Source organism: Hippichthys cyanospilos, chromosome 14 (assembly GCF_059441005.1).
Source record: "Hippichthys cyanospilos isolate Australia breed blue-spotted pipefish chromosome 14, RoL_Hcya_1.0, whole genome shotgun sequence".
Classification (NCBI taxonomy): Eukaryota; Metazoa; Chordata; class Actinopteri; order Syngnathiformes; family Syngnathidae; genus Hippichthys; species Hippichthys cyanospilos.
The window spans coordinates 9,821,625-9,892,189 of NC_142382.1; the positions used below are offsets into that span (position 1 = coordinate 9,821,625).

At 39.4% G+C, this 70,565-nt stretch overlaps 6 protein-coding genes across 8 annotated transcripts; 5 read left to right on the forward strand and 1 right to left on the reverse strand.

Moving 5' to 3' along the window:
- Positions 1–508: 508 nt before the first annotated feature.
- LOC148412885 (actin, alpha cardiac muscle) lies at positions 509–5,761 on the forward strand. Its single transcript, XM_088432954.1, has 9 exons — positions 509–620; positions 2,145–2,295; positions 2,390–2,518; positions 2,694–2,804; positions 4,399–4,483; positions 4,749–4,910; positions 4,990–5,181; positions 5,264–5,445; positions 5,527–5,761. Exons 2-9 carry the CDS (start codon positions 2,167–2,169, stop codon positions 5,668–5,670), a joined length of 1,134 nt encoding a protein of 377 aa, XP_088289080.1. The 5' UTR covers positions 509–620; positions 2,145–2,166; the 3' UTR covers positions 5,671–5,761.
- A 1,128-nt stretch (positions 5,762–6,889) lies between these two features.
- Positions 6,890–9,754, forward strand: LOC148412886 (inactive Rho GTPase-activating protein 11B-like). The gene is made up of 7 exons (XM_088433783.1): positions 6,890–7,291; positions 7,763–7,830; positions 7,907–8,003; positions 8,092–8,352; positions 8,430–8,593; positions 8,681–8,797; positions 9,509–9,754. Exons 1-4 carry the CDS (start codon positions 7,169–7,171, stop codon positions 8,251–8,253), a joined length of 450 nt encoding a protein of 149 aa, XP_088289909.1. The 5' UTR covers positions 6,890–7,168; the 3' UTR covers positions 8,254–8,352; positions 8,430–8,593; positions 8,681–8,797; positions 9,509–9,754.
- Positions 9,755–11,193: 1,439 nt separating this feature from the next.
- Positions 11,194–14,176, forward strand: olfm4.2 (olfactomedin 4, tandem duplicate 2). Its single transcript, XM_088433944.1, has 5 exons — positions 11,194–11,250; positions 11,333–11,500; positions 11,736–11,948; positions 13,176–13,317; positions 13,383–14,176. The coding sequence occupies exons 1-5, from the start codon at positions 11,194–11,196 to the stop codon at positions 14,174–14,176; spliced, it is 1,374 nt and encodes a 457-aa protein (XP_088290070.1).
- A 2,430-nt stretch (positions 14,177–16,606) lies between these two features.
- rps6kl1 (ribosomal protein S6 kinase-like 1) lies at positions 16,607–24,008 on the forward strand. Of its 3 annotated transcripts, none has more exons than XM_088433189.1 (12): positions 16,607–16,693; positions 17,139–17,251; positions 17,770–17,934; positions 18,392–18,516; positions 18,696–18,788; positions 18,900–18,947; positions 19,902–20,034; positions 20,140–21,450; positions 21,524–21,613; positions 22,253–22,335; positions 22,576–22,671; positions 23,584–24,008. In XM_088433189.1, exons 3-12 carry the CDS (start codon positions 17,799–17,801, stop codon positions 23,692–23,694), a joined length of 2,226 nt encoding a protein of 741 aa, XP_088289315.1. In that variant the 5' UTR covers positions 16,607–16,693; positions 17,139–17,251; positions 17,770–17,798; the 3' UTR covers positions 23,695–24,008. The 3 variants fall into 3 exon arrangements, with proteins under 3 accessions (XP_088289315.1, XP_088289317.1, XP_088289316.1); XM_088433191.1 differs by having other exon boundaries at positions 17,781–17,934; XM_088433190.1 differs by having other exon boundaries at positions 16,641–16,693; positions 17,160–17,251.
- Positions 24,009–24,124: 116 nt separating this feature from the next.
- On the reverse strand, positions 24,125–33,932 carry dlst (dihydrolipoamide S-succinyltransferase). The gene is made up of 15 exons (XM_088433845.1): positions 33,644–33,932; positions 32,728–32,761; positions 32,614–32,653; positions 32,364–32,425; positions 31,040–31,114; positions 30,890–30,945; positions 30,580–30,688; positions 29,800–29,982; positions 29,578–29,651; positions 29,392–29,489; positions 26,919–27,049; positions 26,519–26,592; positions 26,343–26,426; positions 25,554–25,721; positions 24,125–24,721 (listed from the first exon to the last, which is right to left on the reverse strand). Exons 1-15 carry the CDS (start codon positions 33,704–33,706, stop codon positions 24,587–24,589), a joined length of 1,386 nt encoding a protein of 461 aa, XP_088289971.1. The 5' UTR covers positions 33,707–33,932; the 3' UTR covers positions 24,125–24,586.
- Positions 33,933–35,033: 1,101 nt separating this feature from the next.
- prox2 (prospero homeobox 2) lies at positions 35,034–48,854 on the forward strand. The gene is made up of 5 exons (XM_088432390.1): positions 35,034–35,149; positions 36,309–37,855; positions 40,765–40,875; positions 44,792–44,986; positions 47,666–48,854. Exons 1-5 carry the CDS (start codon positions 35,089–35,091, stop codon positions 47,831–47,833), a joined length of 2,082 nt encoding a protein of 693 aa, XP_088288516.1. The 5' UTR covers positions 35,034–35,088; the 3' UTR covers positions 47,834–48,854.
- Positions 48,855–70,565: the final 21,711 nt, after the last annotated feature.

Sequence of the window (70,565 nt, forward strand, 5' to 3'; positions counted from 1 at the left end):
CTGAGCACACTCGGGCTTTACCATCAGCTGTTGCACACTTGGCTGAGGCTCAGCGCACATACCAGCCGCATGGTTCGCACACATATGCAATGTTTTCTTTTCCTTAACAAGACACCAGTGGCGCTACCTTGACTGGGTCATCAGTAAAATGCAACTGTAAAGTTACACAGTGGGGATCAAAATATCATGTGCGGTGTTCTGTTTTTTTTTTTTTTTTTTTTAATACCAGATATGGTAAAAACTGACTCTATTGTAGTTGAAATCCTGACAGTGGAGTCAGATGATACAATGAGCCTATATGTATATTGTATGTATGCATACGTTGTGATCAATCAATACAATCCCAGTCCTATCAAATTTCTCTTACTTCAGTGTTTTGGAGCGTATGCAGGGTCTATCAGTCATAACTGAACATAATTTTGCTTTGAAGCAGACATATCCCTATTTGCTAATCTCTTTAGTCTGGCTTGTCGATTTCTTTTCTAGCGGCACTTATTAGGACTTGTGTGAACTTTCGGACACGCCCCCTGGCCCCAGGCTGGGCCGGGGTCTTATTTAAGTGGCTCATCTCAGCCTCAGTCCTTGTCCCAGTGGAAGCATCCATCTACAAGTGCGCTTTGGTGAGTATGCCTCATGGACTTTTACAATAAGTCTTCTGTCTTTTGTGTTCACTCGTTGAACATTGCATGGCGGGGATTTGATTTGTTAAACATTTTATCGCTAAATTTATTGTGATGATCAAATTAAGTCTGTGGAAATTTCCTACAGATCCTCTGCAAACTGTATAGATAATACCGCATAATATCTTCATTACAAGGTGCCTAATTTCATAGCACGCTGTTAAAGAGTGCCCCCGTAAACGGGGTTAATGGGCAGCTGGGAAATGCAGTGATGTGGTAAAACAAAAGTGTCAGAGTGTGGCAACAGCTGGATGCCGGCAGACCTGAAAGAGCAGGACAGGATCCAAGTTTCACTTGTGTTACCCTGTTAACAACTATGAGGGGGCGGGCCTAAAATAGACCGCGGGACTCTCTCTCTCTCTCTGTTATGACCCTTTTTGGTGCTACCTCAGCAGCTTCTAGGAACAATCATGATGATATGGTATCAATCATTCTACAATAGAGATGGGTGAAGGTGTGGGCTCAAGGACTTGTCAAAACTCACAGATGGCTGAGGCCATAAGGCTCAATGTACATACAATAAGTCAACATCTTACCGATGACGTTTTACTGTTATTATAATTGTATTCATATTTGAGTTATGTGTCTGCTTGAAATGTTTCTCTGAATAGCATAAAAAACTAAACTTTGTGGAGAATCAGCAGCAGAAACAGACAGAGATTGGCAGTTAAATCAGTTTTACTTAAAAAGTAGCTCATTGGAAAAAAAAAATACACTTTGCAAATCAAATTCCAATCGCTGTAATAGTTGCACATCTTTTTACATTTAAATACATTATATTTATAATATTTCACCCACACCATAAAAGAAGAGTTCATAAGTCAGGAAAAAAACAACTAAGTGAATGTATCAAATTTAAATTACATACATTGCCCGGTTCAATTAAATCATTGCTTCTTAATTATATTTTGCAAAGGCCCCCTAGGAAAGAGAAAATGTTCCGTGCCCACCCATTTGCCATGCTGATCATAAATAAGAGTACTGTATTACCAATGAAAATTGTATAAGTTTACCTAAAACTGATTCCTTTTTAACACTGACACAATGAAAAAGCAATATAAAAAAAAGTTCAACAACTGTTAACTACTTTTTTTACAGCGTTTATACAGGTTACATGTTAGTCTATAATGAGAAAAAAAAACAGGCGCATCAAAGTGCCTCTTTTATTGCCGATATACTTAACATAGCAAAAACAAATCCTTTTCCCTGGGGTCCCTGAGATACACTGGATTAAATCGAGAAAACCATACTATCTTCACACCTGCTGTACATCAGGTCCAGATAAAACAATACCGGAATGTTCAAGAGCATGTTTAATTAGCACCCTAAATATAAACACCAATGTCAGCTCTTTTAAATCTCAGTCTTAAGTTCATAAAAGTCTTTGATATGCGAGCTATTATAATGTCACTTGATGCCATAAATCCAATGAGTGTCCATGTGTTTCTTCTCTAAACATCTCAGACCAGTCCAGTGAAGCCTAATCATGTGCGACGACGATGAGACTACCGCCCTTGTGTGTGACAACGGCTCGGGCTTGGTCAAGGCCGGATTTGCTGGAGATGATGCTCCCCGTGCTGTCTTCCCTTCCATTGTTGGAAGGCCCCGCCACCAGGTTTGCTTGACTTTACCTCTTTGTGTGTGTGTGTGTGTGTGTGTGTGTGTGTTAAAAGGATGTAAAACTGAACCAGAATTGATTCCTTCTACAGGGTGTGATGGTGGGTATGGGTCAGAAGGACAGCTATGTGGGTGATGAGGCCCAGAGCAAGAGAGGTATCTTAACCCTCAAGTACCCCATCGAGCACGGCATCATCACCAACTGGGATGATATGGAGAAGGTGTGTGTTGACATTGATGTTCATTAACGGCATTCGTGGCAGCTGACCTTCCAGATCGTGGGCCACTCACAGCTGACCACAATTGGCAAAGCTATTTTTAACACAAGCGCCTTCGAGGGCCAGCTTGCTGTTTTTGTTTCAGTCCTGAGAGCAGTTGTTGTCATTTGTCAATCAGATCTGGCACCACACCTTCTACAATGAGCTGCGTGTGGCCCCTGAGGAGCACCCCACCCTGCTCACCGAGGCCCCTCTGAACCCCAAGGCCAACAGGGAGAAGATGACACAGGTGAGAATGAAGACTTTGCCACTGGGTTTTCCAGGAATGCGCATGTGTGACTGCATAGGCGCAAATGGGAAAATGATTGACAGACTATGCTGTCACACCATCTGTTTATAGTTTGTGATTGGCTGGTTTGGTCACGCTGTGACAAATATAGAAATAATGATTAAAGAATAAACCAAAGGCATGAGAAGAGGCCTGAAAATGAGTTTTTCCCCCAAACGCACTTTTAACTCTTTCAGTGCCATGGACGAGAATTGTCATCTTTTAAAATCGTAATAACAATGATAAACAATAACATTCTCGTCAACTACGTTTTTTACGGAGGGTAGCTGGCACCCTTGACTTTTGCTTACCTAATATAAGCCAATTGAGTACTGTAGTGACAACTGTGACCATTGGATAGCTGTGTTTCCACACGTACAGCATAGCTATTACCTACATGCAATTCAAAGTAAGGAATGGAAGTCAATCTTTCATATGATAGCACCCATATTTACATGGACATAGCACACGACATTCTGTAAGCCTTGAAAGATGAATAAAAATAAATATATATACCTGTATATATGAATATACTGACCCTCTTGAGGGTTCCTTTTCCGATAATGTCAGGTAATATAGGTAATACAATTTTAATAATTGACAGTGTTTTGTTATTAGAGTTACAATGATTAATCAACACCTAATCGATTACCAAATAAATCGATAAATCTTCTCGATAGTGCAGTCTAAATAAAAACTAACTATTAGCGTCTGTAATTAACTGATCTAATTTTTTTACCTACATGTGTGTTATTGTGGCTGATCAAAAGATTAATATACTATGACAAGAAAAGTAGCTGCACTCAGTATTTTTTTTTTTTGACGGATGCAGCTGCAAACATATACTTTCTGCTGTATTTGAGAATTGTCCCAAGTGCTGGATGCAAACTTTATTTTTGACCATATGGAGCTGGACTGGTGCAAAGAATGCATATCACTCTACTTTGCCATTAGGGCATTTTTTTTCAAGTTAAATTTACGATTCATCAGATGGCCAGCCCACAACAGGAGCCTATCAGGTTATGCCAAATACAATTACAGCCAATCGGTGTCCACATCAGGGTGTGCTTGCTTTCCAATCCCCAACAACTCAAGCACAAGAACCCTGATGCATGAAATCAAATCTTATCAGCATATAGAATGCATAACAAAAAATAATGCTTTAACCATCACCGTCATTATTTGATCACAGCTAGCCTGTTAAAGTGACACCCCTAATTTTTGATAATTGATTAATGACTTAGAGGCCTAAAATTGTCCAAAATGTTCAGAGTTTCAGCTTCTTGATTGAAGTCTCAGATTCCTTTAGTTCTCTATGAAAGAAAACATTGTCATTGTGTGGAATTGGGGAAAAAAAAAAATCCACAACATCTGCTTTTACTTCAGAAAACAATGCTTCACATTTTTGCCGATTTTCTGTTATTCTAGACCAAACCAGCAACTAAGAACGATTCTCTTTTCTTATGGCATTGCGCTTAGGTCACACAGGTCTCTAGTACACTGTAAAGATCAAATGTGGCTAATGTCGACAACATTCTGCTGGCCTTGTTTGCAGATCATGTTTGAGACCTTCAACGTCCCTGCCATGTACGTGGCCATCCAGGCTGTTCTGTCCCTGTATGCCTCCGGCCGTACCACCGGTTAGTACAAGGCAATATTTCTCGTGCACTATTTAAGGCTTTTATTAGGCACAGTTAAACGATACGGCTCCGCTACTTAAAACGGTGCCACAAGCGAGAAATGTTCACACTTAGGGTGTCAAATGTGTAGATACTTCCATGACTATAAACAAGAGGTGTTAGTCCATTTGTGTGTGTCTTGTTATCAGGGGTATTAAATCATTTTAAGTGAGAAGACCATTACTTGGCACTCAGTAAAATTGTGTATCTTTTCTGCTTATCAAAGGTATCGTGCTGGACTCTGGAGATGGTGTGACCCACAATGTCCCCATCTACGAGGGTTATGCTCTGCCACACGCTATCATGCGTTTGGATCTGGCTGGTCGTGACCTGACAGACTACCTGATGAAGATCCTGACTGAGCGTGGCTACTCTTTTGTTACAACTGGTAAGCCCGCTTATCACAGTTAACGTTTTGAACCAGGCAACGGGCGCCGTTCCCTAACTTGAACCTCGGTGCGACTTAGCCGAGCGTGAGATCGTGCGTGACATCAAGGAGAAGTTGTGCTACGTGGCTCTTGACTTTGAGAATGAGATGGCCACCGCTGCCTCCTCCTCTTCCTTGGAAAAGAGCTACGAGCTGCCCGACGGACAAGTCATCACCATCGGTAACGAGCGCTTCCGTTGCCCCGAGACCCTGTTCCAGCCTTCTTTCATTGGTGAGCTCCATTTTGTTTGTATTTTATTGTTCGTGCTTAATTAATAACCAGTAACTAATATGTTGTGCTTGTTATCTGTCAGGTATGGAGTCCGCTGGTATCCATGAGACCGCCTACAACAGCATCATGAAATGTGACATTGACATCCGTAAGGACCTTTATGCCAACAATGTGCTGTCTGGTGGTACCACCATGTACCCTGGTATTGCTGACCGTATGCAAAAGGAGATTACGGCTCTGGCCCCAAGCACCATGAAGATTAAGGTAAAAAAAAAATGCAACTGTTTCTCATTTGTCTCGTAAATCTGCAATGTCACTAAATGTTATATTTGTCCATGACCATAGATCATCGCCCCACCAGAGAGGAAATATTCCGTCTGGATCGGTGGCTCCATCCTGGCTTCACTGTCCACCTTCCAGCAGATGTGGATCAGCAAGCAGGAATATGATGAGGCAGGCCCCTCCATTGTCCACAGGAAATGTTTCTAAATACACAACCAACCTCATTCTTCTTGGATTTGTCCGTTCTTGTCTCCTGTATATATGTGTTCTGTTGTAATAAAAGTAAGCCCTGGTGAGAGTAGACTCCCTATTTGTTGTCTTGCTTTCACTATTTTTGCAACATGAGCAGTGAGGATGTTTGCACTGCTCTGTCAAGTGAAGAAATGGTAAGTAGTGCACTTATATAGCTTTTATCCAACAGTAAAACAGCCAAGTTGATCAGTGAAACGAAGGTATTAACAATGATTTTCCTTTAAGGCACAGATGTAAATCTGTCATCATATTATAATGGTTCGCCATTGACACCAAGCATCACCTGTCAGTCACTGAAAATATTTGTTTCATCAATTCTTGATAGAGCAGTTTGTTTTTTTACTCCACAGCAGAACACTTTAGACTAATATATTTCATGTGCACAAATATTTATTTACAATTGAGCGAATTATTTCTTTGTTGTCTTTTGCCAAAATAGTTTAAGTAAGATTAGTTTTCAAATGGAGAGCCAAAGACAATGCTCTGTTTTAAGTAATGTAATCCAAAATGCTTTGCATCGATTAAGGACTATTTGGCTGGAGATAAAAATAAATAAATAAAATGAAATAAAAAACAGAGGATACATCACTGAAAAAGGTTGCGAACCACCGGCAGAAAAGCCAAAATAACGCACTACAGAATTTCGAACTCTTTGGTCAAGGAGTTGTATTGCTTTCTAGTGGTATTTTATGTTAAATGCATCCAGAAGAGCGCAAAAACTACTCCATAAAATACGGTGCTTCTTCATTAATTTTTTGCAAAAGACCAATTTGGAAAGACTCCCAACCCCCCCCCCCCCCCCCCCCCCCCCCCTTCACACACACACACACACACACACACACACACACACACACACACACACACACACATGCCGCGGTGAATGTGAATAAGAGCGAATGTACAGTTAAAACCCAAATCGTATCCTTTTTAACATTAACAAAAGAAACTTAACAAAAGAAACTTAGCAATACAGTATAAATGAACGTTCAACAAATGGTAACTTTTAAGCCGAAATATTAGTTATCCATCTCACCCCCCATTAACGGCCGTAACTTTGTCAACTGGCGAAAAAAAAAAGTGACGTCATCAATTTCCAACGCATTCGAGACCACTTCAAAGAGGTCAGCCAATCGCAAGCTCGCAACAGCGCGCTTGTCCAACCCCTTTCGTTGAGATGCGCATCAAAGAGCTCAGCTCACAAATCGGCCAAACCTCAACAAGTACGGACGCTTTTAGCAAGCAAGTTGATAAAAATCGACGTCTTTGTTGCCTTAAGTGCCTGAAGTGTGATTTTTTTTTGAGTGCGTGGCACTAAAAATATCTTTGTTGTTTTTCGTGCAAGTAGCTTTTTAGCTATCATTAGCTAACAGCAGCGTTGAACTAAGCTCATGGTTAATTGGATTTTTTTTTCTGAGCTTCTTTTTATTGTATAGTTTTTAAAGAAGAGGACAAAATGATAGTCCCAGAAAAAAACGAGAGTCGTCAGGTGGCTGTGCAGCATCTTCAATCTGTGTACGGCATTAAGATCAAGAACTGGAACATAAGGAATGGTTACAGAGCATTTGTAACGAATTCGGTAAGTTTGAATAAGCACACGCAAAATGTACCATTCTCATGGTTAAAACTTACTAATTCATAACTTATCCAATATTTTACTTCATTCGGAATCATGACCGCAACTTTCAACAACCGTTAACTGCCGGTACTTATTTACAGCGTTTTTTTTTTAAACAGAAAAACTAATAACGTAGTGCATCAAAGTGTCTGAAATAAAAAATAACGAAATGATGCCATTCCTAATTATATTACATATACAACTTGCTTGGAATCAATAAAGCCTTTTCCATTGGTCCACCCTACTATTTGATTAGGACTGGCTTAAACTAATGAAGGCACATATCGATATTATTGTAAAGTAAAGGTCTAGGCTCACATCCTCTTGAACATTTTTCATTTCTTTAATTGACCAAGTTTCTGAAATTAATATTATACAGATTCAATACTTTGATTTCTCATCTAGCTTTCTATTTGATGTTTTTGTTCTCAGACAAATGTGTTTGGAATGCCTTTGGAATGCTTACCATGTACCCAGGTGGAGTATTTGAGCGTCCCACGGTAAGAGAATGCGTTCGTCTGCAAGCGTCAAATTTTGGTCCAATTGCACGTCTTAAATCTATCCCATCTTTCCAAGCTTTCTGGTGGAAGCCTGTAAGAGTTTGCTGACGCATGTCGACATGGAGGGCCTGCTCCGAATTCCGGGCGATCATACTCATGTGAAAGAGCTACAGGTGAGTGACTGGTTGATTTTGCTCACACGAAGCAATTTTGACCCCTTCAACGGGCCTTCCGAAAATATTTTTGCTTGTATGTTTTCAGTCCAAAGTGGATTTAGGTGTGGCGTGTCTGTCTGGGGAACATCCCTGTGATGTGACCAGCCTGGTGAAGCAATTCTTCAGGATGCTGCCACAACCCGTGCTACCTCCTGAGCTTCAGAAAGCTTTGCTTGAGGCCCAGCAGCTTCCCACCCACCTACATTGAGCGCATCTCCGCCACCATGCTTCTGTCTTGCGTCCTGCCTGAGAGGAACCGCAGTGCCCTGCGTTATTTCTTTGATTTCCTCCTAAAAGTATCTCAAAGGTAGTAACATTTTTTTAATTGCCTGAAGTACATTATCTTTCAGTGCGCTAATCCTCGCCATTTGGATTTGATTTCAGGAGCCTACAGAATAGAATGAACAGCCATAACTTGGCAGTGGTCTTAGCTCCCACCCTCTTCCGGTATGAAGGCGGTACAGACAAGAGGGGCGACGATATAGTCAAACGCCTGCTGATGGAGAGGACCGCGATTCAGTGCTTCATTGAGAACGCCCCCAACTTTGGTAACACTTGCACATACCCCAAGCACTAGTCTTCTCAGGCCCAGTCCTGTTCAGCTCTAATTTCTTTGCTTTGTCTGCATGTCACAGGTCGCCTGCCGCTATTGCTAGTAGACAAGCTTTCCTCCATGAAGGATGTGGACAGTGAGCAAGCAGTGCCCAATAAGACTGAGAAATGTGACGCAATTGCCCAAAAAAGTTTTATAGGTAAGGGATTGATGTCTGAGATCATTAGTTTATCTTTGTGCCCTTATAAAAAACAAAACAAAAACAGAATTATTTCATTTTATAAATATGATATATACTGTATATAGGTATCAAGGGGTCTAAGAATACAGCATGCAAAAAAAGAGGTAGCCATACTAGCCACCCTTCTGGCTACCATATAGTAGGGCTACACAATTAATCGAATTTTAATCGCGATCACGATATTGGCTGCCACGATTATTTAAACTGATCCTCTGTGATAGTAACATTTAAAAAGCGAACACCAATTGTCAAATCAAGCACTTTGTCATCCTACCACTAGGGGGCAATGTTTCCCGCATATTTACTTAATTTACTTTAGTTTATTATTCATAAGTATCAAGCCTTGAAGCTTTGTTTATATACTGCTTGTTAAAAAAAAAGGGCAATAAATAGACGTTTGACCAAACATGATGAATTATCATGATTAATAATCGTGATTTCAATATCGACCAATATAATCGTGACCAATATAATCGTGATTATTGTTTTGGCCATAATCATGCAGCTCTAACATGTAGCGCCATCCCTGAACATAATGGCATCTTAATTGTCGAATATTTGCTTTAAGGTCAAACATAAACAAATGAGTTCACACATCATATGAATAACAAACAGATTTCATTCAATCTGGATTCTTGTTTACATTTTTGTTCTTTTACTTCTTTTCAGATAAGGTCAAAACTGCTGTGGCTTGGATGAAGGCTCAGCAGCGCCATTGCTACAAATACAGGCCAGAAATGCAGGCATGGATTGGTCTTCCAAAAGGACTTCCTCGGCTTCCGTTGCGCAATTCCCAGAAGTGCGCAACTCAACTGTCTAATTCACCGAAGGACAGTGGGATAATACTTTTGAAATATGTAACAAGTGATGAAACAAAAAGTTGATTCTTCTCCTTTCTGACATTGCGATGGACTTGCATTGATTTTTGTCCTTTATGTAATTAAAACAATTGTTGTACAGTTTATGTCATTAAATCAAATGTCTAATAAGCTATATGCAACATGCATCCATTTTTCTTTTCCTGTATCAGCGTGATTATGATTATGTGGGAAAAGTGTAAAAGTTTCATTAGCAACTTATTCTTGAATGATCAAATACAGCAGCTACAAACACTTACAGTATGACACATACAATTAGTCACACAAGTGTTTTATTGACAAAACTAAAGGTTGAAGAAGATTATTTGTGAGATGCCATTTCAGGGGGGCAGTACTTTAGTCAGCTCCATTGGGCTTTTGGGTTACAGGGAACCTCTAATCCCTCCATAATTAAGTTCCTTTCATATTAAATAAAACACCAGGAAAAGAAAGAAGATTACATTCTGTATTTATTTAGTATAGTATGATTTGAAAACAAATGTCACAACTTTTAAATGATCTAAAATGTATTACTACTTGAATTATCGTTTCGATTTCAAGCTACCACTGTATGCTGTGCCGGAGGACCAATTCAAATACTGCCGCTAGAGGGCAGAAGACTAATTTAGTAACCACTTCTCACAGATGGCGCTGTATAGTATACAGTGTATACACAATTATTTTAAATGCAAGTTGTAGTTTCTTGAAAGTGGGTGCTTCACGGCTTCTAGTTCCACACTCAGCAGTTAAATTTGGAATAGATTATTATTTGTTTCATCACTCCTGCTTTTTGTCATCCTTTTGGGTGTTTCGTGAGATTTTCAGAATGTAATATGTTTGGCTCAATAATGGTTGCGACTTGCGAGGCCCTGTTCTAAACTCAAATTAATAATCATTAACAGAAACAGTTAAGATTTATTTCAATTTTAATTTTATAAAAAGTATCCTCAATTTAAAGAAAATAAAACGCCAACATAGATTTAAGTAACATTTCACAAAACACTGGGTGAAATCGTTTTTAATTCAAAGGTTTTAAATAAGTGCTCCTAATGTTAAATTTGCTTACTATTTCATCTTAATTGAAATGACTTTAAATGACCCTATGTTAACATTAGCGACTATATTTGCATTTTCTATTCAAATGTCAGCATCCTTGGAAGAAAACACAAAGGAAGAGATTAATTATTAAACGTGTAAAGTGACTCCAATAAAAGTAACATTCCGGCTGTTAAGTATGCACTAAATTAAGCAAACAAACCTCAAACGTGCATGGAGATGTCATTCCCACAGGTGCCGATTTTCTCATCCGCCCTCTGCCAACATTCAAACTAACATGTCAAACTGTCCTCTATGAGAAATAACATCTGCGCTTATGTTTCTCAGAGCTCAATAAATTTGGGAATGCACAATATGCGTGTGATCAGAAGATAAGACCTCTTGTTAAAAGAGCTTTCAGCGAGCTTTCAATGAGACACCCCGGAGTTGAAGTGTGACAAGATGCTGTCCACTCTTTTCCTGCTACTTTCGGTCATCAGTCTAACTCTAGCCTGGATTGTAAGTGATGCCGACTAAAACTTTTAACTATTGTCATCGCTGTTTGTGAATACTGAAAAAAAAAAATTCCCCTATTTCTCAGCCAGTGGAGGACTGGGGGTCTGGTAATGTGACATCATCTGTGGGGAATTTGGGCGAGTGTGTTTGTCATGTGTACCTGCCTGACACATCCTTCCCTGCTGATCGGCTGCAGCACATGCAGGAAGTTAGCAAGGAGCTCATCCAGGAAGTGCAAATTCAAATGAACAAGGTATGATGAGTATCTGTTTTATTTATATATACATATAAATTTACACCACAATGTGCTTGTCTTTCTGAGACAAGTAACTCAAGGTAAACTTTGCTTGTAATTGCATCACCGTTTTACTGCTTTTAAGGTAATATTAGAAAAAAAAAAAGATTATAACTACTGGTATCACCACTGGCATTTTTAGCAGAGTTCATCTCATTGATGTGTGTACTTGCTTTCCTTCCTGATGGTGTAGATAACGACCTATGAGGAGAAGTTGGGGTCCTACTTGGAAGAACTGAAAGCACTGCTGGACAGAGTCGCCATCTTGGGCTCAAGTGCTGACGACTACATCAAACTAGACTTTGAGCTGCTCAGGATTGAGCTGAGGGAGTTTGAATCGTTGGTGTCTCAGCTCAAAGACGCCATCAATTCTTCATCACCCATGTTTGACTCTCTCTATACCGAGGTAATTTTTTTGTCAACTCTTTTTAAAGCCATTGATAATACTTCTTTTTGAAGAAATACAGTAAATAACAAATAAAATACAAATATGAGTCACATGAGTAACATTTTGGCACTTAAAAACGTCCACACAATGTGTGCACTGTAATGTTAAACTGCACAAGTGGACTTGACCAAAAACGGTAGAATTTATTTCGGATTCACTTACAGTTTATCACTAATTTTTGGCTGTTGTTCATTCATTGTAAAATAAAAAAGGTTTACAAGTACCATTTTTATTATATTTAGTTGGGTTGAAAATAACGGTCTAAATAAAGGTCTAAAAACATTTGTGTTTAAAATATAACTCAATCATGAGTCAAAAAAGGACTGACCCAATATTTGCGTCAATTCCACTTAAAACCTTTTGGGTTGTTTAATGTAAAACAACAACATTTTTGAGGTTCAGTTGTACATAATGACCCATTTTTGGGGTTGTTTTATGCAGACCAACTTACATTTTGTTTTTTTTTCCCCTTTTGTAACCATTACACTTTGAAAACAAAGGTTAATAATAACTTACAGATCAAAAAACCTAAAAAAACAAACAAAAAAACCCTCTAAATGTCTTGTCAAATGAACATGAATTATGGATTGTCCTTCTTTTTACTCATATACTGTACCCTGAAACAGGTGGGTTAAAAATAATATGTCCTAAAAAAGCACCGACCCAATATTTGGCATAAATTGATTCAACTTTCTGAGTTGTTTTACATTAAATACAATTCACACAATTTTTGAACTTAGTGTGTACAAGATGACCCATTTTGCTTTTTACAAAAGTATTAAACAAAAATTGGGTCAAAATAACTCTAATATTGGGCTGGTCCTTTTTAGCTTTTTTTCAAACAAACAGTTTCTACTGTGTAGCTACTAAAAATTGATTGATTTTGCCCTTAAGCCCTGTGTCAATATCTACCCAATTTGGACTATTGATCTTGATACATCAAAGAAAAACCATTAAAAGAAGGCTAAAAATTACCATAATGGTCAAAACAGGTAGAGGCACCATGCATTCATTTCTAAATGGCATTTCTAAAAGTCGGATTTTTTTTTAAAAATTGATTTTTTTTCATTGCAAATTCTATGCTAGGGACCTGTAAGACCATGGACATCCAGGGGTTTAACATGAAGTTACAATCTTTTCCTTTGGCTACTGCAATATTCCCGTTCACCAAATTTTTCATCACAGATCCACAACATGACTCTCATTGTGAACCAACTGGAGACGTACGACAAGAGCAACCTGGAAGTGATCCGCATCGAGTTTGCCAAACTGCAGAGCAAGTTGGAAGAGTGCCAGAGGGACCAAGAGTTCTCCAAGCCAGATATTGGTCAGTCGTGCATCAGAAGATTAAAAAAAAAAATCTGACCTGCTAACGACATTTTCTTTTTCCAGGCAACTGCAATCACACAGGAATCGTCAGACTCAGCAAACCCATCGTTGGCACACTGAACTCTCATTTGCAGACAGGTTATATTTACGGTGGCTGGGGGAAGGACTCCAACCCCATTAAAGGTTCTGAGTCCAAATACTTCTACAGTGGGTACAGCAGTACCGTGACAAGTCGATTCTATTTTTACCCAGACTATAAACACCTGCTTCTGATGTCAACATCTGGGTACATTGACTTTCCAACCGCTTACAGAGGCTACGGTAACAATTTTATAGTTCACGGTAATAGCATTTATTATCAGAGATATTCGCCTTTTGGCATGGGCAAGTACAATCTCACCAGCGGCGAGTATGATTCAAGAGTGATCCCAGGTGCCAGTAGCTCCTTCTCATACAGTTACCTGGATGGTCAGAACATGGACTTTGCAGCAGATGAAAAAGGATTGTGGGTAATGTATGCCTCTGAGGAGAGCAAAGGAAAAATAGTCATAGCCAAAGTCAACGAGAAAGGCTTCGGCATTGAGAAGGTGTTTAACACGGCCGCGTACAAAAAGATGACGGGCAACGCCTTCATGGCCTGCGGCGTCATGTACGCCACCAGGGCTGTGGACCTCAACACCGAGGAGATCTACTACGCCTTCGACACCAACAACGGCGAGGAGAAACACCTCAGCGTTCGCTTTCCCAAGTTCCAGGAGAAATACTCCAACTTGGACTACAACCCCACCGATCAGCTCCTCTACATGTACAACAATGGCTACTACGTGTCCTACTACGTCAAGTTTGACATGGCCTAACGTCCTTCTTTGGGATCGGCTGAAATAAGATACAGGCTGTTGATCTTCGTTTGCTTTTTGGCTCAATGCACTCTTTCACTTTTAATATCTTCTCCCAAATAAAAATCTATTTGAAGCATTCAAACAATGTGAGGCGATTTCATCCATTAGATTCTATGAATCATAAAATGGATGTCAAATCAACAAAATGTTCGATGCCGCCCCACTCACACACATATACTGAACATAACATTTTGATGAATATTGGATTTATGGATTATGAATTAAGTAGCAAAATACTATCTATCACTCTCTCTCTATGTCTATCTATCTATCTATCTATCTATCTATCTATCTATCTATCTATCTATCTATCTATCTATCTATCTATCTATCTATCTATCTATCTATCTATCTATCTATCTATCTATCTATCTATCTTTCTTGGGGGACAGCCATTTTAGCACTTGCTGAATGACATCAAAGTTGCTCAGTTCTAACCGCCAATCATAGCCAACCCGATTTCTGAATTTGGTGATGTGACTGTTGACAAGCTGAACCTTGGTTTTATTGTTACTCGCACCATGAGCAAATGTGATTTTCAGTGTCAGAGATGATTTTCAGAGTCATTTTCATTTGATGAGACTGATAAAAACAGGTAAATTTAGTTTCCGATGTTCCACAAATGCACATTAATGACAATACATTTTAGTCTAGTGGGGCTGGGTAGAACCTAAAGAAATATTTTGACTTGACTTTGACTTTATTGAACAAATGCCAAGACAATGTGGACGTACTGCCCTTGTCCATCTGTTTTGCACTCATTTTCAAAATGACCTAAAGATGTGGCATGTTTTGTTTTGTACAAAATAACTCCAAAACATGTTTATTGGTTTAACCACAAAGGTTGTGTGAAATGAATAACCCATAAAACAATCTATAAGGTCCAGTGGCTTAGTGGGTTATTACAGTAATTTCACCTAATTTTAAAGTTTATATAAAAAACCTTTGGCTTTATCATTTTACCCCAAAAGTTGTGTGGAATAGACAACTCTTCAAATAACCCATGTATTTGGATTGTTTTATTTTACACAACTCCATTTTTGTACTATTGGAAACAAAGTAACCAAAATAGTCTGAATGCTTTGTCCCAAATTATTTGTAGTTATTAGTTTAAGTCAAAAAGTCAGGTCCCACAAAACAACGCAATTTTGGTGGTTATTTGTTTCAAAACAAGCCAAACATTTAGGTTGTTTTCTCTCTAATAACCCATATAGTTTTGTTGTTTTATAGTTTTTTTTTTTCTTTTAAATTCATTTGACCTGATTTTTTCAATTTAAATGACCAACCCAAAAATAGTTCCCATCTTCGTTTGAGTCTTTCTTGGTTCATTGCTTCTTTTGTGCCTTTTGTCAGGTTCCGTTTGTGAGTTTCTTTCTGTTCTTGTCATTTCCACTGTTGGGACTCCAGTTACTTTATTATTTTTGCTTCAATCTGCCAGGGGTCACCATCGCGGTGCCCATGGGCACCAGGTCGGCTCCAAGAATCGCACGATGGCTACATCAGACAATTCTAAAAATAGCTTCCAAGTGATAAAACATTGTGATGTGATTTTATAGGAATTTTACAAACTAATATACACATATTACATTAACATTAAATATTACACTTTATTTACATATTTACTGCAGTTGTTTCCTAATTACTGTGAGAAATCATTAATATTATGGGTGACTTCACATAAAAGGATATAAGGTTAATTAACCTATAACAGCGTTATGAGAGCTACTTTAAGCTAATTTGTCATTTCAGAGGTGTTTATCAAACTGTTAACCTTTGATGTTCCTCACTACCAAAGACAAAGCTCTTAGTTTCAAAAAGGTTAGTGATCCCTGCCATATTTACCTTTTTTATTTCGCTTGAATTCTTGAAAAAAAATGAAGTCATCAAAATCGAATCAATACCGAGCATTTATATCCATGGAGTGGGCCCCTCCCTTTTTGCTTTTGGGAAAAGGCTGCTGCATCCTCCCAGTGATCCCTCCCACCTTCCATCTTGGCCTCTGTGAGTCATACAAGGTTACCACTGCCCCCTCTGTAATCCTGCTCTTCCCTGGGGGGTGAGAGAGTCCGGACGCAGCCTGGTTCCATCTGGTGCTAAGCACCCATCTCTATGGAACCTGAATATGAGCCTTCCGTTCATAATGGATGTCACATATTTGATGGAGTTATATTGCATTCGCACAATGGATTGCGCTGTTGTTGAATCTCCACAATTCAGGAAGTTATAGTCCAATAGGCCCTCACTCAACGCACGCAAGAAATAATAAACACTGTCGCTTTAAATCAGGCGGCATCTGGCATGATGAGAGTGGGGGGAGAGAGTGCTGCGTGCGAAATGGTACCCGAACGTGACATCACGCTCAGCCAATGGGAGGCCAGGCCCGTGCTTTCTCCTCCTCCGCTGCTCCTCAGAAGAGTGTTGTGAGCTGGCTGATGCTGATGCTGCTAAGGCACACGGTCGGCCTCGTCACCTAAGGTAGACTTTGTTTATCTGCATATTCTCATGGCTTTTAATGCAGTGTTTATTTTTACAAGGGACTGTTAAGATGCTGGCTTTGTTTCAGTACATGCTAAGTAGATGATGGGCGAACAATGATGATTCCTGATGTGAGGCTTGGCTGATTTAAAAGAAAAAGAATGCTATGCTACCACCATCATGACACTGATGACCAGTTTTGATCATCTTCTGCTTTTATTACAAGAAATATTTGATTTTCTCTGATTGAATCAGTATATTGTGAAATACAAAACAATAACCAAAATGGCAAGTTTAAGTCTTCATGATGCAGTGGGGATGAAAGATTTTTAATATATCCTCTCTTTGCATCTGTCCTTCTTTTAAAAATTGTGGGCCCGATTTTTTGGGGATTCACTTCCTGTTTGTACAGATGAGAATGAACTCTTTGCTTCCACTTTTCCAGCCCATTATGCTCTTGTCACAGAGGCCTCAAACTCGAGGTCACCGGGTGGAGAACCGAGCCCAGTGACACCTAGCAGAGATGTTTCCTCTTTTTCATGAGACCAGGAAGCAAAGGTGAGCCTCCACAAAAAACAATATAAATATAAACAGTTCAAAACTGACAGTTGCCCCTACTTTTAAATGACTCAATATTAACTTCCTTTTATAGTATTAACTCAAGCATTGTGTGAAAATCAAACCTCTCAAGGGCCAGTATATTTTGCATGTTCACTCACCTTCCAAGGCCAACAAAATATTGTGTGCTATGTCTATGTAAATATGGATGCTACGATTTGAAAGATTGACTTCCATTCTTCAGTTAGAATTGATTAAGGTAATAGCAATGTTCTAAGTGTGGAAATACTTCCATCCAATAGTCACAATAGTACTTCAGGGCTCAATTGGTTTATATTAGGTAAGCATTAGTCAAGAGTGTCAGCTCTTCCTCATAAAAAACAAAAAAACAAACAAAAAAACAGAATTGACCAGAATGTTATTATTTATTATTGTTATTGCTATTTTTAAAAGGCGAGACATTAACTGAATGAGTTAATGGAACAAAAAACATTAAAGAGCTATTAACCTGTGCTCAGGCCCTTGACAGGCCCAAAACAAGGCGAGGATGGCGAAGCGTGATTATTTGGTGGAGGCAGCTAAGCAGATTCGTATGGCTCTGGACAGCGAGGTCAATGAAGACTATGAGGCAGCCTTCAGCTACTACAAGAATGGGGTGGACTTACTGCTAAACGGGGTCCAGCGTAAGTTCATTGCTACCGCCTATTCTATGAAATTATTATTGCATTCACATATCTCATATTTTTAATAGCTAGTGTTAGTAAGTTAATAGCTAGCTATTGTTGGTAATAATATATATATATATATATATATATATATATATATATATATATATATATATATATATATATATATATATATATATATATATATATATATATATATATATATATATATATATATATATATATATATATATATATATATATATATATATATATATATATGAGTGTGTGCAATACAAGACATGTGACAGGAACAGAAGACCAGAATAAAAATAGGAAGAAGTCACAAATCAAAACTTCCACTTTGGGAATGAGCCACATGTTGATTTACGACCTTGGTGCATGCCTCTGTAACAGTCAAATACACTTGTCAATTATACCGTAGATTTAAGCGTGAGAAGGCGTTGTGTTTCAGTGGACCCAAACAAGGAGCGCCAGGAGGCTGTGAAGAGGAAGACAACCCAGTATTTGAAGAGAGCTGAGGAAATCTTCATAACGCACCTGCAGGACAATCTCGGGAAAGGAAACTCTCATTTAGGGGTATTGTCAAGTTGAGCTTTAGTTTTCTCCAGTGGCAGTGTCTTCTACACACCCAATGAATAATTTTATGGATGATAGTAGTTTCACATGGAGCTTTATTGACCTTAAAAGTGATGTAAAGATTGACACTACCTTTTGATTGTATACATACCAGCTGTTGTGTTTGTTCATGTCACAAGGGCTACAGCAGTCTGAGATTCCGTCCTGTAAGACACTTGAGTTCTCCTGTAGAAGATTTGGAGATGTGTAAGGTGGTGGGCGTCAGTGATAAGGTAAATGGATAATTGGAGTGCCTATTGATTGACAGCATGCTTAATTTTGAAATCACTGTATTATTGCAGACAAAGCTATTAATATATATATATTTTTGTTTCCTTGTAAAGGTCCTAGTAGTCCAAAGCATGGTTAATAAAGAGACGTTCGTTGTAAAGGTGGGTGTTAATTTTTTAGCTTGGCTAGCTTCTTCTTCTTCATTTTAAATTGTTAAAGAGATATTTAGTGTAAGTGCAGTCAAAGATAGTGGTCAACAAAGGACCAACCCAACACTTGGGTCAATTTGACCTAATCTTATGAGTTGTTAAGTACGAAACAACCCAATGGTTGAGGTTGTATAAAATGACCAATTCCTGGGTTGTTTTGTACAGTTGATCCAAAATTTGGGTCGGGACTTTTTTTCAATCCACAGTTGGTTTATTTTAAACCTTACTGTTTTTGGAGTGTAACAAATGAGTCTACCACTAGTGATTATATTAATAATCTGGTAGTGAATAGTCTACATGTCCTACATTTTTCACTTGCATACGTTGAAGACTAAAATGTATTACTTGTAGTAAATAAAAATATTGCCATGGGTTAAGCGGCCATCTCTCAGAACAATCAACTCATTCACTGAGACTGACATCTATAGACTTCGAAGATCAATTTTATTAGGCTGTCAGTGGATGAGTGAATTTTCTATAAATGACCTAAGAAACTAAAGGTCAATCGCTATTTTAGTTAACAAAAAAAAAAGAATAAAATGTTAATAATTTTTCCTCCAAAGAAATAGCAAATGTTTGCAAGTATATTTTGATTCAATATAAAATATTAAGTGTACTTACATGGAGGACTACAGAAATAGAAGAATATTTTTTGGTAACAGGCTGGAGTTTCATTGTTAAATTAAGTTTAAAATTAAACAATAATAATAGTTTTTGAATAATTTAATAATCGGTTATTTGTTGATTTAAGTCTTTCTGCTCTTGTAATAAGTAATTGAGCGTGAACTTGTGTGTGAGATGAAGAATGGGTAAATGGCGGCGTACTGTGACAACACACACAAAAAACACTGGCAGTATGTTGCTCCTTCCCTCTAAAGATGTCCATGTCTTGCATTTGCTTTGCAGAGTCTAATGAAGTCCAGCTGGGAAAGCAGGGAGCAGCCGACCATTATTCCTCAAGGAGTTCCGTACATGGTGAAGCTGTTGAGGTATTACGTCAGCGAGGACACAGTTTACCTCCATCTTGAACACGTCAAAGGTAAAGACAAAGAATCAAGCCTAAAGTTCCAAGGATTTTAGTATACAGTGTTTGGATTTAAAAAAAACAAACAAAACAAATCATGTCCTGTGTCATTTTTCCGAGGTGGGAGGCTCTTCTCCAAACTTCACAAGCTGAGGAAAGAGAGAGCCAAAGAACACCCAGAATGCATCACACCTGGCCAGCACAACATCAAGATGAAGAGCAGCTACACCTCCCCCGCAATCTGCACAGAAAGCCATCCTTGGAAGCTGAATGATGAGAGCCCAGACGGAGACGACCCAAGGTCTTGGGACGAGACCCGCCGTCGCCTGGACAGCTGCGGGACTCATTCTTACATCGAGGAGACGGGCTGCCTGCAGAACTCGCGCTCGGCCGCGTCCTTCTACAGCAAGCTGGACCGTGCCACTTTGCTTTCGGGTCCCGCCAAAACGCAGGTCAACGCTCGCATTCATCCACCAGCTCCGACTTTGTGTTTGCACTCGTCTCAAACTCAGGACAAGCCAGTTCTTCCTCTGTCTTGCGCTCGTGTCAGTCAAGCTCTGGACGCCATGTCGGAGTTCAATGACAGCAAAGCTGGGACCGGACTCATAGAGTGCAGCTCTGACTTTGAAGTAGCGTGGAAGGCCGCAGATCCAGCGCTGAAAGGTGACCAAATAAACCCCTATGCAGTCATCGACGCCGACTTGAATGCGGCCCCTCATTCAAAGCGAACCTCCTGTCTAAAAAACGATTCTCCAAACACTAAAAGTCAAACTTTAAGTTCCTCTCCGGCCATTTTACATCTTCCACTGCATTGCCAAACACAAATTCACGGAAGAGCATCCTGGGATGGCCCCGGTTTCTGCCAGGGATCCGTTTTAAGTGCGGCTGATGAGGTTACAAACTTGGATCTGAAGCAGGCCGGCATCAGTCCCAGCTCAGAAGAACGAAATGGAGTGGTGGTCCTTCGCAGCACGGACCGAGCCGTGTTCTCGGACCACAGGGAAGCGCGGACCACCCCGGGATGTTCCTGGCCTTTTTCTGCAAAGCAAGCAAGTCCGGTCCGCGTGAGAGATGGTGTGGAAGAAGCCTGTGAGCTGCTCAGTCCGGGAAATGTGGCTCCGTCCACAGAGGGATCCTTTTCGAGCTGGTACTCCCCTCGTCTGCTCGGAAACCAAAAGAAGACCGAGGGCTCACCGCTGCGGACAGAGGGGCAAGCAGATGAGCAGATCATAGAGGTGGATGGATGGTGCCACGTACCTCGTTTACCGCTCAAATCCTCAGAGAAGTCCAGGCGTCAGACCTGCTGGGGGCTCCCTGAATCCGAGGTGCGTATATGGGGGGCCCAGATCCTGCTGGCCCTGGAGAGCCTCCATCAGCAAGGCATTTTATGTCGAGATCTCAACCCCAGAAATCTTCTGCTGACCAGCAATGGTAGGCTTCGAGCAAGCGACTGCATGTTGAACGTTTGATTTTGGTGATATCGTGTGATTTTACCTTTGCACAGGAAAGGTGTGCTTGACGTTTTTTGGACAATGGAGTGAGGTCCAGTCCGAAATTAACTGCGATGCCATGGAACAGATGTACTGTGCGCCAGGTAGCTCTCAACATCTGGTAGCGTTATACCGTACCCAAGCAGTTTCTTGATGTTTGACTGGGCTCAATCTGGCCCGTCCGAGACTTGATTCAGTCCAGTCAAGTTGTTGAAAGCTTAGTTGTGTTATGGCTTGTCAAATATGATTCATACTTAGTCCAATAATAGTTGTAGATAATTGGGTTGTGTTCAGCCTATCCAATGGTGTCCAAATTTAGTCCTTAAATCCCATAATTGGATTATAATTAGCCCTTGCAATAAAGATCAAATTTAGTCCAAAATCAAAACTGAAAATTGGCTACTGTCATAGCCTATCCAATGTGGTTCAAGTGCATTTAAAAAAAAAGAAAAAGGTTTTAAAACTGGTTTGTATTTAGCCTATTGAATATCAAACGGATGCTCAAAAATCTTTTTTTTTGTGTGTTTGTTGTTTCGCCCGACCAATGCAGTTTAAAATTTGTTTAAAAATTGTTGATGATTAATAGCTTATCCATTGAAGTTCAAATTTACTTGAAAAAAGATTGATCTGATTTAGAGAGGAGAATTTTCTTTCTTTTCTTTCATTAACAGAGTGGTAGCAATTTTATACCTTGCATTTAGATGTATTCATTGCAAATAATGAATAGCTGCGTTTGTCACCAGAAATTGGCGGAGTGTCCCGAGTCACAGAAGCTTGTGACTGGTGGAGTCTGGGGGCCCTGCTCTTTGAACTTCTCACTGGAATGGTAAGTGATGAACAATTAACATACTCGCAGAAAGTTAGGCATAATCAGCTTTCGGGTAAAAATGCTGAATGAATCTAACGTGCACTATCACCTTTGTTTGACCCTTTCTAAACTTTGCAATGCACAAGACCAACCGTTGAATTTTTGATTGAGAGTTTGTGCTTTATATGTGACATCAACAGTAGTAGTAGGCAACTAGAATATTTTGTTGATGCTTCTTGTTGCTGACTGTGCCTTCAGCCACTATGGCAGCTCCACCCAACAGGAATAAATTCCCACACTCAGCTGCTCATCCCCGACCACCTGAGCACTGCAGCTGCATCCCTGCTCACTGAGGTGTGTGACGCTTTTATTTTACTCATTATATGTTTATGAAAACACAATAAATGGTATGTCCTAAGAAAACAGCAATATGTAACATATGTGTAGTAGTATAGTATAGTATAGTATAGTATAGTATAGTATAGTATAGTATAGTAAGGAAAGAAGATGTTTATGAGTTTTTTTTTTTTTTGGGGGGGGGGCAATATTATACATGTTACACCCCCCCCCCCCTCCAAAAAATAAATTAGTAAATAAATCACTGACCACGTATACTAAGGAGTTTTTCGAAGGGGGTGGGCATTCCGAAGAACAAGCATGTAGTTTTGTTTTTTTTTTTTAAAGTAGCAATGCGTAACGTTGCGTTTGAAAAAATATAAGAAAAATATCCATCTCGTAAGGTAATATTTTTATTTACTATTTATCAGTAATTGTTGATTTTTATGATTTTATTTTATTTTTTTATGTACTTTTACAAATTATCATGTTACAATGAGGCTTGCTTAAAAAACACAACACAAAAGAAAATCTATTAAAAAAAAATGTATAGGAAGATGTTTTTTGTAAGAAAAATAAAAGAAAATGTCCATGTATAGTGAGGTGATTTATTTCATGTTTTATTTGATGTTCATGTGACCGGGCAAAAAGAAAAAAAAAAACATGAATAATAATACGTTTATTTAAAGGAAAAATTTGACCTCAATAAAGTGTTTTTTATGTGCTTTTTTTTAAGATATTGAAAGGTTTAAAAAAAGCAACATAATGCAACAATGTTTTTCTTATTTTATTGCCATTGACTCCCCCAAACGATCACCCACACTAATGTGTATAGTGAATATAGTAAGGGGATTTATTACATTTATGTACTTTTTCAAATGACCAAGTATCACTGGATGACCTCACGGGCCTTCGCCTCTGCTTTCACAGTTACTTCAGTTCGATGCTGGCTATCGTCTGGGCTGTGGCGGCGGAGGTGTGAGCGACATCAAATGCCATCCCTTTTTCAGCAGTGTTTCCTGGAAGGCTCTGAGCTGCTAGCATGCGGGTAGACGTCTTTGCACAAGGGCCTCTGGGACGCGACGGACATGAAGAACACCCAAAACATGTTCAATTCTGGCATTCGCTTCCCACGGAAAGTTGGCAAGAAAAGTGTCAACCAGATGAAATTCCATCAAAAGTCTCATAAATTTCCTTCAGCATATACCACCAGAATTTTACCCTTTTTTTTTTTTTAATATCCATGCTCATCTACAATGATCACCATATGTATGAAATTTGTAATCTTCTTTTAGGCCACCTTTGATCATACTGTATGCTAGTGGAAAAATTAGAATACATTTGATACTCTAAAACAGTCTCTTCGTGTTTCTTAAGGTAAACAAGTTGTACTTAGAAACCTAAGCTCCCGCCCTCCCCCATAATTATTGGGCAAATAGACAGGTAAGAGACACAAACACATACCCACGCGGGCCAGTAATGTCGATTTTTATTAAAACATTTTTCCTTAAATATTCCAACAGAGCATAAAGAGAATGTTCCACATGAATATGAAAATGCATCCATTCTCCAATTAGAGTTCTTAACTTTGGACATGATGTTGTGTTCATTGGTCTGTATGCATCATTATTCTGTCACCAAGCACGTTGAACCTAGGTTCGCCATTCTATATTTTGAACATACTGTATGTATAAAAAAAAAAAAAAAAATTAAATAGGCCGAACATACAAGATTGAATATACTATTTGAGCTAATGACCAGACCTGCTATATCCTTAAATCATTGCCATCCTTCTATTGCACAGCACAACCCAACTGCCCCCCCTTCCAAAAAAAACAAAACAAAAAAACATTTTGAGTCATGTCCATAGAGTGGATAGGGCCACTGATCACGTGGGGCGGTTCAGTCGTCAGGCCTGGAGCTGACAGTCGGCTTACATGTCAAGGAGCAGCACCCTGGGGTCTTCCACCACAGACTTGATCTTACGCAGGAAAGTTACGGCCTCTCTTCCGTCCACGAGGCGATGATCATACGTCAGGGCCACGTACATCATGGGGCGGATCTCCACCTGCAGATACACAAGTTAGAATGACACAAGTTTAAAATAAATAAAATCTACACTGCACTTGCGTAAAATATACATTCATGGCATGTGTGTTAAATTGAGCAATTTAAAGATAATACAATCTTCTTGGTTCCATTTTGTTAACCCCTTTTATAAACGCAGACACAGAACAGCAAGGGGAAAAAACGCCATCCTGTGGTCATTTATGGCAGTGCAAAATTTGTATTGCAGCTTCCATTCCAGGGATTTTATATACCATGCTTTTTTTCTGTTTGTTGTACAAAAGGTGTACAAGAACAATGGACTGACAGATTTTGATGCTCCTTGGGAAAAAACAAAATAAAAAAACAATGCCGAATGGGAAATGGAAGTTTTCAGAAATTTATGGGCAAGTGGGTACCCGCCTCCTTGACGCCCTACAATAATATCTGCATGCTTTTATAACTACATTTAGCATAAAGCTACAAAAGATAACCCAATCAATATTACATTTGAAATTACAGGTGCATCCCAATCGATTTGAATAGTGATGAAAGTTTATTTTAGTCGTTCAATTGGGAGACTGAAATTCCTAATCACACATGCTCATAGAAGAAACAAAAGGCATATACCTACCAGACTTCTTTATAAAAAAAAATTGCTGTTTATGAATGCCTTCTATTGCTAACAGTAAAATGAAAAAAAAAAAAAAAAAACTTCAAAAACCTTTACAGTACACTTCACTTTTTGAACTCCTGAAACAAATGAAATTGTCAAATGGCGAATGTTCGTAACTGTCCAGCCAAATAGCTTTTTCAAACCAAGATGCTGAAGTTCCAACACGGCGAACACAAACCTTGCCGGCCACCGCCACGGGCCTGTCAAATATGCCATGCATGCCCAAGATAGCAGACTGGGGCGGGTTGATGATGGGTGTGCCGAACATGGAGCCGAACACGCCGCCGTTGCTGATGGTGAAGGTTCCTCCGTCCATGTCTTCCACGGCCAGCTCATTATTGCGGGCCTGCAAACAAAATATCCATCTTCATGTCAAATTGCAACATTACCTCTCTATTTTCCATATTGCTTATTTTTTGAGTCATGGGTGAGCTGGAGCCCTATCATTGGCAACTTTTCCCAAAGACACATTTATGCCATTTTGGCATTTACTTTGGTAAAACGTTGCAACTAGCAAAGGTTTACTTGGCCGACGGTGCAAAATCCTAGATCTAAGACGCAACTAAAAGGTTGGCGTGTATTTACTCTTGCACAGGTAGTACTTGGGCTAACAGTAGTCACCAGGCTTCTCACAAAGTTGTCTTTATCTGCTCGGTCAAGAGTGCCGAATAACCAAGGAATGCTAAGAAATGCATCAGAAATAACTCTTTGGAGGTGTTTGGGTGAGAAATCAACACTGTAACATGATTAAAATCTACAAAAAGGTGAACTTCACGTGGTTGAGAGCTTTAGAATGTGAATTTCCAAACTTTCCACACAATTTAAAGTATTTTTGTTTGAATAATCGATGAGAAAATAATTAAAACAAATACATTGCCATTATCGTTGTGTTCCCATTAGTAATAGTAATAATAGGACCAGATGACGGAATCTTATTTTTATTTTATTTTTTTTTTTAAACACAAACCTTCTCTCCCAGCATATTGATGGTCTTCTCAATGTCAGCAAAGTTCATTCCCTCAACATTCCTGATTACGGGAACAACCAGACCCTGAGGAAGAACAACAAGGAACATTTCAAGCGTGCTGTTGAAGACTTCCAATGAGCGTGACACACACACACACACAAACACACTGAGCTTACCTTTGGCGTGGCCACAGCCACGCTAATGTCTACGTAGTCCCTGTACACAATCTCTTTGGTTGTGTCATCAATGACTGTGAGGGAAAAAAAAAGGGAGGAAACATGGGAACAAATATGGTCATATCCTGTAGAGTCCAATTATTACATGTATGTATATATAAAACCAAGACCGTCTTTGATTATTCTGATCATTAAAAAAGGTAAAAAAAAAAAAAAAAAAAAAGACCTACAGACCACCAATGCGTGACTGTGGTCGCTCTAAGTAGGTCAGCAATGGAAAAGTGCAGCGAATACATTTGGTGGAAGTCAGTGGCGGTTTTGAGGTTGACACAAAGAAAACTCGATACCACTGTGCAGCATGCACCGAGTCCCCGCAAAAAAAAAAAAAAAAAGCTTTTACCAGCATTGACAGCAGGTTGGTCAGTCAGCGCGTAGGCGGATGCCTTCACGAACGCAGACATGAAGCCTAACTTGATGTTGTGCTTCTTCAGGAAGGCGTCTTTGTAGGTCTTTCTCATCTCCGAGATGTTGCTACAAGGGGATGTGAGGAAAAGCCCTAAGTTAAGAGATCCCAAAAACCGCATGTTTGTTCAACCACTAAACTAGCATTTCCAAAGAGGAAGACATTTTGTACACTTTAAATGAATCAGTCATTTGTATAACATATTATACTTAATAATAGAATTGGCTTGCCTTATAGTTATTAACATTCGCAGAGTTTGAAGAATATGGCTTATAATCAACGAGAAGCCAAATTTAGAAATAAGGCACTACATAAAAAATGGAAATCATGCCAGTGTTTGTCAATGATCATTTATTACAACGTAGAAAAAGTTGAAAAGAAAATCTGTTCGACCAGCTTTCAAACAAGATAATGGCCGTTTGGAAAGCTATTGCGATTGGCCCACTAATCATTTTACCTTTGCTCGTTTTTCACTTTTATCTTTCTTTTTAATTGTTTGTTTTCCTGTTTGTAAAGCTCTAGGGTTTCTGTTCTAACACAATTAGCCCCTCCCAAGACACAGACTCTGTGAGAAAGGAGAGAAGAAGCGATAAAATCTTCACTTTCTAGAGCGCGTAAATCTTATTGGGCTGACATAAAAGCCCATATCGGTGGAGGCTGCCCTTGCACTCAGGGCGCAGGTCTCTGCGGGCCACCTCGCGCTCTGACCGCCTCCTTCGGCTCCAGATGAGCCCGAGCCTGGGAAGTCTTCCTCCGGACCGTCGATGTCAATCCAATTAAGATACGTGGAAAAGCTTGAATAGCGGAAAGCTGACACCGCACATTTGCGGAGGAAAGAAACCCTCAAAGTGTCCTCTTGAGCACCGAGCGTGAGCGCAGACAATAGCATTTCCTTTTAAATTAATAAAGGCCGTTTTAACATTTCTTATCTTTGTTTTAGTTGGATTTATGAGCAAATATTTACATTCTGGTGTTTTAGACTCAGATCCGGTTTCAAAAAGCTTTTTCTATTGGGTAGATTTCAATCTATAACAATTTATGTTAGTATCAATTGCACTTATATGCAAACACATAGTAGAGAAGTAGCACCAAGCAAGACAGTTGAAATGCTTGAAAACGTAAGCATTGGCATACTGAACTAGTTGAAGTGCACTTGAATAATTAGGCATGGGCGAGCGCCAATACCGACTTTATTTCAAGGTATCGGGCTTTAATGACGGCAGCTAATATCAACGCGCCCAATCATGGCCATTGTTACTATAAAGGACTAAATGGCATGCATAGTTGACAATGTTTTTCTAAAGAAGCAGAATCATCTTTAGAATGATCTGTCACTGGTTTAATAGCTATTTTATGTATCAATAACACTAGTGGCTTTGGTTACTTGGTAGTGGTTAGTACTCAAGAGTTGAGAATTCAATAGTGGTATCAAAGAACACTGTGAATAATAAAGAAGGGGCAGGCAAAGCTTCGTGCTTAAAGTACACTTCCGGAGATTCCAAATTGAGGTCTTGATAGGTAGACAGAGCAATATTGTAAAGTTTGATAAAAATCTGGAGTTCCAAATTTGCTCTCTTCCAGTATTTGTAAAAACAGTTTGCCCAAAATCACCCAAGTTAGTTTTAAAGGCCTTTTTGGGAATGGATGTGATGTCGAGTCATTGAGAGGGGACATTCCTTGTCCCACTGAGTGTTACGCTAAATTCTTGTTTGCCATAGCTAAAATGGAGCACAATGACAAAAGCCAAAAGGCTACAGCTTTGATCACGTTAAAGAATGATAATGCTTTTGTTGTCAACTTACAACTTTTTCTTTTTGAACCAGGCCCTCATTTTGACGTTTAATGCACTACCAAGGTTATAGGGGTGGGAATTTTCAGCTGTCTCCCGGTTCGATTCCGATTGTGGGGTCTCCGATTCGATTCTCAACGATTTTCGATTCAAAACGATTCGATTCAATTACTTAAAAAATATTTCTGCTTCAATCTATAGAAGTGCAAAGGATCATCATACTATGTGGGTCAGTTTTGCAATACAGAATAACAAAGGGGCATTTTTTTTAAAGTTTTGATTTGTAAGCAGCATGTCTTTTTCCACAAAAATAGCATGTTGACAACTGCTATTTTTTAAGCTAACTACCTTTTATAGTACAAAATAAAATGAAACAATAAAAGTAGAACAATATCCAAAACATTATTATGTTATGAATATATTAATATTATATTTTTAAAACTGTTTCCCAAATGAAAACTATCAGTTTTATCAGTACATTTATGATAAACAAGATATAAATATGAACTTTTTCAAGTGAGCAGCCAAATTGATAGAACGGGTGAAAGTAAGGTGAAAATGTCTGGACCATTTTCAGTCACAAATCCGCTGAATGCGACTTGACCAACTGAAGCTTCTTACCTCATGTCAATCTCATTAAAGGTAGTCAACATTGCACAGGTGTTTTGGGCTTCCTTCAGCCTTTGGGCAATTCTCAGTCTCATGCGGTTCATCTTAACCTGAATTCAGTGACAGTAAGTATTATGAAACATTCTTATGATGCCTTAATTATTAGCCACGAAAGTTATTTTCTGTTCAGCCGTTTACCCTGTTCTCCGTGCGGGCTGTTTTTGCCCCCCCATCCACAGGAGGTACTGGTATGGTGGGCTTGATGGCTGACACTTTGGGAAAAAGACGCAAATAAATAAATAGTGAACATCATAAGATATCTGAAGCTGTTGACCACGGAACAACTAGTCATGCATTATAAAAAGTCGGGAGCATTTATGTCAGGAATAGTGAGGTTTTTACATACAACAGCCAGCTAACCTGGTTTGGCGTCCATAGCGTGTGATGGCACTGGTGGCACAGGGGGCATCGTGGTGGGAATGGGACCGACAGCCGAGGGGGGAGGTGGAGGGGGAGGTGGAGGTGCTGCAGTGGGAGGTGGTGGAGATGCAGCTGCAGCTGGGGCTTCTGCTTTTGGGCCTTCAGCGGCCTGAGGAGCTCCAGCTACAAGGTTCAAGAGAGGATATCAAGAAAACATTAGAGACACACAATTAGAGGGGACCGTATTACAATTAAAATATTATTTGTAACAACTCATACTTCTATGATTAAGAGTCTGTGTTTATAAGTGACATTGTGAAAAAATCAATTCACATATTCACAACAGATACAAACCGAACTTGAGCTAAGTCATTTTCACGTGGAGGTAGGTTTTAAGTTAGCATCATGTGATGCTGATGATAGGACTAAAACATGTATTTGTTGTGCTAATAAGAGCAAGAAATTTACTAGAGATGTTTAAACCATATCATATTTTTATTAGCCTTAATTAACGATTATTATTCTCATTTTTTAATGCGCCGGCACATTTTTGTGCCTCTTTAATATATAATTGCAGGAATCCAATGGTGACTTTTAAGTCACTCCCCTTTTCAATTACAATTAAACAATCTGGGGAGAAAAATGCTCGCTTTGCAACATTATATTTTCTGGTTTGTATTAAAATAAAATTCTTAGATTATTGTGGAAGCCCCATTGCTCATTACCAAAGTGACAAAATAAGATAATTAATTTTATTCTAATAAAGTATGAAATACACACGGCCTTTTTGAAGCTTGAACAGAGGTGTTCCTCCCTCAACTTTGCCTCCATCAGGAACCAAAAGCTCCACGATCACCCCAGAAGCGGGAGAAGGAACCTGCACAGATGTCTGGTGGAAAGCAGAGCAGATCTTTTTTTAACTGATTGAAGGAAGTATGAAACATTTATCTGGAAAACATGCAACTATGCCCATACTCTTAGGCACAACTTTGGGCCAATGTGTGCTTATTTATTACATTACTATTCGCCAATTAAGAAGCGGGATGAGGGCTTGATGAAAGTCACAAAGATCTTTATGACATTCACTTACCTTATCAGTCTCAATTTCACACACCACTTCATCCTCTGAAACGGTGTCTCCAACAGCTGTAGGATGAGAAATTTGTTTCACGATCAAAATAGTGAATCTTAGACGGCACAGGTTTAAAGAAACTAATGACCTAAGTATAATAGAAGTTACCTTTTTCCCACCTCACGTCCCCCTCTGTAACAGACTCCGCGAATGCAGGGGTCTTAATGGTAAGGATTTCATCCCCTTAACCACAAACAGAACATTAGAATGACAATCCCAAATGCATTTCAGATTATTTTCAACAAGAGCAAAAGCATGCAAACAGAAGATGGCTGATTCGAACCCTTAACCTCATAACTATGAGAAAGACATACTGCCCACTAATCCATTGTTTCTAAGAATCCCCTCTGCACACCAAAAAAGCAGAAAATATTTCATTAGCTATTGCTAACCTATATGAATTTTGGTTGTTTCCAACAACGGTGTAATTTGAGATGCGCCATACACCTGCAGTACGTATGCATGTACAAGGCTCAAAATGCTATTTTCTTTGTCGAGGAGTTTAGTGAATCATTCTGCAAATTCATAATTTACTAATTATAATCATCATTGCAGTTATTCAAGTCAATGCATCAATGGCTTTTGTTTGAGTTTGAAAGGTCCGAGTGCATTTGAATGCATCGTACGCGCCATCAAGTTAGCAGCAATTCGCACCATATTATACAATGACAGCGTAACTGATGAGCAGTTTCTTAACGTCTCTAATCAGCGATTCAAATGATTTTTTATTAGCGTTGTATTGATGTTGGTAGAGACTTAATGCGAAGACGATCATTTGCAATAAAGCTGTCCCGAGGAGGAGTTAAGGTAATCAGAACAGAAACCCGTTCCAAGGAAGGAGTTCAAAATAAAAACTAGGTAAGGGTACGGCATTGACTTCCATGTATTATCTAGGCCATTTATTTAAGTTAAAGTTGAGGCAGTCTGTTGATGGCGTGTAACATTATGTTGTGGTGCGCAATGGTGCACATCAAAAACAAGCGTTGGAATAGAAAATGGAAAACAAAAGCCCTTGCATTCTTTAATTATTTGCATTACTCAAGGTCTCATTTCACCCCAGGTTGCTGAAATCGTCCCATACTTATGACTTATACGATATCGTGGCATGACAATTGGACATGCCACTTTCAAGAGAACGCACACATTTTTTCACAGAGCAATATACAAACCATGTGCAGCCTAAACCATGGCAATTGTTCTGTAAAGATCATGGATTATGTCTAAGGAAACCTTACACCCTTAAGAACATGAACTGTCATTAAAAAAAAATCACTGGGAACCATCAGGTAGGTGGTTCTGATTCTCATTTGAGTGAGTTTTGTATTAAAATGAAGGGATGACATCCAAAATTGACATTGCAAACAGCGATACAAAACCACTTCAGAGCCTTGCTTGTCAGAACATATATACATCAAAATATAATGAGACATACTGTAGGCAACAGAGGTCCTGAAGTATTGGATTTGGAAGACGCTGGAGCGTGGGTCTGATTTTCTTTAGAAGAGAAAATAATATTAAAACATGCACTGCATTATTATATATTTATAAGTTCAACGGTTAATCTTGGATAAAATACCTAATGCAATTCAAAAAATACTACCCTACACCAGGAGATACAAATATTTGCTCAACAACATGTATTGCTTTTCTAAATGATTTTCAAAGTCAGTGTGAGCTCTTACACAGTGTTGTTGGCTGAGAAAGGGTAGCTGCTTGATATAGCTGTAAAGAGGAGGACAAAGAGGCATCAAACAATTGACAGGAATAACAAAACCACATATGTGGATTTGACATACCTGCCGCACCTCTGCGAGCCAACACATTATTTCCCTACGCGAAAACAAAACACAGTAAAACAACATGGAGTGAACATCAGCTCTTTCCCAGATAGGTGAAAACATCGCTGATTATTGAGTTAGCCTGACTACCGGCAGTTTAAAAAAAAAACAGCTGATCATCAATAGCATATTTTGTGTTTTTCTGTAAACCCCTATTACTGTGACATCACGTGAAAGTGACAAGCTTCAGCAATTATTAGTGTTGTGTTGTTGACAGTTGAGTCTTCCTACATGGAAATGGGAGTGAACGGAAAGGGTAGCAGCCCGAGTCAAAGGTTAAACGTTATACGATGGTCTTGCTAACACAAATCAATCTTGCAGGCAAACATACTAAGCACAGTATTGGTTTACACGTGTGACCGGCATATTTATGACCAAGGAATTCAGCAGGTAAAAAGCATAATCACGTTAAACAAGTTGTTTCTCCCCCTTTTCTTACTTTCACTTCTACTTCCTTACGGTTGATTAAAAAAAATCACACTATTACACGCATAAATTGCCAAGTTACTTTAGAAAGTTTAACCAAATTAACAAGTCAGATGAGCTGCTAGCATGTCAGTGCTAACTAACGAGTAATGCAAAGTTCAACTTCAATACTGACACGAAAAATGAAGGATGAAAACAATTTAAGATGATAAAGAACACATTCATGCGTTGCAGCGTTTAAATGTGTATCATGTAGATGCCAAAACACTTAAAAGGCGAGATGTCATACTGTCCTTGGCTTACAATGTTACGGCCTGTTTCGTGGCCTAAGTGGTTAGGCTAATGCTAAAGCTAATGCTAGCGATGACAGAGGCTAAACCAACGCCCGCCCAAAGCTATTCCCATTCAGAGTAGCCTCTTCCTAACGTACTTGTATCTTTTGGCTTACCTGGCGGATCGCAGACAGGGAGCGACCGATATTCCGAGAGAGACACCGGGAGCGGGACAACATGTTGGCCGTGTGACAGCTGCCTGTCAGCGGAGGGGAGCGGGTCAAACAGTCAGGCTGGAAAGGAGGAAGCGGTGCGGGACAAACCAAGTGCACTAAACGAATAGGGGTGTATGCACCAAAATGGTCTCTCCCAACACGGGCAACCGTTTTGCCCGCTGCAGCCCCTAAAAGCTCTGGTCGAAGTCCCACAAGAGTTCTTGGCTGTTTGCACCCTGTTGCAAAATGAGTGGCTGAAATCACGGGGGACTACAATTTCATTGGATGCTTTATTGACGTAGATCATGCCCAACTGCAAAAATAACGGAAAAGGGAGTAGGTCACTTCAATGTGACGGCATCATTATAAATCCCAAACTAAATCTTAACTCTCACAAAATTAATTTTCAGTTTATATGTGTGCGATACATATTCTTTCGTAACGCCCACGGAGCCTGTCAAGAAAGCCTTGTAGCAGCAGCCAATCACATTGTAATGCAGGGCGTCCTACCTAAAAATCGCGTGGGATTCACAACAACGCGGAAATGTAGCGTACACTAAATCACGGAAATGTAATCAAAGTACCAACAGCGCAGTAGTGGGTTAACTTATTGTGCTCAATGGCTTTATTTGATCTTAAAAACGAAATGTACAAATTTAAACCGTATTTTCAGGTATTACTTAAATATATTTTTTGATGACAGAGGCAACAATAAATAAACAGATAAATAAAAATATTATAAATAAACTCATTTCACTCATAAGCCAACAACAGCCACAACTGAAATACCTTCAAGTAATGTTTTTTTGATGGTGGCTATCTCTCTAACTGTGTCAATTAAAATTGAACAATATTGTTATCAGAAAATTCATGTATCTCAATTAATAAATTTAGCTTTTTTTTCTCCAATAGGGCTTTTGGGTCGCATACATCGCACTATGCGCTTTTAACTGATGCATTGTAAACAAAATGCAAAAACCTGGTCTATTTTTAAATTTAATTAAGTAATTGGTTAATTATGCTTTAGAAACAAGTACATTTTAAACAATAACCTTAAAAATGGCGAAGAAATTAAAATTTGACTTAGATACGATTTTTATGCACGAAATATAAGACTATTGGTAAAATACGCGTTCAAAACACGTTTCTCAATTGGGTTAAATAAAGAGTACATCACAAATATTAGCACGAATAACCATTCCATTTTGCAATTTACATATTTACAACGACATTTTCACCTCCACCCAATACACTGACTTTTTGACAAATGGCAACATATGGATGGACACACGTTTCCTGAAGCACCGGGTGTTAGTCATTGTCAGGTCGGAGGAGCCAACGTGGGGCTGTCACTCAACTTTCCTGGTGAGTGATGCGTTCATGGTCACGCCTCCAAGGGCACTACAATGCATCTGCTCTTGCACTGCTCCGATCACAGACAGCGTCAGGCCATCAGCCCGGCAACAGGTAAGGGGAATCATCCCTTTTACTTTACTTACTCCTTTTTGTTTTTTCCCAACCAAGTGGTGTTCAAACAATTCCATTGTGTTGTTCTAGTTTAGAAGTTGTGATCACATTATAGATATTTGATTAAATTAACAGTGTATATTTCTGGTTTGTGAAAATTGATGTAAATATATATATATATATATATATATATATATATATATATATATATATATATATATATATATTTTTTTTTTTAATGAAATATAAAAAAAGTAACTGTTTAGCATTTATGTTTCAAAGACTTCTCCTCTTAAACCTAACTTTAAAGTTTCAAAAATTGAACGTAAACCACTTATTCAAGTCATTAAGTAATTGTGTTGCGAATGAAGTATAATAATCAAATCTTACTGGTCATTTAATTTGAACTTTTGATTTTTAGAAAGATACTATAAAGGAGTTCATCTCTTTCTTTCTACAAAGCATTATATTTTTATATTCTTACTGAATATAGCAACATAAAAATTCTGGAAATGTAATTGCTTTATTTATTGACATGTCAAAATAGACTTTTGTTAAATGAACACAATTGATAACAAATGCAATTGTCAAATTCCAAATTTTACTCAATAATTATACTGTGTAAAGTAAAATGACAAGAGAAAATTGAGATTTTCAAATACATGTGATTTATTTTTTTAATACAATTAAGGTCCATAATCAAGTTTTCAAATGAAATGAAAGCCAGTGTGTTGATGGACAATGAAAATGAAACCGAAAGCGTGAATGGATGTGTATCTGTTGATCAAACAAAAAAGAATATTGATACTTTCTCATAAATTATTTCAACATAGTATTTAGTTTACCCCGTTATTGCCTTGACACCAAAAAATGCTTTGAGTGTTCCGAGTCAAGGTTTTACTTACTGTCTTGCAAATAGAACAACATTTGCTGACTTGCTATGTGCACAGGATTCATTCAAGCAAACTCTAAATTGTCACTACATTATATAAAAAATGATATAGCATTGTATATGAAAAAAAGGTGAAGATTACAATTATACTTATGGAAACATTAGATACACAGAAAATTACAAAATGTTCAGTTTGAGCAACTTGTGATTCATTTATTAGTCTTTATAAAAAAACAAAAACCTTTTGTTTGTTTCACATCTTTTCAGATTGTGATTTTGCAAAAAGTGTGTGGAATCAAGTGAACATGAACCTCAGTCCTTCCGACCAGAGCATGCACAACTCCAATGAAGGCTGCCTGGAGGACGACAAACACGGCGTCCTGCTGCCTTGCTTACGCAGAAATATCTACGATGAACCGCTTTCCTCATACGCCAACGGCGCCATCATATCACAACTTCTCCGGAAGAGCATGCAGAGCAAAAGGGCGCTTGATGAAAACCATTTCTACATTTCCAACTCGACTGCCACCGACTCCGGACAGGAGGACCGCAGCAGCGTGTCGTCGAAGGACAGCGCAACGGAGTCACCCTCCCCCAATTGCCACGTTTCCGCAAGGTGCAGCGCCGAGGGAGAGGCGCTCACGACGGACCACCTTCAAGCTAAACGAGCCAGAGTGGAGAACATCATCAGGGTGATGGCGGGCTCCCCAAACAACAAACCGCATGGGGACAGTGAGCGGCTGGACGGTGAATCCCGAGACATCAGGGAGTCTCGAGAAACGTTCCGGGAGAATAAACGCAAACAACGTCTACCTCAACATCAGGAGCACAGCATCGGAGGGCCGGCCAGTCGAAAACGAGGTGATCAAGATGATAACACCAAGGATGAGGAGTGTCACAAACTGAAAGAGCAGCTCCACAGCATGCAAAAGCTTCTCCGTCAGCTCCAGGAAAAATTCCTTCAAGTGTATAAGCAGGAAAGTGCAGATTATGACGAGAAGGCTGCTGATTGTTCGTCCCCAGTGGAGAGCAGCTACACGAGCACTGAAGATGCTTTAGAAACGAAGAGTAGGCTGATGTCAGAGTATGACGAGAGAATAAAAGCAGCTGTTCATCCATCTCTCCAAAGAGAAAGTCAGAATCTTCGGGAAATCTTGAAGCAAGAGCTCTCCAGAGCTTTGAATGACTGTGTGGATCGGGTGTTGACCAAGGTGTCCTCATCAAGACTCGATGGGTCCTCTCAACAACGAATGTGCCCTTCTCCGGAGGTGAAGATCAGTTTGAGTGTTGGCAGAAAGAACCAACAAGATGGTCTAACGCAGGAACACTTGCAGGTGGAAGAGAGTCCCGCCAAGCCCCACTCATTGGAATTTTATGAGACCTCCGAGACGCACCAGGACCAGACGGAAGCGCTCTCACTGGTGGTTCGCAAACCAGCAACAACACCTCTGAGTTCCGTAAGCTCCACAGTGAAGCGGCCCTACCCTGTGCACCAAACGCCATTCCAGTTCAACTACAGTGCCCCTTTGCATGACAGTCAGATCCTAGAACACCTTCTCAAGTACGGGCCACATTCTAACTTTGGGGGAATCCACTGCATGCCCCATTCAATGGATAGGACCTCTCCAGACCCAGCAGAGCTACCTTGGGACGCCATCGCGTTGAGATCCAAAGTAACACCCGGTCACCTCAGCCACCACCCTCGTCCTTCTGCCCTGGGGCCTGTGACGGTCGACACGCTCTGCCTTCCTCATGTCAAGCTTGAGTGTGGCGAGCTGCAAAGTATGGCCGAGCGAAACCCCTACATGTCTCTCAACATATCCTTTCCTTAATGAGATATAACACATGGTATACTTGGCAAAGTAGTTTAAATATTTTCAATCTGAAAGGGTAGACCAGAGAAAAAGTACCTGCGAATGCTTTGGCATTTCATCGCATATGATCAAACAATTTAAAAAAATAATAAATTAATGAATTAATAAATTAGCAGCCCTGAGATGTTAGAGACAGACATTTGACTAAATAACTTTATGATCCAGCTGTGTAGCTGGATTATAAAGCGATCCATACACTAAAGGTGGATCAAAAAACAGTTTGAACCCGGAAAATAGCTCCACTTTCTCCTTCTTTATGTCAATATACATATCAAATCACCTTTTATTGGAAAGGTCTTACAAGGAAATAGCACATTAACAGTACAGACAAGTTCATTCAAAGTGTATGCAAAACTACAAAAGAAAAGTCAATGCAAATTGTAATCTGATGTTCACTTTTGAAAAAAACACTGCTCCATTTTCAAATCGAATCGTCCTTAAATCAGTTTGGACCTTCTGTGGAGACATTTCTTTCTTTCTTTGTCTATCTCTCTGTGTGTGGATATATATATATATATATATATATATATATATATATATATATATATATATATATATATATATATATATATATATATATATATATATATATATATATATATATATATATATATATATATATATATATATATATTAGGAAGTTCAGAAAGTCATTGTTCAAGTGCACAATCAAGAATTTTCATGCAAAACCCATCGCTTTTTACTCTAAGAAGCTATGAATGTTCTTGTAGGATCCAGAATCTTTTGTAGACTTTCAAATATCACAAAACAATTGAATTAATTGACCTGAAAAGAAAGCATGAAGATAGATTTAAGTGCTTTACATCGTAGAACATACACAAAAAGACATGAGAAATATATTACCACACATAAATAAACAAAGATTTAAAATAGGGAGTTAAAATTCAATCACATAGATTTTTTTTGCTTTTTTTTGTATTACAAAAACGGTGTGTCTGTACAACTTGTCGGGGATGAGTAAAGCAGCCTGCAGCCACACAAACCATTTTGCCAAAATTGACAATAATCCACTTAAAAGAGGGAAAATAAATAACTTGATTTTGGACCCCGGCCTAAAATATGGTCTCCGTAAACCATGTGAGGTGGATTTAACCTATGACAGAGAAGTGCAGTGGGTTCAGATATGTCCAGACTTTGTTTTCAATGGGTTTGGTTGAGGCTACATAAAAAATATCTATATGGACCCGAGAGTAATTGTTGTACAGCAATGCCACATCATTGGTAACTGAGTATGTATTTGTTCCAAGAAATATAAGTGACTCATCCTCAACAAGTCACATGTTTTGTTGCAGAATCAGTTCTGAGTCATTTTCATTCATTTTTGGCATCTTCGTAACACTTAAATTGGAATATCTCAGAATTTCGTCCTTATTGTTGCTTTTCCTGATGAAACAGCCAGAATGTATTAGGGAATGGGATTAGTGCTTTAAATGAATGTTAGGAGCAACAATAAAAATAACAGTAAGAAACATATATAATTTTTATGAATATCTCTCAGTCATCACATAAGTACGATGCTGCGATTTCTCTGGGGAAAAAATGTTAAAAAGAAAAGTAAGAGGCAGGTCAATCAAATCAAAACAATTGTTTAATATGGTATTGACAATATTTGGTGGTGTCTTATGTTTTTACCGCTACCCTCACTATAATTGAGCTTTGACTCACGGGTCAGTTTAAGAATGGGCAGCGCCAGTAACTTCAAGGAGAATTTATTTCTTTGATCTCGTCCCTCCCTCCCCCTCATTGAAAATTACTCCATCTTCTTTAATCTGAGGCGAGTAATGACTTTAAGTCCGCAAAAAGACAAATAAAAAGGAATACAAGGCTTTGATAAGAATTGCCAGGAACAAAAGGCGATTTTTCAAAGGCAGAGAAAGCATTGCGTTCTGTTTCGGGAAGCATCATTTTTTTTATACTTGAAAAGGTGCAGGATCTATTTCTCCATCATCATAGCGATGGGGGTGCATAGAAAAGGTCACATCTGAGTGCTGGTGGAAACCACAAGTGCCTCCCAACCATAACACTTGAGCGCTTGTCTTGAGTATGCGTGATTGTGTACCTTTATCAGAACGCACACAATTGCACGAGATGACAGCAGCTGCTTTGACTTGCGCGAACGCTGAAAGAAAACCAGTGAGACAAGATGTTCCATCCACATCCTTTGCTTAGATCATGCTAGTTTGATTACTTTCATGGAGGCAATGATTTGAAAAATAATCTTGTTTACCTTGTCAGGAGAAATTTTTGGCGTTATTTTAGCTTTTGAGTGCAAATAGCCCCGCTTCTCTTTGAACAATAGCACATTAATCTTTCATGCTCATATCGCAGTTTCAAAGGTAGGATTTCTAATAAATGTATCATGTTGTGGCCTGATGAAGAAATTTTGTGACCTGAGGCATGGTGGTGGACTACAGAGGAAATGCTCCATAACAGCTTCATCGCCACAGGGGAAAAACTCCAATAGAAACTCATTAAATTGTTTTGGATAGGCCTCTAAGTGTATATTTTGAAATCTAAAACTTAGACAGAAGTAAAAGATTTGTTCCTATTTTCAGGAAAAAGAGAATGCAACATATGTCGTCTTTAAATCAGCTCCTTTTTGCTTCTAACAGCCAGCCATGAAGTGCTTTGCCTGCTAATTAAAATTCCCTAATCTAATTGGTAATTCTGTTTTGCCAATAAGCACATGTTAGGGTCGTTATTGACTGGAGCTAGTCTTCAGCTAAATTCAATTTTGCTTCAAGATTGATGCAATACAATACTCTGCCCCACTATCAACTTGCACTGCACTGGCCTGCATCTTCTCTATTTGCCTTAACGTGATGGTGAACATCCAGGAGGGTCTCACCCCGAGTCACTTGAAGAAGGCCAAACTGATGTTCTTCTACACTCGCTATCCCAGCTCCAATGTCCTCAAGACATTCTTCCCTGATGTCAAGGTAATGTACCCTATCTAATAGGACTCGACCGATATGGATTTATTTTTTGACCGATGCAGATTTCTGGCAGAAAAAAAAACAGAACAAAACAGGTTATTGATCAACCTTTGTGAAGTATTTTGTTCAATCTTTGACGTTTACAACAAAACCATTTCATATCAAAGGGAAAACATTGAAAGACGACACTAAGGTGCTGAAATTTCACCCACATGGTGACAACATGTCACATTTCAACATGGCACAACCATTTAGTTATCACACTACCGTGGGTGTGCCATCCCTTGGCTAAACTACTGCGAGAATGAGAAAATGACCCCAACGTGGTCTAAATGCAACACGAGGGTTCATTTGCCGATTACTTAAAACATGTGTAAAAATAAAGTGACACTTCTTTCACCCCAATGCATTTCAATGGGCATCCGATTTTCACTATTCACCGGCAGAGCTGAGACCTATTCTCAAGGCTCAACTGTAAATATACTGTTGAGGGGAAAATCTTTTTTGGTCTCATAAAGCATTTCGCGGTGCAATACATTAAATTAATGAAGTTATATGCTTTTCATATGTGTTTGTGTCCCCACTTACCAGTGATTGAAAATGTGTCATATTTAACATTTATGTTTGCTTTATGCTGCCCTAAGTAATTTAGAACATTTTCCCAATCTGTCATTTGACATTACCTGTCTAATATTGCTAGTGTAATTTTTTTCAGGACAAAGTAAATTGTGATATTCAGTCCGTCATTGTTATTTTAACCGTTCTTCTGTCATTGCTTTTGTTTGTAAATTTCACCAGCTCGTAAGACGTCAGTCCAGAAATAAGAAAATAAAAAACATTAGTCCAACAAATGAAAAACCCAATTTGAATAAAATAGAAATGTACTATATAACTTCACATCTAAAATTTGATTCATTCTGGCACACAAAAAATATGACTTCTAAAATCATTGAATAATGATGACATATGCACAGAAGGTAGATTTTTCTTTTTTTAACTTCTAAAATGAGATTTTCATATTATTTAATCACAATACTTGGTGGTTCTCAAATGAGGATATGAGTTCCCCTGAGGGGTATGTGTGATTTTAACAAAGACAATGACAGTGAAAGACAATGAAGTGCAAATGAATTGAAACATGAAGCAATATGTTGCTAAATTGTGCTCTAGTCACATCTTTGCATAACATTTACTTTTATTTTGATGATTATTGTAAAGATGCGCATTGTGATAGCGACGCAATTTTCCATCAGACAAGCCAGAAATAACAGATGATGTTACGTGATCTAGCTTAAACCGACATGGAAGGCACTACACTCTGTTTTAAGTCATTGTTGTTTCCCTCCAAAAACTGCTGTGTTAAACAGCTTTGAAGAAAGTTGTGGAAATGCCCAATGCAAACACTTTTTTATGCATCATGTGCATCCTCATGGCCTCTGCAAAGCACTTGGCCTAGTGAGGCCTAATACCGTCCTGGATTCAGTATACTTTTTAATAGGAAAAAAAAACCAAAAAATGCTAAAAAAAAAAAGTACAAGTCAAAAAAAAAAAAGTTCAACATTTAAACTATGTATGTCATGATGTATGTGAATAATCGTCCATTATATCTTTGTTAAATCAGTCAACATATATGAAGAAAAAGGGACTACAGACAAAATGTAATTCTATACTCCCTTTTGAAAATTGTAAATAATGTAACTATTTATGTGCTTTCTTTTCTTCTCACTTTTTTTTCTGTTCCTTCCTGAGCCTTACGGCCGAGCGCAGCAGAGAAGGCCAATAGTTGGAGTCACTCTTTCCCTTAAGAGTAATAATTAGAATAATGCCAGCAATCGGTGCAAGTTGATTATCTTGAGGTATTTCTTCTTCTTGGATTGTACTTAATAACCATTCATAATATGTAATAAGGAAAAATTAAAACACAAATATTACTGGTGCATACAACTTAAATGCAACTTAATCAACCTTTAAATGGCTCTTGTGTTGAGTGTGAAGCAGTGACATACAAGTCAATTTCTTGTGTAACTTTCCTGCATTACTCAGATAAGCATTGCTTGTAAAAGATAAGTTTTGCTTTGTTTTAAATTACAGGTCCACAGTATAAATTTAAGGATACAAGTATTTGGTCTTGATTTATGTGCAAAAAATAACATCAGTGTTGCTTGCATACAACTAGAGCTGTCAAAATGAATCGATTAATAGACAAGTGATCAACTATGTGATCAACAACTATTTTAATAATTATTATTTAACTTAAAATTGCCCAAACGTTCTGATTTCAGCCTCTCAGCAGTTACAGGTTTCTGATTTCTGCAATTTTTCAGCAGCCTTTTGAGTTGAATCAAAATCACAATTTTATTTATTTAAAAAAAAATTCAACCCCTTCGACACTGATTTTAATTTTTGATCATATCCATTGTAGCGTTACCTCATTATTTTCTTGATATGTTTCCTCCTTTTAAATCATACTAGAACAAAATATTGATTTTATGTATTTAGTTTTTTAAGCAAAAGAAATATACATTAAAAGGGAACGAAAGCAAAAACAAATGCATAAATGTCTACTTTAGGGATTTTTGTGAGCATAATCCATGCGATAAAAGATGGACCATGATATAGTTATCTGATCGATTCCTATCTGAAATAATTGATAGAACAATCGATTCTAAAAATATTTGATGGTGACAGCCCTATATAAAATTGCTGTAAATGGCAAAAGTGCATAAAGGTAAAAAGTTGAAATAATTGGTAAATATTGGCCATTCGGTAAATATTTTCTGCCCCGTGTTAACACTAACCCTAATATCGAATAATCACCAGCCTCTCGAACTGTTTCTCTCGCATCGAACTCCTGCTTTCAACTTGCCAGTGTATGTTTGGGCCAGAAAAGAGCCACAGTGTCGGAGGAGAGAGACAAAAACGCAGAGGGTTTTAAAGAACAAAGCCACTGAGCTGCTGGTGTGTCCTGGGGGCAAAGGGAGATACAGAGCCATTCTCTTGTTGAAAAAAAGCCACTCCAGTCAGCAAATGGAGTGACAAAGGACTCTGTAGGCAAGGCATTGCTATTGAGTGTCAACAGAGTTGGTATTAGAGACTTGCTGGGCCTAAACACAACATCCTGTTGGCCTCGGTCTCGTGTCTCTAGTTGTTCTTAGCTCACAGCATCCGTTCTTTTTGTCTTTGCCTCGAATCACAAATTTCTCCGTAATGCTTCTTGTGTCCCCGCCTCATCCCTCATCCTCCCTCGGTCTGGGCCCCTGCCTCCCAATCTGCGTTGACCCCCGGGTCAGGGGGGAGGATGCTGTGGCGGCGGCCTGCGAACGTCTCCTCCTTGCTTACAATCCGGCGGTGGGAAGTGGCACCCGACAAAAGGCCGCCTAATCCCAGTGTCTGATTCCATCCTATCAGCCCGAGTCAACGAGAGGGAAGCTTCCTTCTGGCCTTAGCGCATCACGTTCACACCCGTCACACCAGTGCGAAGAAGCGTCTTTGATGCCTGCCCAGCCCTTAGGCATTTTTTTTCCCTCTTTCACGCTTCTTTCTGGATGATGAGATAGAACAACATGAGTAAAGTCAAGATTGCATTTGGAAATACAAAGGCCTGGCAGGTGTTTTCTTTTACTCTAGACATTGGTGGGAAAAGATCAGCGCAATTTGTGTCTCGTATAAATAGGCTGACAGATTATTAGCTGGAATTTTGCCCTACAGGTATTGAACGCAAGTTAGCGCAGTCAATTATTGCGAAAGCCTTCAACAACACGCATCGGCCACCAAGTCCATTTAATTGATTTGATTTCAAAGCGCAGAACTTCATAATTTTAATTGAAATCGAGTCTCAAATAGGAATAAGCGATTCACCCATACAATTTGTCATTTTCTTTTGCTTTGTAACATTTCATTGACACGCGCTCTTTTTCAGTTCAATCGCTGCATCACATCTCAGCTGATCAAGTGGTTCAGTAACTTCAGGGAGTTCTACTACATCCAAATGGAGAAGTTTGCTCGCCAAGCCATCGTCGACGGAATCAGTGAAGTCAAAGATATCACAGTCAGCAGAGACTCCGAGCTCTTCCGTGCACTCAACATGCACTACAACAAGGCCAACGACTTCCATGTAAGTGCTGTTTGACGCTCAATAATTTCATCTTGCAATGTTATCTCAGTCAGAGAGGTTATGGTTTTACTGACACGGGTGTTGTCGTCTGATCAAATCGAGATGGTGTTTTTCTTCCATCCCAAAGAAATTATCTGTAAAAAGGAAGCTTTTAACGTCTATAGATGTCAATGGAAGTGAATGAGCTTATACCCGTTTTAGATATTCTCATCAAATCAATGGGTGTAAACAATCCTTAAAAAGTATTTTTTGCACAAAACAAAAATTGAGTTTTTTTATTTTATTGTTATTGTAATATACATACATCATAATTTTACATTACATGGAAAAAAAACACATTTAAAGTTCCTCCACCATCAAAAAAAAAAACCAAACAAAAAAAAACTTGTGGGTTCAAAGTTATTCATTTTACCTAAAAGGTTGGCCAATTCCTTTTCAGTTTTGACCCATCTGTTTTAGGGCGTTTTTTTTTTTTTTTCATTTTAATACCCAACAGTTTTTCACACTTAAAACAATTCTGCTAAAAATAACAGTTTTTGTCCTAACAACCAATTTAACGTTTCAAGGTATTTATCTAACCCAATCAGTCAGTCTTTATTCGACCCAATATTTTATTTTTTTTGCTTGTTTTCTTTGGTTTTGTTTTATTGTTGATTTTTTCATGTATTTTTTTATAACCTACATTTATATACACCCGAAAAACATTTGGGTAAAAAAATAACTCAAATTGGGTCAAAAGGGAACCGACCCAACTTTTCAAGTTATTAATTTTACCCCAAATTTTGGGTCGGATCTTTTTTTTTTTTTTGACCCAACTATTTTCCATGTTTTTTTTTTTAAACTAACACTCTTAAAACAGTTGGGCCATATATAACACATTAGATCCTAAGGGGACCATCATTTTAACCCGAATGTTGGTTCGCTCCATATTTGACCCAATTTGGGTTATTTTTGACCCAACTTTTTCAGTCTATTTTCAACCAGTATTTTTATTTATAATTTTTTTAAGTTGCTCATTTTACCCCAATACAGTAGTTGGGTCAGTCGTATTTTTGTTGTTGTTGTTTTTTTTACCCAGTTTGGGTTATTTTTAATTTAGTTGTTAGATAACTGTGTTTGTACTTGATGAGGGAAAGAATAGCAACATCGGCTTTCTCCTTACTACCTCGCTAAGGCATGTCAGAGCCCTTGCACGTGACGAACTCCTCACCTACGGAACGTCCTCCTGCTGACTTATGTGTCACATTGCACCTGTGGCTCGCCAGCCTTCGCCGCCATTATCTAAACTTCAGAGTGATGCTTTATCACACTGTGGGAAGAGGAAGCCGCAAAATCCCGCTAAAACAACTCTGGATTAGAGGACCCGTACGCCTGAGCGAGGACCAGATTGCTACTGATGCGGAATGCTGAGAAAGACGCGGTGGATCGCGAGGCAGAAGGCCACTCAGTGGGAAAGGGACCGGAGCGTTTTCTTTACCTTGGGACTAAGACATTCCTTTCCCAGGGATGCTTTGTGTTAGGAGTTGAGGGGAAAGAAAAATAACTAATACCAACAAATGGTGCTGACCGCCTGGCCAGTTGATGGGAAACAAGGCAGGTTTCTCCCAGTATCTCCTGCGACAGCACTTCATGTGGGCGAGTGCTGATATTATCTTTCGTTCATCGACACTGTGCATAGATTTAAAATTGAACTTATGTCATATCTAACCAAGACTAGATAAAATAACGTTTACTGTTTGAAATAATATGAAATAATTACTATTTGGCTATTTATTCAGCTCAAGTCATTTGATTGGTTGGGCGCGAAGAAAACTGGGCGGTGGCCTGGGTAGGGGCCTTGGTGGGGACCACAGTCTGCTGGGAACGTCTTGTAGAGTCACCTGTCAGAAGGAGTTTCAACTCCCACTTGGTCAGAATTTCTACCACGTCAAAAAACTCCTTGGTGACAAGGTGGATGAGAGCTCTCCGGAGTTCCTCAAATCTCTAGATGTTGTAGGGCTGTCCTTGTAGACACGCCTCTACAACATTGCATGGACATCGATCGGGGACAGAGCCTCTGGATTGGTAGACCGGGTTGATGGGCCTCCCATTTTAGTAAAGGGGATCAGAAGGTGTGTTCCCATTATATATGGATCACACTCTTCAGGCCCTCCAGTAAGGTTCTATTCAGGGGTGCTGGAGACGAGGGTCCTTTGGGAAGTTGAAACTCAGATTCAAGAGGAGCAGTGTGGTTTTCGTCCCCTTGACACACTCAGCAGGATCCCTGAAGGCGCATGGGAGTTTGACCTAACAGTCTACATGTGCTTTGTGGCCTAGGGGAAGGCGTTTGACCTTGTCCCTCGGAGGTTCTGTGGAGGATGCTTCAGGAGTACGAGATACCGATACTGATTCTGTTCATGATCTTTAAAGTATTTTAGCTTCACACAGAGAAAATTGAGTCATTTTGTGAGTCAATTGAGAGATGATTGCCGTGACTAATGCAAAATGGGAAACTTGGCTAAAAGTTGAGAAATGCTGAGTAAGATAGTTGAGATGATCTATTAGGAGGGATATACCACAGTTTAGTTTTATAAGCACATTAATAAAAACTGATGGAATATCTTACGACATAAAGTTTCTATTTCTACTCTAATCTGTGTAATTATTATGTCGTTACTCAGTCTCTCTTATCTTTTCAAGGTTCCGGACAAATTCCTTGAGGTTGCTGAGATTACTTTGCATGAGTTTTACAAAGCCATTTCGGTGGCCAAAGACACAGACCCTTCCTGGAAAAAGGCCATCTACAAGGTCATCTGTAAACTGGACAGTGACGTCCCAGATGAGTTCAAGACGTCCTCCTATTTGTAAACTGAAGTGGAAAAACACGCAATGACAAATATAGGAAGTGGTGACAAGGGAAAGTTAGTCACTTGAGTATTTTGATCATTTCTTGTAGTGCTTTTTACTAGTGAAATGTAGCTTTTGGATTATGTTAGAAGACTAGGTAGGTTGTTAATATTCTTGTTGCATCATGAAATGGATTGTTATTGATTTTTGTGTATTATATATATTGTGTTTACTCATATACAGTATTCTGCCTGAGTACAATTAGCTAATTGAGTTTGTAGCTGTGCCATTTGTTTACCAAAATGCAATATATCTTTTTAAGTTCCATCAACTTGGGTGGACCTTTTTTTATATGTTTGTGTAGAAGTTGGGAAACACAAATTCAAACTAAAAAAAAAAATCAAAAAAATCAGTGAATTTAAGATGAATACTTAAGTCCTCAAACGATTGTTATTCAAAACACAAATTTTGAACATTTTCATTGTTATTTTCTTTATGGCCTGGAATGACATTCAGTCCAAGATTTAGTGTGGTTGAGTGCGTACAAAGTCAAAGGTGTTTCTAAACTTTTGCCTTTTATATTTTATATTGACAATATATTCAGGGGTTGTGCCATGACTTGGGTGGCGCTCAACTTCCTTTAAGTGTTGTTTTCGTGAAGAGCACAAAGTATTTGAAAGAATCAACAGCATCTCTGTTGGCCTCCGCCACCAATCAAATTTCAACTATTAGTTGTAAATAAATAAAAAAAAATCATAATTCCACTCCCTTTACTACAATTTTGCTTGATCCTCATTTAGATGGTTGTATTGAGACTTTTTTTTCCCCCGTTGATGTGTGTTGTGTGTGGGAAAAAAAACATGCACTTATGCTCTGTGTCCTAATGTTCTGTGATTTTGCCGTACACTAGTTGCTTCACAAAAAGCACATGAGGAAACAATGCAAATGACTTTTTGTGGATAAAGGTAAAGCCTTTGATGATGTAAAGTACGATCATTTCCGAATGTTTCAGTAAAATACATTGTAATAGACAACAGTGAAATTAAAGATGCTCTAAATTATGAGATAACCACTTGATGTTTTCTTTCATTGAGTGACAAGCTTTGTTTTCAGCGGGTCGTGTTGAAATATGAATGTCCAGTCCCCGAGCCCCCAAGGTGCCTCTAATCCACATTGACCCGAACTATTCTGTTCACATTGTTCACCGCAGCCAATTCAAGTTAACTTTCTATTGTGCGGCCGCTGCGGATGCCGACACCGGACATTTTCTTAAAAAACAGCCACAATGCATTCCCTCCTCATGACTAATGCCCGAGGTGACCTCATGACACAGTTGTGCCACCGAAGCAGAATTCCACAAACCCACTGGTTCTTTCTTCCAGGCAGCCGGCCGCTCAAAGCACACCGATTGCAAAAGCAGGCAAGCAAGTCGGATGCCATTGCAAATGGTGCTTTTGGAGCAAGGGGCACTAACCTTTTGAACTGAGTACTTCTAGGGTACTGATTAATGTGTTGGCCTATCAGTTTGATACGCACTTCTGAAATAGGAAAATCATTATCAATGATGATGTGACAGCAATAAAAAAAGGGAGTTGTGAGGACTCAAGCTAGGCACATGTTAACACCGTTTACAAAAATAGCTTCAAGATAAAAGCCTCCTGTAGCCATTGCATTGTGGTCAGTGTATTCTTTAGTATGATTGTTTTGAAGTTGGCTCATCTGCAATCCCAGGAAAGAAATTAGATAGCTAGTTAGTTAGCTAATGCTAATGCTGGAGTTGTGTGCTTCATGGTACAATGGCATTGTTGACTAGAGCTTTTTTGTGTCTCCTTCATCAGGGATTGAAGATGATTTTTTGATTTATTTTTTTGACGCCGGTGTGTTGATGTTGGTAAAGATGTGATGGCAATCAAAACAGAGTCGCAAGTAGGAGTGGCCAACCTAAAATAAAAGTGTGCTGCAGCATTTGCATTGATGTCCTTGTATAATTTGGTGCGTTCATTTTGAAAATGGTCATCGCAAGCACACTGTTGTCGTATGACGTGACGTTGTTGTCTCGTTCTTGGCGGTGCGCGTCTGGAGTATTTGCATGGAAACCGGCAGGAAGCGGATTTTTAATATTACTATTTGTTTTAATTTATAAAATCAGTTTTAGGACATTATTTATAGATTCAGAATCCTAGTCAATGAGACTCCTTATTATTTTGTGTATTGATTTTTTTGGTGCTTCTGACACATGAGATCACACAATACCTTTATGTTATGTGAGCTATGAGAAAACAACTGAGCACCATGCACAAGTGCCACTTTTTCTTGTCAGTGTGTTGGTAACAACAACAAACATTTAATTGGAAAAGCTGTTAGGATGCCAAGCACCAATTACATCAGAAATGATAACATTAAGGAAATTAAAATATTAGTTGGGTTTGTTGATGAGAAAGTCAGGAAACAATAAACGACGCTAATCTTTTAATAGACATGTCTTTTCAATTAGAGCTGCCTTCTTCAGCAAATTGATTTACACCCTCAACACAATTAAAATGCCTCGGGTTGAAAGCAAAGTGCTTTGCTCCAATTAATTTGGTGGGTGACATTTTCAGAACAAGACTTGGTCACCTCTGATATAATGGAAGAAAACAAAGAAAAATACCTTCAGTTGTTCAATTGCCTCTGGCTTCCACTTAAATGGCCTGATTAAAAAAATGTATTTTATGAAGCAGAGTGTGTCGGTAATGAAGATGAAACTGGAATAGAAAATCAGACAATAATTTACTCAACGTGCATTTCTGAGAAACATATAAGCCTATCTCAAAAGGTCAAAGCTGTTGGTTGAACTTGATCACAGGAAAGATGAACACCACCATCTAGTGAATACCTAAGGTACTGCACACAGTCCCTTCTCGACATTAAAGCCTTTAAAAATTGATATATGGTCGAAAAAAATAGTCAGAAATGATTGACACTGCTTTGCTGTTTTTGCTGTGCTCTAAAAATACACAACAGATGCATTTTCCATGCAATGTGAATGTGAGTGTGGCAGTGCGGATCCTATTTAACAGGGTGGATGAAGACAGGATCAAGCGGCTCAGGAGACCACAGACGAATGGAATCGGCGTTTCGGGAGGTCTAAGGCATTCGGCCTATTTAATCTCCACGCTCGCGCTCTTTTACAAGCTTTTTGGGCATGGCGAGGAGGGGAGAGCAACGCAACTTGACAATGGGGGAGGCTGACTTTAGGCTGCCCTTCAGACAACCACTTCTTGGTGTAGTTTGGTGCGATCACCAGTAAATCTTTATTAATTTTAATTGGAGCCTCCATTTAAAAGAGCAATTAAAGCGGATTAATCGAGCCCATCCCGTATAATGTCTTCTGTTAATTAGTTTGTCAGCACTGTTTTAATATCGCTTAATGACTTCATATTTCAGGGATGACATTAAAGGGATGCTGAAGGAAAAGAAATGGCCTTATCACAGTGCGCTGCTTTAATAGAAGATGTCCCCAGTCGGTATAGGCAAGGTCAGGCCCATGGGCCGCTGGGGAGGAAGATGCTGCGGGGTGGCACCGCGCTGCTACGCTCCTGGGATACGGTGGACATGCGCGTGCGTGCGCGCACACGCACATTGATGTACGGTATGCCATTTGGTAAAATGTAGTTCGTCATGCTCTATTACGAGCACACCTCAAAGTGTTGGAGGCATTTAAGACAAGGGTAAAACTCTCAGGTCAAAGTGTCAAAACGTTGCATTTAATTCACCAGACTAAACTCATGGCTCATTTCTGCACAATTATCAGTCAGTGAATTCGCTCATTTAAAAATCAGTTTGGATGTTTTCCAAAGCATTAGTCTAGTTGTAACATTAATTAATCAAACATCTTTACGTAAAGCTGGAAAATGACACTAATGCTCGTATGCAGGGCAAAAGAATTTACTTGCAAGTAGAGCAGTCAAAATTACTCAATTAATCAGCAAGTAATCAATTATCATATCACATTTTAATAATTGAGTCATCTTTCAACGGTATTGTTTTACATAAAATTGGTCAAATCTTCTGATTTCGTCACTTAAAGTATGAGAGCAGACGGCACATCTTTTGGTTCTCCTTGAGATAAGCCATTTGCAAACATCTCGTTTTACTCTGGAAAATGACGCAACCCAATCGTTTTTTTTTTTCTTTAAATGTGGTCAGCACAACATCAAAACCTCTCACGTGGCATTGCTTTGTTGTTTAGAAGTTTTTCAACTAAACAATAGCAGTAAATGATTAATAAACCATAATTGGGGAAATTTGTTGTTATACACTTTAACCCTGGAAAACCCAGGAATCCTTTACTTCTAACAAAATACCACTCGAAATTGACCACGTTTTATAATTTTACCTAGTTATTTGATTTATCCATGAAATCGATAGGATGATCAATTCTTAAAATATTCAATAGCAACCTCCCTACATTTTATTAGCTTTCAGGAACTGTACATTTTTTCTTTTCAAATTAAGAGCAAATTAAGTGGAACACCAAGCAACCTATTCCTAAATTGTCAGCGCCATCTTTGCTAAACATGGTATGCCTATATTTATACAGATGCCATTAGTGATGCAATTTTCTGTCAGTTGAGCCATAAACAAAACAAAATTGATGTTACATGATCTATCTTTTGGGGATTTCTTAATAAAATACTTCACTACCAATGTAGTTCCAATGAATGTTGGTGAGGTCTTGGCTGAAAGAAATATTTTACAGTGTGAAAACATTGGTCCTGATCATTAAATTGACCTAAAGGTCTATTTACAAAAGGGTTTAATTCCTGAACACTGGCAGATTTTTAAAAGAAAGATTATGGACATTTTCTGACTTTCAAACTTGGTAAATGCTTTCTCGATTTTGGTTGCTTATTCTCACAAGGGTCACAGGTGTGCTCGATCCTATCCCAGCTGTTTTGTGGGAGAGGCGGGTTACAGACTGGACTGGCACATTTGACACCCAGGGACACATTTTCTTCAATAAACCTAAGATGCCTGTTTTGGGGTATGTGGGAAGTAATCAGAGTACCTGGAGAAAACCCATGCAAGCAAACATTTAAACTTCACACAGGAAGGTAGGAGAGTGAATTCAAACCACATGAAACAGCTATATTTCATGAAAGCTTCACATTTTCCAATGGTGTTGATTAAACAGAAGGAATGATGATGTTCAGCTCAGGTTGGACACAACTGCAAATGTTTTGAGATGCCTCCAAGTTATGGTTCGGGCAATGGCCAAAGGTGGCTGCGTTACAAAGAAATAACGAGAGCACATCTTACGATTGCATCCCGGCCTGGCATGCGTCCCTGCTAATTTGAGTGTGCCCTCGCACCTCCACTCTTCTCAGCAGATTCATAAATCTCATTCCCATTATCCCACTAATTAGCCGGGATTACAGGAGCATGTAATGCCCCTACTTCCCAATAGATTGATTGGAGGATGGTCTCTTTGTTTTGAAATCACTTCCTGATTGATGTACAGAGCCCTAGTTTGCAATTGTAATGGCCCAGATGTTAACAATCAAATGCGTTTCCGCTCCAGGAAGTAACAGTCTGTCATGGAAGAGGAGCCAGCCGAGCGTGTAACGACACATCACAGGAGTGCGGGGAAGGAGGGATGGCACAGGAGGGGAGGGATGGCGAGATGGAGGGGTGGGGTGGGTTGGGGTGGGTTGGGGTGGGGGGCACCATCCAGGTCCATGTGTACAACAGAAGTCAACTTTAGTTGTACCATTGTGATCAATTTCTAAACTCTGCTTTGTTCTGCAGTCTGGATTTGTTTCTCGTTTTTCTCTTGCCATCTGAAAAAGACCGATTCCCATTTGGTTTAGTGATTTAATTAAAGAAGAGAGATAGACAGAGATAAATGGTCCTGTGGTTACATAAGACAAAGAAGCAATTCCCCAAACTTGATCAGAGCATCGGGGCTGAATATATAATCGGGTGGATTCAGGACACTTTAGAATCGGTAGAGGGCACTATTGTCTTACCAAAGCCTCTTCCTCACGTTCTTGCTCATACCTTTCCCCCCTTACCCTTCACCAATAAATCACTTTCCCAGATAGTTAATGGATATAGAAGCAGATCATGAGTGAGCTATCTGCGCAGCGATAATTTAAGTGAAGATCCCCACGCTGATTGCTGTGAAAGGTTATTTATTTCAACAATAATGCGGGACACAAAGGGGGAATCTGGGCGAGATTACCTGCAGGTGCACGCTAGAGTGCTCATCTCCAATGGAGCAGCGTGTAAATTGGGTTCACTTTCCCCAATGAAAATACAGACTGCAGTTTATTTCAACTTTATGCACATGGAAGGCTGCGCTTCCCGCTCAAGGGTGGCTGGGGACTCCGAGATGGCTCGGCGTACGAGGGGAGGGTGGGCTTAGACCTTGAAAAATGTCTCTTTTGTCCCTGACTTTCCTGAAGGCTGAACTATCGAGGTTTGGTCGTCCACCCGACAGCTTCCGCTCCTCCTCTAATGAAATGGACAATAAGGAAATTGTCTCGCGTGCAGGACCAAATCAGAAAAGGCCCGAAAATGTGCCCTTGATAAACTGTATATGTTGCGCGTGTGCATGCACACAAAAATGATGGGCACTATTGATTGTCTGTGTTGGTGGAGCGCCTTGGGGCAAAGAAGCCAGCTTGGTACAGACACTCCGCTTCTCCCCTCATGCAGAAAAATGCATGATTAAGGCCTAACTGACATGTCTAAAAAGTCCTGAGGAGAGACAAGAGGAAACGTCTCCATATGCTGCCCCATGTGGTCGCGACAACCCAAATAAAAAGTGTGGCAGCCGTGACTGTCTGGCCAGGCCCGGCTTCCAGTAACCTCTAATCACAGTGGTCTGCACCCAACAACTGTAAACATGCCGACGCTGAGCCAACGCCGGCTAAAAGCCTCGGTGTACGGTTCTCAGCGCACTCGGGTATACGATGTATACTTTTACATGTCTGTCATGCTGCAGGCTTTCAACTACGCTGTCAGCAAAGATATGCATCAGACATGAATCCAATGCAGTGTGAGATAGAAGCATTGAGTAAAAGGATGAAGGCCCTTGAGCTACATGATAAGCATTGTCACATAGACATAACATATGTAGCGATGCTATGCTCTGCCAAACACTCCATGGGTTGGTGGGAAATGACAAGAGAAGCTGCAACAGCTTTGCTTTTGGGGCTTTTAGATCTGCCCTTTCTGAGAAAATCTCTACTTCCATTTAGGCTATCACCTATTAGAGATGGCAAATGTATGCCAAACTCTGTGCTTAAAGAGGAAGTCAACTGAAAAAGAAAACAAAAAAAACACCTTTTAAATAATATAAACACTCCACCAGTCCAAAGACAGCAAGCAGTGTTTGTGGAATTATGAATTAAGTAGCAAAATACACCTGTCTTTTTTTTTTTTTTTTATCTCAGCGGGTGGCCATTTTGCCACTTGCAGGCACCTGAAAATTATATCACGATTGCTCAGCATTCAGGTAATAACCAATGACCTGTTTTCTGAGCTGAATTGTGATTAGTTGTTACCTGAGCATCTGTGATATCATTTTCAGAAAACAGTTAGTGGCCATCCCCTGAGATAAAAATAGGTAGATTTTTTTTTTTGCTTAATTTATAATTCCACATACATATAATTCATCAAAATGCAAGTGGGGCCACATCTAACATTACTGAAAAAAAGATTGTGGGGTGACTTACGTTTAAAGGGACACTGTGTAAGATTTAGACCGATTTTCATTAAAAAGGCATTCATTAAATGATTATAAATGTCAAAAACTTGCAAATAATTGTGTTCATTAATGACCAAGAGTATGTTTTAAATATAATCGTAGGTCTAACTTATTAAATTTCATGGGGGGTGGCACTTTTCCGGAGGCTGCCATGTTTGTTATAGCCACTGACACTGGTAAATTCAGCACCTCCTTCTGTTCGTAATGAAAAATAGTCAATAGCTTGCACATTGTCCCTTTAAGAAAATGCACCGCTAACAGTGTTTTCAGTACTGTACAGTAACCCCCCCCCCCCCCCCCCCCCCCCACACACACACACACACACACACACACACAAAAAATAATCAATTTGTCTGTAAGAGGCAACACAAGATGGCTGCCCTGTGTGTGGCCTCATGTTTGACACAAATCACTCTCACATCCATCGTCAACTCAAGAGATACTAAACTTATTCATGCATTTTCAGAAGTACAAAAGTGAATATTTTGTCAATAGTTGCTTTGATAACTAATCTTGATTTACAATGACCACATTTGAAAACATATTTTGCCACTTGCTGTCGACTGAAAATGATATCACACATGCGCAAAGCTTAGGTAGCAACCAATTACCATTTTGCTTGCTATTGTCACATGATTCAATCGAGAAAACAGGCAAACTGTGTTTGGTCGCGAACCGTATTGTCAACTTCAGTCACCATAAAGTTATCATATTAATTATACATATAAAAACATGTTAATTTTGGAATAAATTAATAAGATATCCTTTAAATTTTGGAAATCACATTTCATTTTATAAATCCTGAAGAGCTTAATCCCAAACTGCACTTGCCTTTAAGCCTTTCTATAATGATTTTTTTTTTTTATGTTTCCATAAGGTAATGAAGCTGAAAATAATAACACACACATTTTTGACAGATCAAGGAGTACAAAGTGAAAAATTTCTGCTAAAATCTCCAATAATCAAGTACAAACTTGCCTCAAAGTATTTGCACTTATCACAGCTGCCCTCCCTCCTCAGGGAACTCGAAGCGAAACGGCCCTCTGTCCAGATGGATCAAATCCCAAACCCAAATCCCAAGTGACTGCATCGAGACATTTGGGTGGCCTGTCCAAGGGGAGCGAATGGGACAAGAGGAAACCAGTCTGAGACTGGCAGCTGTAACGCGCCCTTCTGGCACAGGACACCCGAGGGTGGACCTGCTGCTCAACTTGTGCCACAGTGGTCTGTGACAAACGGCAAAATATTCCTGTTGCCCCGCTTTGTTTGATCACAAGATCTAATTGAAGGGCAACAGCAAATAAAACCAATATGATCTTGAGAGTTGTGGGAAAAAACTTTCTTTTTTTTAGCTTTGCCGGCAGGATAAATGAACATAAAGTGATATCATTTTAGCACATAAACATATGCAATTTTATACAATAATGGGACAGTGGAGATGAGCCATCGTTTTATTTACATATGAATGAGTCCATTTTTGTTTTTATTGCCGCCGCTCTCTTTATTATAATGTGCATTTGAAGTCATTCACAGGAGGATCATATTTCATCGAGGACTGAGGGGAGTTCCAAAGCATTTAGAAGAAATAAAACAAGAAAGAGCCCTGGAGTTCAAGCAGCCTTTATTAAAAGCGCGTTGTGATTGATAACCTGCCAGTCATGGGCATAATTGTGGCCAATCCCGTTTGTGGGAGCCTGCTCTGCTTCCCGCCCTCATCCTTTATGCCCCTATCACCTCCAACACATCCACTTGCCATTGAAAACTTGTAATTGAATGCGTTTATTGTCGTGATTGTGATTAATCATATTAATTTGAACTAATTAAGAGATGTTTGAAGTTATGACAATTAGATTAATGAAATTAGGGTTTTTTTCACTTAGCCTAGTAAAAAAGGAACAATCAGACCAGGACTGTTAAGAAACATCTGGAATTCGGTTCTAATTGAATGTCTGATTTTATTAATGATGAAATTTATAAAAGTCCTTGAGGGGAAAATTAACGCAGATTTGGCTCCTAAGAGTGGAAAATTAATTAAAATTCCTTCTGATGTTCCTGGCCTAAGCGGCGCAGGCCTTGTTAACCCTGGTCCTACTGTGTGTACACACGAGGGCCCTCTGAGGTAACCAAGAGGAGGAGTGTGGGCTTTTAAAGGATGGCAAATAATTGTTAACAACCCCCGAGGTAACTGCCTTATTAGGGGGACTCTTTTATATTTGTCCAGCCGCTGTATGGTAACGCACGATCGATGTCTTCATCCCCATTGCCGTTTTAAAACAAGCATTTCCTTCTTGTTGGAAACTGTTGGACCCAAGGACTCACAAAACTAGAAACTATGGGTCCCAACAGAAATGTTTGGAGTCCCCAAAATAGCGCAGTAAAAGGAATAAGCCTAAGGTTCAAACTGCATTTACAAGAAATGAGCAAAAAACGACAACAGATATTAACAAATGGCACAGTAAAATTGATTAAAATAATAGAATGAACTTGCATGTAACGTCCGTCATTGTCTGCATACTTCATACTGCCTCATATCATCGACATAACATTTGGTAGAAAAGTCCACTTTTATATATATATATATATATATATATATATATATATATATATATATATATATATATATATATATATATATATATATATATATATATATATATATATATATATATATATATATATATATATATATATATATATATATATATATATATATATAATCTCACACACAACTATATGAAAAGCGTCAAACTAGAGATTTTGGGTCAAACCCAAGCCATCCCCATAACGGTGCCTGGCCTTTCCCAATGATTGACACCCAGGTCAAGCTCTGCCACTCCAGGTGCAGTAGGGGTCTGACACTTGTGTTGCATTGGCTCTGCGTGCCCCTTTAGCTCTGCATATTCACCAGCCTGTCTCCCACTCTGCGGGCCAATTCATAATTAACAGCTGTTGGCTTGTCAAGAGTGGCCCTGGCCATGGCGCGCACGCACACACACACGCACATATATTTATATTCAGCGTGAAGACCCCCTTGCCATGGATGGATTTCAGAGGCCATGAACCCATCCTCTTTCCCTGAATGATGGACACTCACCTGAAATCTGAATTGCATTCTCAGCGGAGCCGTTCTCAGCATCCCACCGCAGCCTCACTCTTTCTCTCGATGTCTCGCTCATTCACTTTCTCTCCCGCCCGCTCTGTGCCTCCTGCCCACATGTCAAGAACTTTTGCATGAAGACCAGCACAGTCTGTCCTGTAAGAGGGGAAAGTGTATGTAAATGAGGCACGACTGCGGCTGGCCCTTTGCCGTGTGTGTACTGTTTGTCATGCCTGTTTAGCTGAAGTTGAAATGTAAATATAGACCACGGGAGATCTGGGCTGCGATAGACTGCTTGAAATTCCAATAAACAAGTAGCTGTCCACTTGTAATAAATGATACCCATAAAAAGGGGTGATTCCCTGTGCAGATAAAGATGAAAAGTAATTGTTTGTGCTCACACAAAATTAATCAGATCAAAACAGGGGCAATCATTTTAAAGAGACACCAGACCCATAAAAAAGGCAGAGCTGTGATAAAGTATTGGCTATCAGGCATGCAGTCTGGAGGTTAGTATTACAATATTATTGAGGGCCAGTATTCATGTGGCTGGAGATAGCATTATTGCATATATTCATATATTTATGTTGCATACAAGCAGATTCACAAAGGCAGTCAATGTACAAGGTCATAAGCAGAGGAGTTTTGCAAATGTTCAAAGTACCAACACTCAGTGTTTTCCTTATTAAATATTATCCTACACTCTAAAAAATTAGGTCAAAAATGGTTTAAAATGAGTAAAAACAAACAAACAAAAAACTAAATAAAAAAAACACACAATTATTGTTTGGTTTAATGAATAACCAGTGACAACCTTTTTTTGTTTTGTTTTTGTACGAAACAACCACATTTTTAAAAAATTCTTTTGTGCATGCTAAGAAAAAACAGACCAACAAAATAAGTTGAGTCAAAAATAACCCAATATGCGTCAAAAGAAGTGATCCATTTCTCGGAGGGTGGCGGCATACAACACAATACAAATTTGGGGTTGCTGATGAAAATCTGTCTTTTTTAGTTATAGAAAGTTGAGACAAATTGATCCATTTGATGATGGGTTTGTCATTTTCTTTTACGTTAATGTGTTTTTTTTTTCTCAGCTTTTTTAGATTGTTGGATCTAATTCACAAAAGTTGGGCATCTGTTCTGTTTGAATCCAAATTAGATTACAATTGACCAAACTCTTTTTAAAGTGTGGGTTCTTCATTAGACTCAAACCTTTTAGATTTAATTTATAATCCAAAAAGTTGTGTCTGTCCTTTTTTCACCCAATTTGGTTCATCTTTATCCACACTTGTTTTTAGACTGTATTACTTTAATTTTATGTGAAATTTGATTTAGAATTTGATTTTTTTTTTTTAAATTCTTGATACAGACTACACTTTCTCACTACTTTTAGATTTTTGGTTTAGCTGTCCATTGTGAAAGAAACACACAGTTCAAATGCTTTCGCCTGGTCTTTTACTATGATTGACTGCGACTCTGAAAATGAATAAAGGGCAAGGACATTTTTGCTATACAATACCTGATGGCATTCCTCTATCACTATATGGTCACGTTCAAGTCTTGTTTATTTTGCCGTGGCTGCCCACACTGCATGCAACTGAAAGTAAACTAGCAGCAGTGCCAAGCTGGGGTGTTCCCGGTGTCCAAACGCCACGGTGACCAACACACAACATGTATGCCACTCGCTCTGAAGACCTCGATATGACGGATCACCTGGAAAGAAAAGTGGCAACACAAACACGGTTATTTTCACAGCTTTGAAATACTAAACACACAAAAGCCTTTCCAACATTCAAAAGGGGGGCAATTTGGGCTGCTCAATGTTTAGCCGCTCACATGCTGAGGACAGAGCAGCTCTATTGGGCTCTTGTGCACTGGCTTGGGTCCTATGCAAAATGTTTATGCACTGGAGAGGCAGACCACCCTGCACACAAACAACCGTGGAGCACAGCTTTTGGAGATCATCCATAATCTTTTTGTTGTGAGGGAACTAAAAAACTTTGCTCAATGAGACAATCATGTATAATTCCACTTGAGTTTTGCAGGCAATTTCAATACAAATGTTTCGGATTACACTTTCAATTGGTAGTACGTCAAATGTCCACAGCCGTTCTAAAACAATTTGGTTTAAAAATAACACAAAATGGGTAAGACAGAGTCTGACCCAACTCTTTGGTCAGTAAATAAAATCAGTGTATAGTTGACACAAATTGATTGATTAAAAAAAAAAGCAAAAAAAAAACTATACTAACATTAAAAAAAGGCTAGTATGATTAATGATTAATCACACACAACACTCACACGACACCACAAGTAAGTAGATTGCACACTAATAGATGCTAGCAATATTAGTTTAGCCTCAACTAGCGACTACAACATGAGCCCAAACCTGTGCAAGATAACTTTACAATTGATTAACAACAACCAACATAGCATGACCAAATTTCTGTTGGTGGCTTTTGCTTTAACCAACGAGAATCTAGTAATACCAATGTAAATATCTTAGTTTTATCACATCTGGAGGGCCAGCGCAGGGGTACCCACAGGCAGCATGACGTCATAAACGCACATGTATAAAAAAATGCATTTTTTCAAGCAGTCATTTAATGCATTTGAAGCATTTCATTTTTTGGGGTGGGGGAGGCGGGGTGTGGAAGATTTTTTACTGTACAGTGACAAGTGACAAAGACGTTTTACAGTCTGAGTGCCTTCCAGTCAAACCTGAGTACAACGGTGTCAAATAAAGGAGATCAACAAGTCTCCCATTTAGCAGCTGTCCTAATTGAGAGCATGATGAAGCTAAAACTCCTCTGCAAGGTTTTGTGTGCTTTGGCAAGTGTCTCATCTTGTTACTTTTCAAAATGTACGCCAAGTACCCGATGGCAGCTCTTACATTAACTCTCAATTCTCTGCATTCTTTTTTTGTCTCTTTCCTCTTCCCTGGCAGGTTGCAATGGAGTTAATTGTACAATAAAAGCTATTCTCTAAATCATTTCCTCTCTGTCCATACAAGATTGATCACAGAGGCAATCCTTTCTATCGCTGTAATTTTCATATTTAATGAGCGTGACTCCAAAACTATTACACTAATTAGTCAAATCTCACATATCGGTAATGATGCTCGCAGTAATTAATATTGTATTTAATTAAAAAATGACCCATTTCAATGGCTTGCATGCCTGCGGGTAGGAGGGGATGTCAGAGAAGATGTGTGTGTGTGTGTGTGGGGTGGGGGGGTGATGGATAGAGAGCGAGAAGGCACGTGGGGGGAAGTAGGTGGTGTGGGAGAGGACAGGTGTAGTTGCCCCTCCTCCCTTTTGTTGTGCCTGTGCAGGTTCTTGCAGCATATGTCTGTGTGGTTAGGGTGTGCTCCTAACCCCCTCTTTCTTGCAATGCCGGCTGCGTGATTTATGTGGGGGCCCCTGTTCCACTGTGCATACACTGGAAAATATCCAGTTTACACAAGAATTGCCTGAAAAATGAGATCTGTGACTACATTCTTTTCATTAGTGGCTTACGCTAGCGTGGAGTCTGGCAGCCTCTGAGCTCCTAATGATGCGCAGTGCAGGCCTGCAGCCTCACAGCTGCTTGCACGCTCTCATTACCTGCAATATTTGAGTCAGAAAAACACTCTTATTCAATTTACACAACAATTAACAAAGAAAACTGTTAGTAAACTGGTGCTGCTTGAGGCAACTCTGTGCTATGTTCATGCACAGGTACACCGTCAAAATAAGCTATTAAGAAAAGTGTTTCAGTGTCTTCTTTCAATAAAACAAAGAAAGACGAGCGGAACTCAACCAAAGAGATTTGCAGTTAATCATGTGAAATTACTGTGCTGTTGTTTATTAATACATATACACTAAAATATTGAACATTTTCCCACAGGAAAGTCACATCATGTACCAAAGTGGTGCCCTCAGATTTGTGTTCTTGAAAAATAGTTTGCATTCTTTTATAAGGTTTTGTGAATCATGAATTAAGAAGCAAAAAAGACAATTTAATGTATCTGATGATGTGGCCGTTTTGCTACTTGCTTTCAACTGAAAATGACATAACTGTTGCTCAATATTTAGATACCGACCAATTATGGCTCAGCTTGTCATCACATTTTCTTGACTTCTTTAAGGAGAGACGTTTCCAAGGATGCTCATGACATCCTGATGTTTTCCCCTAAATAAAAAAAAAAGACCATGTACATGATTTGCGCATGCCTAAAATGTGGTAAAATGAGAATATTTTCTTCTCCTTGAAAAATATCCTTGAAAGTAACAAATAATTCATGTCAGGTAAACACACTTTAACCATGTGCAGCTTATGTACATGTCAAAGAGCGTTTTTTCCACTGTAGGAATTACTTTGCAGACCCAAAATATTTTGCAGACTCAAAGGAGTTCGAGGACCACCGTTTGAGAACCAAACCTGTGTTGCCTTCATGTACCCCCATTTGAAAACTACTGCTTTCTTAGTGACACTATCTGGTAGAAACTTCATATGCAGAAATATGCTCAGATTCACTCAGTTTTTACTCAATTTAAAGAAGTCAAAAGAGTTAAAAACAAACAAAAAAACAAAACACTGCTGCTATTGCAACAAATATTTGAAGTGTCGCAGAAGTGTGGCAAAACTACTCCTGTGGAAGCTATGTTGCTTTAATTATCACCTTTTTTAACATCCAGACATTTTCCACAAAATTACACCGCAAATACATGTATGTAGAACTTAAAATCAATTTATTTTGCAAAAAGTCAGTATAACAAGTTACCATTATGTTGCATCATGTTTCATTTCATTTGCTCTTAATTTGAAAAGAAACAAACTGGTCACGTCACAGCATTTAACTTTTTTTAAGGTTGCTTCCAAGTACATTTTCGTAACCACGAAAAAAACATTCTCTCATTTATTAAACAGAAAAAAATGCAAAGAAACGCCCATCTCACACAATCCACGTAGTCGACACAAATCCACCCCCCTCGGGCCATCAGTAACAAACAATGATGCTTTCATCCCAGGCTGCACTTCAGTTCTCTTATCTAAATAAGATTTAGCCTTCATTTAAAGGGGGCCTCCATCAGTTGGGAGAGATGGCAGAGGAATAGTCAGCAGGATAGAGGAGCGAGGGCACCTCATTTTATCTTTATTTATGTCTCTCTGCCTAGCTCTTTTACCAGCAGCAGGACTGCTTGTGCACATGCTGCTGCCGCGACGCACTCAACAATGTAATTGGGGTGATGAAAAATTATCGTGATTGGGGGCATTGCTCCTCTCCAACTCACCGCCCCGTGGTCCCCGAGCCTGGTCCCGCTCCTCCCTACACCTTCTCCTCTGTGCCTCTCCTAACCAGTAATAACATCTCCGGGCCCATCTGTCACCATCTAATGTGACAAAGTTTTTATCGCATGTATTAAGGCGGCCAGATTAAAAAGTAAATACAGCAATCTCACCAGGCCGCTGCGCTGGCAGGTTATGGCGCATTTCACGGTGGCCTGAGCACCTCATCAGTGTTTCGCCGCCTGTGCCCCTGGCAGGGAAACAAACAGGCCCCCGGGGAGCAGAGCCGGTGGGGGTGGAGGCAGAGGGACCCCGCGGTGGGCTGCAGCGGGGAAAAAAAGGGGGTGGGAGGGAAGTGCTCAGCTACCGAGGGGGGATCAGGGTTAAGGAGATGTTAACGGATACCATTAATGTTATATGTCTTCTTCCCCGAGAGGTAGACGACAGCCTAGATTGGTCCTTTGTTCCCTTCACATTTTCTCACCCAGATCTCCGTGGGCTAAAAACCGAAAACTCTGCTCAGGTAGAAACTCCCTCACGCTTTCTGGCTGCGTGTGCATGCTGAAAGTCGCCCTCTGCTTTCCTGCATCACTTTACACCCATGGTCAATGGCTCGATTCTAAAATGGGCATCCATCTGGCCCGTCCATCCCCGCTCGCCACTCAGAAGGAACACACACTGACTCTCGGCACCCGGGCTGGCAGATGGGGGACTGAATGCTGTGTGCCTGTCAGATTAGCTGCTGTAATGGCTCATTTGGGCTCCTATGAGGAGATATTAGCACACGTGTTCCATACGTCTGTGTTGAGCTCCATTAAGCCACTGGGAGAATCCTTCATGGGCACAAAACACACCTCAGGAGTCATGTGAACAGAACACACGAGCGAGTACACTGGGCCCTTGGAACTTGTAATCGCAATCTCTTACAGGATGCTCTTCGATGGTCGATTTGTTCGGACTTCCAATTAATTTGAACTATTACACACAATAATTGTTACAAATGCAAAACAAAGTTAGCCAAGTAGGCCAAAGTGTTGCTGCTATAACACCACTGATTATACGTGAATTTTTTTGTTACAGTAAGAGGAAAAAGCAAAAATTGCATAAAATCTAGGAAATGAAATTGCTCTCACTGAGTAGACAGAATATGATGTATGAATGTGAAAAATTTTGTTTGCTCTGTTGATATTGAATTGCTGCTCAAGTGTGTGTAATTATTGTTCATAAGTCATTTGTTTCAAAGTTCATTATTATGTAACAACTGTGCTAATTTCCATCAGTGGCTTTTTGCAATAAAAAGGCCTTTATTGTTTGGTTCAGCATATTGGTGTTTGATTTAGGGCTTGATAGAGATTAAATAAAGAAAAAAACCTGATTAATTAAAAAAAATGAATACAAATACATGTTTTCTCCTTTGTGCTTACGACAATAAAAATAATAATTACAAACAGAACTTTTGATTTTTTTTTCAGGGGGGCACAGCCTGTTATTATCTTTGTCTTATTTAGTAATGTGTCATGTTATTATTTTTTTAAATGTTTAATATTGGTTGGCCTTAGTTTATTTATTTTTTTCTGTCTCTTGCTTTATGAATCAGTTTTACAGTAAAATAAACAAAAACTAAAATGGAAGTGACAAACAGGCAAATTTTAATAAATACAAATAAAAAAATGCATGATTAGGAAACTGTGAGGCAGATGTGCTAACCACTGCCTCACCAAGCCAGCAGTTGGAAATGATGTTTGTTAGAAAAAGATTACTTTACAGACTATTACTTGAAAAGTCTTATACACACTTGAAGTGGTTATTTTCTGATTATGATTTGATTTCACAGTTACGACACCCAAGTTCAAACCCAGCTCACTACGGCATTCCTGCGTGTAGTTTGCACGTTTTCCCCTGACCCGCATGGATGCACTCCGGCCTCCTCTCACACTCAAAAAACAGGTAAATTGGACATACTAAATTGTCCATAGGTGTGATTGGGTTCAGGAGCTGTTGTCTTTGTGTGACCTGCAAATGGCTGGTCCCCCACCTACTGCCCGAAGCCGGCTGGGATAGGCACCAAGCCTTCGACCCTAGTGAGGATAAGCGACTACATAAAATTGATGGATACAGTAGTATATGAGCTTCGCTTATTACCTCTGGGCAAATGAGCAAAGCTAGCTAGCACACTTTAACCGACAACACAGTTATCCATATGCCTCGAAATATTGTTAAATAAATTTCCTTTTTGCACCTTATCTGACCTATGAGACGAGCCGGACAGCGTTCTGAGGTTTTATCGTTTTTCTCCTTATTTACGAGTACAAGACAAGTCTAAACAACTCTGGACAGCAATTAAAAGCAGCAAAGTGCTGTTTACTTATGTCCGGCGTGTTTTTTTTCTTTTTATTAATGAAGTGACCAAGGCTGCTTTAATTTAAGCCCGGCCTTAACGACTTAGGGTGGCAGCAGGCTTGGCGGAGCAGCCGCCAAAAGCTAGCGCAGAGATTGTCAGCCGAGCACCTGGGATAGGAGGGCTGCGTGCTGGGCCGTGCGGGCTGACAGGCTGGCTGCTGACAGCTTTGTGACAGGTCAGTGTCTGTGCACCAGCGCTATCTGTAGCCTTCCTCCGGTGGGAGAGCCGGCGAACATGTGTAGCTGTCTCTCCGCCTGTCATTAGGGGCTGCTTAGCAAGAGGGCCCCAGAGCGCCACTCCAGTTCACAATTAACTTTGCAGGGAGCAGCAAAGTGACAGACTGCAGAGTGCAAGGATGGTGTCGGGCCAACCGTGAGGACAGGGCGGCCGCTGTGCTGCCGTCCCTACCGCAGCAGCTGCGACTTCGCATGCCTGGGACCCCTTGCACCCTTGTGAACCTGAGAAGGCGCTTTGGACCAAGACCAGCAAATACACTTGTCATAGTGCATCATCTCATGGTCGGGAGGAATTCATCCTCCGCAGGTCATGCTCAAAGATCGACATGATACCAAATCGGTCTTGGTTACCTCTGCTAGCTCGCGGCGGGTTGGTTCAATGCAGGTCTTTAAGGTGTTTCTCGCAACTTGCCTCCCTTCTGAGACAGCAAAAGTCAGATTCCACATCGGCTTTCTGTTTCACCATCTGGAGCGATTATTCTGAGGTTTGATGAAATTGATTGACTATACCAAAGAGCTCATGTTAAGTGTTTATATTGGCAAATCAAGAGCTGCGAGATGACATGAGACTCATGGAAGTTGGTGCTCGCTGTGCATTTTACATTTATTGTTATGTTCACACAAATTGGTTTGCATCCTGATAAAAAATCCTCTCCTAACCAATCTTCTCAGAAACCTTTCAGGCAGACAATTGTAAATATCAAACACACTGATCTGTATTTACAATGGTAAATCCTTATATGCAAGACCAAGTCAGAAAAGAGCTGAACCGCATTGTCAGATAGAACATGAAGCAAAATAATAGCCGGCATGGTTTAAACGTTTCGTTTTAACACCTAGAAAAGGGTTAGATCCTGAAAAAAATGTTTCACAGGGCGTTCATCGTTAAAAAGTGGTTTGAGAACCACTTCGCTACAGCACTGTCAAAATGAGATCAAATGTGTCAAAGGCCATACAATTGCTCATTTCCTGTTGAACAACAATTCTTTACAGAAAACAAAACATACTGCTGCCTCTATTTACCAATATTACAAACCTGGATACGATCGCTGTAGGTAAGTCACAATTATCATGCATTTTTAAGCTATTTTACAATTAATAGCTGTATATCTGGCAACCTAGTGGTGACATCCACCGGCCTGGCCAGCCACGCGGATGGAGAGCACCCGCGGCGCTGAAAAGGCCAGGGTCAAACACTCACAAGTCCATTGAGTAGATAGGAGGCGGCCATAAAAGGTCAAGTAGACACATTACTGCATTCAGTGAGGAAGACGTAGAAGAAATCAATTCATAATCTACAGCGGAATGCTTTTTGTGTGCGCACGAGTGAGGGGGCCATCTTAGCTACAGTATGTCTCCTTTTCTCGACGTGCACTTTGTTATTGAATGACCTATTGTGTATGAGCCGTTAACACACGCACACAAACCCACACACTCAGTTCAGTCACAACACTCACCTTATCCCGCTGTTACAGAGGTGCAGGGAGAATCTAAATGGCCACGCAGCTACGTGACTCACAATCACAGGCCGCGTAGATGAAGAGAAGCTATTGTTGCATATTTTCATGGCTCCGAAGAGATATTTCATGTTGTGTAAAACAACACACTTGAGATACACATTGCAGCGGGGGGAATATTTAATAACGCCTTAACAGATTCACTCCATTCCTTCTCAGCATCTCTGTGTTTCTGCCAAGTGGCCATCTATCATTGATATCTTCAGCCCATTGTGATCAGATATGTGAATGACCTCTCATTAAGTCAAATACGGCAGATTAATCAGCGCCACTGGGTCCCGTTCAGTAGGAGGATGGGAGTGGGGGAGAGATGGAATGATGGGGGTATGAAATGAGACTGTGAGGGAACATGGGAGGCGAAGACCCAGAGTGAAGTAGATCATAGCACAGAGGAAGCCGCAGAATTCTTTCAAGAAGACTTGAGCATTTGATTTTATCGTGTCATGTGTGGGTTTACAAGTTAGAGCTGCTCACTAATATCACTCAACTACTTTGGATACACCCATACAGTTCATTTTCATCTAAACTAATACTATGTGGATACAAAATGTGAAAAGAAACACTTCTACCAGTTTTTTTTCAAATAGCATTCATTTTTTTCCGGTGCACTCTCCAGATGTACCTCTACAATAACAAAATACATATATTATTACAATAAAGACAAAATAAATAGAGGTGCAACAATGAATGGATTCATCAACAACTAACAGATGAACAAATCAATATTTCGGCTACTGATTCATCGTTTGGACACCTAAAATTGTCCAAAAGATCAGAATTTCAGCATGTTGAATTTAAATATTCTCAGATTTCTTTAAGGTTCTATGAAAGCAGACTGATTATCGTAGTGTTGAATCGAAATGAGACAATTTCAGACATATGCCTTACTTGTGGAAAACAATGACCAACATTTCTACAGATTTTCTGATATTACAAATTAGGCCAGCAAAACAAATCATATTTTTTTAAACAATTTCAGTATGAAAATCAATTTCATATTATTTCATAAAGAAATAGAAATTGAAACATGTTTAAAAAAATCTGATTCACCGCTAAATTAATGGATTAATTTCTTATTAAACCATTTAGTTGTAGGAATAAATAAAAAAAATAAAAAACGATTCAAGATTTAACATCTCCAAAAGAAAATTCTAGATCTAACTCTCATTTAACAATTTTGCCATTGTTCGAGAATTTAAAATAACATAATAAAACAAAACATAAAATTATAATTAATAAAATATGACAGTTCATAGCAATGGAAATTTACAACGACATCTAAACATGTTTGATAGTGAAGGGATAGATGACACTAAAAGTGACTTTTTTAAAGAGATAAATCTTGATAGCAGATTGATAGCCTTGAATAACATTATGTGGCTATGGTAGGCAAAGAAAACGTATTTGAGCCTCCTCAAAAATGGGAGAACTTTGGGACGCTTTCAGCTAGGAAGCTGAAATTTCACATATTAAAAAAACATATGTTGTGACTGCTTGGGAGCAGGTGGGATTGTACACTTTTTTAAGATCCCTATTCTGAGTGCATTTGTTTCTCAAAATATCATTCCCGACTTAATGAACACTTCAATTAGATGGAATTGAAAGAACACTTTGTTAATAACTGCAGAAACCGGCTTGTAAGAAGCATTGCAACAATTGAAGGAGTATGACTCATTATGGCAATGAAAGCAACCGTGTTACACAAATGATAATTAGGTGTCATTAGCAAATACAAACGGGCTTAATCGGAAATCACAAACGCTTGAGGTTCTCTGATCCAACTTTGTGCGCTGACATTGCTGGCAGAAAATCCAGCAGAGGTTGAGGCTTTACTGAACTCTCACGTATATCTGCTTTGTAGCCGGTCGGACCAAATACAAAATATGTATAAACAAAGAAGCATTCCTTATGCAATGTATTTTATCATACTCGCAGGCACCCCCTTATCAAGCCAAGTTTTATTCATGGAATATTCCTGTGGTAATCTGTAGCGGCCCCCAGCATCCCCCTTTGCGACAGCAAGATGGGACACTCACACCTGAACTTTTGATACTCTTTAGAATAATTGCATATCAGCATACAGCATCACCGTGGTGCACAGCAAACAAGCTCTCACGCATGGGCAAAAAACCCCACTGTTTGCATAAGCCCATTTATTATGAGTGATAGCGCTGCCTTCACTGACATTTCGTAAACTGGAAGCGCCTAATCTTGTTTGGGCTTGATACTTATTAAAATACCAGAATAGTCAGGCAGCCAATGTCCATAGCGGCGCTGGCCGTGTCCTGATAGGAGGCATGTTTTTGGTTACAAATATAAATACATTTGTCTTACGGCCGACTGGCTGGCTGGCTTTGTCCGACACGCTGTCCGAGGTGAGGGGAGCCCCCGCGGTTGCTTGCCTCAGTCATATGATTTATGATGTGAAAGCGGAGTGGCTGAATTGGTGAGACCAAATGCTGTCAATAGCAG

Coding starts and splice junctions, on each gene's coding strand:
- olfm4.2 (XM_088433944.1), top strand. CDS start 11,194: ATGCTGTCCACTCTTTTCCTGCTACTTTCGGTCATCAGTCTAACTCTA. Junction 11,251..11,332: donor GTCTAACTCTAGCCTGGATT/GTAAGTGATGCC, acceptor CCTATTTCTCAG/CCAGTGGAGGACTGGGGGTC. Junction 11,501..11,735: donor TGCAAATTCAAATGAACAAG/GTATGATGAGTA, acceptor CTGATGGTGTAG/ATAACGACCTATGAGGAGAA.
- rps6kl1 (XM_088433189.1), top strand. CDS start 17,799: ATGGCGAAGCGTGATTATTTGGTGGAGGCAGCTAAGCAGATTCGTATG. Junction 21,614..22,252: donor ACAGATGTACTGTGCGCCAG/GTAGCTCTCAAC, acceptor GTTTGTCACCAG/AAATTGGCGGAGTGTCCCGA. Junction 22,336..22,575: donor TTGAACTTCTCACTGGAATG/GTAAGTGATGAA, acceptor CTGTGCCTTCAG/CCACTATGGCAGCTCCACCC.
- LOC148412886 (XM_088433783.1), top strand. CDS start 7,169: ATGATAGTCCCAGAAAAAAACGAGAGTCGTCAGGTGGCTGTGCAGCAT. Junction 7,292..7,762: donor GAGCATTTGTAACGAATTCG/GTAAGTTTGAAT, acceptor TTTTGTTCTCAG/ACAAATGTGTTTGGAATGCC. Junction 8,004..8,091: donor CTCATGTGAAAGAGCTACAG/GTGAGTGACTGG, acceptor GTATGTTTTCAG/TCCAAAGTGGATTTAGGTGT.
- LOC148412885 (XM_088432954.1), top strand. CDS start 2,167: ATGTGCGACGACGATGAGACTACCGCCCTTGTGTGTGACAACGGCTCG. Junction 2,296..2,389: donor TTGGAAGGCCCCGCCACCAG/GTTTGCTTGACT, acceptor TTCCTTCTACAG/GGTGTGATGGTGGGTATGGG. Junction 5,182..5,263: donor GTTCCAGCCTTCTTTCATTG/GTGAGCTCCATT, acceptor GTTATCTGTCAG/GTATGGAGTCCGCTGGTATC.
- prox2 (XM_088432390.1), top strand. CDS start 35,089: ATGCATCTGCTCTTGCACTGCTCCGATCACAGACAGCGTCAGGCCATC. Junction 35,150..36,308: donor GGCCATCAGCCCGGCAACAG/GTAAGGGGAATC, acceptor ACATCTTTTCAG/ATTGTGATTTTGCAAAAAGT. Junction 37,856..40,764: donor GAAACCCCTACATGTCTCTC/AACATATCCTTT, acceptor AACGTGATGGTG/AACATCCAGGAGGGTCTCAC.
- dlst (XM_088433845.1), bottom strand. CDS start 33,706: ATGTTGTCCCGCTCCCGGTGTCTCTCTCGGAATATCGGTCGCTCCCTG. Junction 32,654..32,727: donor GGCTCGCAGAGGTGCGGCAG/GTATGTCAAATC, acceptor TCCTCTTTACAG/CTATATCAAGCAGCTACCCT. Junction 29,490..29,577: donor CAGCCCGCACGGAGAACAGG/GTAAACGGCTGA, acceptor CACTGAATTCAG/GTTAAGATGAACCGCATGAG.